This window comes from Lytechinus pictus, chromosome 6 (genome assembly GCF_037042905.1).
Source record: "Lytechinus pictus isolate F3 Inbred chromosome 6, Lp3.0, whole genome shotgun sequence".
Lineage (NCBI taxonomy): Eukaryota > Metazoa > Echinodermata > Echinoidea > Temnopleuroida > Toxopneustidae > Lytechinus > Lytechinus pictus.
The window spans coordinates 19,523,223-19,582,879 of NC_087250.1; the positions used below are offsets into that span (position 1 = coordinate 19,523,223).

At 38.1% G+C, this 59,657-nt stretch overlaps 3 protein-coding genes across 4 annotated transcripts in view; 2 read left to right on the forward strand and 1 right to left on the reverse strand.

Moving 5' to 3' along the window:
• LOC129263705 (calcium-binding protein P-like) overlaps positions 1-6,545 on the forward strand; it is an 8,316-nt gene extending 1,771 nt beyond the window's left edge. The window contains exons 1-4 of one of the 2 annotated variants that reach the window (XM_064101145.1): positions 2,137-2,179; positions 2,362-2,755; positions 2,953-3,054; positions 3,718-6,545. In XM_064101145.1, the coding sequence (XP_063957215.1) occupies positions 2,528-2,755; positions 2,953-3,054; positions 3,718-3,993 (606 nt within the window). In that variant the 5' untranslated portion in view covers positions 2,137-2,179; positions 2,362-2,527 and the 3' untranslated portion in view covers positions 3,994-6,545. Of the gene's footprint in view, positions 1-2,136; positions 2,180-2,361; positions 2,756-2,952; positions 3,055-3,717 lie in introns of those variants that run through there. The other variant, XM_064101146.1, reaches the window with a different exon arrangement.
• Positions 6,546-9,521: 2,976 nt separating this feature from the next.
• LOC129263179 (uncharacterized) lies at positions 9,522-38,071 on the forward strand. The gene is made up of 16 exons (XM_064100463.1): positions 9,522-9,605; positions 13,034-13,149; positions 13,842-14,465; positions 15,296-15,520; positions 16,021-16,160; positions 17,216-17,296; positions 17,729-17,803; positions 18,099-18,296; positions 19,136-20,093; positions 20,544-20,795; positions 22,406-22,474; positions 22,839-23,642; positions 24,416-25,237; positions 27,641-27,841; positions 31,873-32,625; positions 34,300-38,071. The coding sequence occupies exons 2-16, from the start codon at positions 13,062-13,064 to the stop codon at positions 34,554-34,556; spliced, it is 5,547 nt and encodes a 1,848-aa protein (XP_063956533.1). The 5' UTR covers positions 9,522-9,605; positions 13,034-13,061; the 3' UTR covers positions 34,557-38,071.
• A 7,576-nt stretch (positions 38,072-45,647) lies between these two features.
• On the reverse strand, positions 45,648-57,374 carry LOC135154552 (uncharacterized). Its single transcript, XM_064101147.1, has 6 exons — positions 57,312-57,374; positions 54,449-54,587; positions 51,039-51,470; positions 49,286-49,378; positions 47,867-48,024; positions 45,648-47,386 (listed from the first exon to the last, which is right to left on the reverse strand). Exons 2-6 carry the CDS (start codon positions 54,572-54,574, stop codon positions 47,302-47,304), a joined length of 894 nt encoding a protein of 297 aa, XP_063957217.1. The 5' UTR covers positions 54,575-54,587; positions 57,312-57,374; the 3' UTR covers positions 45,648-47,301.
• Between the last annotated feature and the right edge of the window lie 2,283 nt (positions 57,375-59,657).

Here is a 59,657-nt window from a genome sequence, read left to right on the forward strand (position 1 = left end):
GGAAGAGAGCTGTGTGCATTCTTCCTGGCAACTGTGGGCTGGAGTTGGTATGTCCATCTTCCTTTTGTAGATCTGTCCCATCGTCGTTGCCACATCTTCTCAGTGTTCTTACGGATAATCTTGGCACTTTCCTTGTGCAGAGTAATTTCAGAAGCTAATGATGATGAGCTTGCAGCTTCCAAAGCAGCATCCTTGGCTAGTTGGTCAGCAAGTTCATTTCCCATGATATTTGCATGCCCAGCGATTTTGATGACAAAGGCTGCATTTTGAGGCCGTCACATGAAAGGCCCTGAATTCATTATTTTTCCACCACTTTGAGTCGGATTTTTAAATGAATACCTGTCTATGTATTGCATGTGTAAAGTTCATGCTCGTTGCGTATTTACTTTTACTAGAATCGCGCAGATACCCGGGTGCGCAGACTTGGGAGACCGCGCAGACTTGGGGGAACTGACCATATATTGCTTCATTACCATGAAATAATGTATCATTGTGTAATTCAATAGAATAATAATAGATTAGAAACACGGAGGGTGCCCTCTATGGTGAAGTCCCCTCAAAATAATAAAAATTGTCGAAAAATTACACAAAAAATTGAGCTTGTAAAATTTTGTAATCAACAAGTCTCTTTAGTTGTTATGTGTATCTTTTTTTTACATCTTTAAGTTTGTAGATTTTGATGTAGGCCGTATACTATTATTACTAGCAAAACACTGGGGTGCCCGCTACACACTATGGCCCCCTCTTTAGTAAAATTCCAGCCTTCTTGAGACAAATCCTGTGAAGTTTGGGATTTTACCATTGAGGGAGCCCTCCTTTCTAAGCTATCAATTTCCTCTTGACTTACATTATTTCTTAATAGTGAGGCAATGTCGACTGAGTAAGTTATGATAAAAATGAATTTAACATGTTCTTCATCTGTAGATACTGCGATTTTCCAAGGGCAAATAGAGCATTCGCTTCAAATCTACATTTACGTCAATATCTCAAAAGACAACAACATAAATGTTTGGTTTTTGCCTGAAATAGGCACATATCTACAATTTGATCATAAAGAATACTTGCGAAATGGAATAGTTCCGAGTGGCTTGGAAAGAATGAAATAAATGCTTATTATCTCAACTTGTGCAAAATGTAGATGCTGCGTTTTTCTATGGGGAAAACCCTAAGTTCAGTGTACATGTAGATACTGCGTTTTGCAATATTAACTGAAAAATTTCATTCCTAAAGAAATTCAGAAATCTTGATATGTCATGTGGAAAAAGGTGGTTTACTAACTTATGAAAAAAAGTGAAAATTAAAAAAATGTCAAAAAGGGCAGTTCCCCGGTTACTTTTATGAAAAAAAGTGAAAATTGAAAAATGTCGAAAAGGGCAGTTCCCTGACTACTTTTATGAAAAAAAGTGAAAATTTAAAAAATGTCAGATACTTTGTTTTTCTGTAAGTGTGCAGAAATAGCGTGTGCAGTGTTAATTTTTTATCACATATTTTGTGCTAATGGTAATGTGCGACATATGGACAATTCCACGTTATTCACTTTACACAATTTAGTTAACAGAGCATATTGTAACTGCAATATTTTGGTTATTGGGTAGTTTGACAATCTCTCTTTCTGTATAAGGTTTATGATATATCTTAATCCACCTTGGTATGTAATAATAATTCAATTCAATAATTCTATCCAGAAAATATAAACAAGCAAACGATTGTTACGTTACATTTTTTAAGTCAAGAACATGACTTTGTTAAAAAAGTGTCCTCATACTGGGTGGAATAACCAGTAGTGGGTTTATGATTTTTATAACTGGCATAGAGGTTCACAAATGTAGATGCTCAGAATTTTTGAAAAATTACACATGTTTGACAAATTTACCAAAATTAGCATTACTCACATTACTCACGTTACATATTTTTAACGTAAATCCTTGTCATGCTCCTGACCATGAAAATTTGCTTGAAACTTTGTATTTAGATGTAATTTGCTATTGAAATTATTTTAGGCATAAAAAGAGAGATTCTCACCTGAATATTGTGTAGTGTATATATATATGCTGTTCATTGTTTTGTTAATTTGTTATATTGTTCATTTGTTAAATTTGTTCATTTCACTTGTTCATTTGTTATATTTTTTTAACAAGGTTCCGGCCCCGGACCGCGCCAATTCACTGTATATCTCCTGGTGGGTGTTTCATAAAGCTGTTCGTAAGTTAAGAGCGACTTTGAGAACGACTGGTGATCCTTTCTTGTGGTAAATGGTATATTCATTGGCGACGGTTTAGCGCATAAGAAAATAAGAAAGGATCGCCAGTCGTTCTTAAAGTCGCTCTTATCTTACGATCAGCTTTATGAAACAGCCGCCAGGAGCTAGGAGCTGGACATAGAGGAACAGAAGATCCTGCGTTCATGACTAAACCTTATGTAACCTTATGTAGACCCTGTATATCGTAATTCACATGGATAATTTGTGAATTATTCTTCTTCATGCAGAACTCTGACTGAGCCAGAGGTTTCAAGAATCTGTTTCACTATGAGCTACCCACCACCAGGAGGAGGAGGGGGTTACCCCTACCCACCCGATGGTGGAGGGGGTTACCCCCCTCAGCCACCCCTCAATCAGGCCTACCCACCCCCGGGACCAGGAGCGGGCTATCCACAACCACAGACGGGCGGAGCTGCCGGGGCGTATCCACCCCCACAGACAGGTGGAGCTGCTGGAGCATATCCACCCCAGCCTTACCCTGGAGGAGCCGGAGGGGTAAGTTCCTTACCAACCTCTTCACCTCTTTGCTGTTTAGGCCTCGGCCTTGGCCCAATTCACGGTGTACAAAGTCTATTTGAGATGGGTTTTCTCTAGTGGTTTTGAAATTAATACCAATGAAATTAACAGCCTCGACTACATTTACATTCCTGCTTGTTCAGATCCTCATGATATTTTCATTGTATACATTACAGGTGCCACCACCTGCCTCTTACAACCCCCCACCCCCAGGGGGAATCCAACCCCAGGGATACCCAGGACAACCACTATCTTACCCCACCCAGGGACAAGTACAGGTAGGAATATTTGGATGTTTGTGCCATCTTTAATGTGTATTAAACAGATATATAACACTATCATTAAGTTCATTTATTCACTCTAATCGCGGCTTTGGTATTTAGATCAGTTTTGTTTACAATATTGATGCTTATGTTGTCATCCATTTCCATTTGACCTTCACCTTACTTCCTACTTCTCTAGTCATTCCTCCCGTATACAGATGTTTTTTAATAATTCCTTACATTCTCACATTTGATTCTTTTTAATCATTCCAATGTCAGTATAATAGTAATACATGTAATAATAATGTAATATCTCACTCAGGGTAGCCACTTCAGTTCCGAAAACTATTCTCCCAGCGGGCCCTGCTTAACATGATTATGTTATTATTACCCTGGCTTTAGCATGGCTACTTTGAACGGGTGCTCAAGCATTCAAGAAATTTCTTCCTACCGGGTACCAATTCACCTCACCTGGGTCGAGTGCAGCACAATGTGGGTAAATTTCTTGCTGGCGGAAAACATGCCATGGCTTGGAATAGAACCCACGCCCCTCAGATTGAGAGACGAGAGTCATAACCACTAGACCACGACGCCCCCACATTTAATCATTGAAGTGGTGAAGTTTATAGACCACGTGGCATTTTACTTTTATGTAACTTTCTATTGTCTAATTCCTAGTACCCACAAGCACCGGGCACTTACCCTGGTATGGCTCCAACGGGCTATCCAGCCTCTGGCTCCGTCGGGGTAGTTGTGCATGGCAAGAAGAAGAAGCAGAAGAAGCTGAAGAAACACAAGCAAAAGCGTCACTCATCATCTAGTTCTTCCAGCTCCTCATCATCATCGTCGTCATCGTCGAGTTCATCGAGCAGTGACTCTGATTGCAAAGGCCATGGTCATAAGGTGAAGGTGAAAAAACATAAGAAGAAGAAGAAACACAAGGATATGTGGTGAATTCAAAGAACTGGGGGGTGTTTCACAAAGATGTAAGTATGACTTAGAGTCGCAGTTAAATACTGAGTTGTGTACGGTATAAATGCTTGACCGCATTGTTCAGATCATGTCATGACGACGCACACTACTGCGTATCTATCAATAAGATCGCGCGTTGCATATGATGTACACGTCAGCATTTAAGTGCGACTTAAGTCATACTTAAATCTTGGTGAAACACCCCCCTGGGCCCCGTAACATAAAGGTAAGTGAGTAATCGCAAATTGTAAGAGCAATTTTGATTGGTTCCTCATTACTGAGTACAATGCATATACTTACAACAATATTGTAATATAGACAGGCTATTTTTAAATAGCGATTAATCGCTAACCTTTGTGTAATGCAATCTCTAACCTTTGTGTAATGGAGCCTGGCCTGGGGAGCTTTTCATGAAACATATTGTAGTGATATTTGCTGACTGATTTGTTCTTAGCCAATCAGATGCTAGAAATTTCTGTAGCTTATGACTATTTTCAGTGAAAATCACTGAATAATTTTGATCAAGAAATGCTCTCCAGGGGCCAGTCTTACAAAGAGTTACTATTGATCCAACCGATCGCAACTAAGCCAGCAAAGTCAACATTTGAAATGCATGTTTGCTCAAAAATTTATCTACATATGAATGTATATCCATAAATTCATTGATTACTTGACAAGTTAGTGTGTTCTCCTTTGTTTACAAAAGACATTTTGCAAATTTCCTGTAGAAAAATTGACACTGATGGATTTCCTTAGAGTTACAATTGATTGGATCAATGTATCATGGGACTGGTAAACACTTTAGTAACATGAATATCAGTATATGGGACTAGAGTGAAATTTCAGATCAGATAATTGGTATCTTTGGAAGTTTTAAAAGGTGAAGAAATTAAATATCTAACATATTTTGTCAATATCATACTTATAATTAACATACACAAAAATCAAGTTAAAAATTATTTGTCCGGGGGTCAAACTCAAGGTCAAATTAAAGGTCAAAGTTCATGACCTTATAAATCGCTCCAATACATTATTTGATGCATGTTTTGGATTCCTCTCTGAATTTCCTTTTGAATAGTACCAGTTTTGTGAAAATTGGTCAACACGTTACAAGGCAATGGCCATTGAAAGTTGAAGGTCACGCCCATTTTTGTCAAAACAAGGAGAAAAGGCCGGGCCATAGCACGAAAACAGACGGACCGATTGGACTAATTTTTTTCGTTTTGTGCTTTGGCCATGGGTGATTTTATGTGTACCAATTTATAACAAAACTGAGAGGCTTGGGTGCAACCACTGGATGAATCCAGATGGAATGACCCAAATGTGTTATTACAACAAGTTTTATGAAACAGGGCCCTGGTATTTGATATCATGGGATTGCACTTATCTTTTTGAAACATTGTGCATGGTGTAGGAAAATGACATGTAGTTAAAGATTTACATGTAGTAGGAAGACAAAAATAAGTTTGCATCTGTCCCCTTTTGTAAGGAAAATACTCATTATGAAGAAAAGCAAGAGAAGGATAGTATGGATCTTATGCACAAATCAAAAGACAAGAAACAAAGAATTAAAATTAAAAAAGGTGAAGAGTAGGAGAAGAATTGAAATGAAGGATTGAAGTGAGAATCAAAGTGATTAAGAAGGAGAAGAGGAGGAGAAGAGGAGGAGGAGAAGAGGAGGAGAAGAAGGAGGAGGAGAAGGAGGAGGAGAAGAAGAAGAAGAAGACAAAGAAGAAGGGGAAGGAGAAGAAGAAGAAGTGGAGGAGGAGAAGAAGAAGAAGAAGAAGAAAAAGAAGAGGAGAAGAAGAAGAATGAGGAGAAGAAGAAGAGGACGACAAGAAGAAGAGGACGACAAGGGAGAAGGAGGAGAGGGAGAAGAAGGATGAATTATCTTCTATGACACAGAGGCAGTATTCTTTGTGGCTGTATAGTATTTGTTTTTTCTCTATGCTTCCATGATATAGTTAAGCAGTACTTTGTATTTTGTAATATTACAAATCTTTATCATGAATATCAATATCAGACTCTGAATAATGTTGGTAATAAAGTGTGCTTTTTTATTGCTATGAATCGCATTACATACAATTTCTATTCATTGACAATAGTATTTTTTTCCTGTTCAGCTGTTCATTATTTGAATTGTTAGTTGCCTTGGACATTCATTGGATTAGATATGTGTGCATTAGAAATTGACTTATTATTATTCTGAATATTATTATTATTATTATGAATTAATTGATAAAAACTTCATGACTATTTAGAGTCTTGTTGTTTCATGTACATTGTTTTGTGAATACCCATGAGCATACAATTTACAAACTTCTTCCTCAATTTAATTAGATTTTTTTTTTTCAGACAGAGCATGTCACCTTCTTTTGGGTGTAAACCAAAAGACATGTTATTATAACAAATGAAGCATTCTGTAACAAATTTACCATCAGCCAATCTGATGGAAGGATTTCAGTAGCTTATAACTGCTATTGCAGATTTGTTATTTTAACAAGTTTTATGAAACAGGCCTCAGTCTTTCCATCTAATTTCTTTATTAGCTCATGATCTTGGATTGGTGTTTTCATGTATATTATATAGTCTTTCATTTTCAAATATTATTTAACCACACTCAGTCATACACACAGTACGACAGTAATATACTGGTACATATATATATTTTTTTTTTAATCAACTTATCTATCAACTTTAATGCTGTAGAAGTTTTGATGTTTGATTTAGAATGTATAATATTAATTCATCAAGGGTTTGACTGCATTTATAATTAAATGAATGGTGGAGGTGTTGATTTTAAGAAAGCATGAATGCTACAAGCAAGCAACCAGAGGACCTCTCTGAGGGACCTGGTAATGAGGATAAATGCCTTACCAAAGGGGCACTAGCGCATTGAGTGGGAATCGAACCTGGGTCACAGGAATTTGAAAGCCGCCCCGCTCTGTACCGACTGAGCTATCGCGCCTCCTCTATGAATGATGTATGGAAGTTCTTTATTGAGCAAGAATGATATATTTTTTTAAAGTAGTACTAGTTCAAGGAAGATCGTGCAGAGAAACACATTTAAGTATGAATATAAGAATGACCCAATTAAGTACATGAGAGCTCATTTCAAGTTAACCAAGAAAAACAACCTCCCCCCCCCCAAAAAAAAAAAAATGAGTGTGAAGAAAGAAAATGATAAAGTAAAGTAAACCTTACTTGAAGTGCCATTTATTTTCATGACAATACAAATGTCTGCAAAAATATTTAAATTTCAAAAACTCAGATGCCAGTAAACTCATATGCAATAAAGCAGCAATACCTAATGTGCCAATTATAAAAAAAACTTTGTATTGTGGTCCTGAGAGACTGTCTGTTTTTTTTTCTTCAATATAATTATGATGAAAATATGATTTTTTAAAGGTATTATGTCACTGGTTGTTTCCTCTTGTGCATACCACAGTGTACAAAAAAGTTTATAAAAAAAGCTGTACCTACATGTATGTATCAAATGTCTTCATTTCACACATTATTCATACTTGCCTCTCTATATTGGTACTTTGCCTATTAAAGGGGCAGTTCACACTGACAAAAGTTTATTTTTAGGAAAAAAGCTGTAAAAATAATTGAAAATATTAGTGAAGGTTCAAGGAAAATCTATCAAGGATGAAAAGCTTTAATTAGATATATTTTTTTTATTGTGACATCATTAGCGAGCAGCTTTCTCATGTATTTCATGTAGAAAAGAAATCAATAAAAAATGTAAATTTTTGACAAAAGTGAAAATGTTTTTTATTGTATCTTCAGTACATCACAGACAAATCATTTCACCCCTGCTCCAGAAAGACAGTTTTTTCAGTCATCATGGACCATTATAAAAAAAAAAAAATTTATGCATTTTAGAATTACATAACATTTTGGGTAGCTGCACCCAAGTAAAGTCACAGATAAAAAATAGAAATAAAGATTTTCTTAATCCTTGATGGATTTTTCTCAAACCAGGCTTAATCAATATTTTTTCAATACATTTTTCTGGTATTTTTACAAGAAACTATCCCTTTAAGTCAGATCTATAGGGACCCCCGGTTGTTGTTTTTTGTTTATTTTTGATGAGAAGAAATTCAACTTGTTTTTCATATTTTAGCCTAGAAAAATTGCGACCACTTTGGCAAATATTTCACTTATGGGAGGTTGACTTTTGCAAGTTTATTATATACTTGATTCATCAATATGTGTACTGAATATGGATTATTTATGGATTTTTAGTGCACATCGATGCAGGAGATATTGTAGAACAATATAAATATTTTCATTACTTTCATCATTTCTATATATATTTTTTTTTCTTTTTTCAAAGAACCAACTCAGATTTACATTATGATTAATCAACAATAGTATCAATTACTCATGCAAAGTGCTATAATGAATATATAAATATATATATATAATATATATATATATATAATGTTACTTAGTATTATGCTGTAATTACTGTACTTCTTCTATTGTGCAAGTCCTTGGAGCTATAATTCATATTTAGGATTTTGATAATACTACAATTAATATGGCAACCATAATAAGTTTTTGAAAGTGTACATTTATCTTACATTTTATCATGTGATTTACTTTTGGAAGAAAGTATGACCCTTTGAAAACGTATTTACTGTTAAGTTTCTTTTCTATGTGGTCTAAACTCTAATACATGTTGTATCAGAAAAATTATATAGAATTTATTCAGAAAGATATTGATAATTTTGTTGGTGATAATATTTATGCAGATTTCCTTTAAAAAGAACTCGAATTTGTTGTGTACATTCTCTCTCTTTTGTGTGTTTTATCTTTGTGAAAATGATATACAGAAGTATAGGAAGCGAGAAAGAGATACAAGAGAGGGAGGGAGAGAGGGGGGGGGGGTGCAATGAGCAGTACCGAGAGTTCTGGGGAGGGGATGACGCAAATGCCGAGACAATCGGTGATTGAGATAAAGATCGAGCGGGGGGGGGGGGGGGGAGTTAGCACGGGCCAAGGTTATTGATTGTGAAAGAGCCGATATGACAGAGTCCATATTAAACAGGACACGTACGTACGATTAATTTTTCATATTGATTAACTTTTTTACTCCCATTCGATCATTATAGAACGCAAACATTCTTATTTCTGTCGGATTTCTTTTATTTAAAACATCGTTTTACAATGTAGGACTGATGAATGAAATGCAAGACTACATAATGCCCATAAATATCCGAGCTATATTCGGCCCCCTTCCGCAAGGTTTTAGAAGGGGAAAATATAATGAAGAAATATCCATATCCTTCTATATAATATGCATGGCTTTTTATAAACGGGATTGAATAATGACGAAAAATTGAGAAAGAGAGAAAAGAACAAGGGGCAAGGGAATCAAAGAGAGATTGGGGGAGGATTATACATGTATTTTTTTGTAATACCCGCAATGCGAATGGAACGATCCATGGGGAGGGCGTCCAAAGATTAAACAAAGACCTTTTTGGGGTCTGAAAAAGCAAGACCATTTTCTCGCATTCGTCTCCTTCCGGTGCGTATCACGCAATTTTTTTTAGGGCACTTTCATCAAAATTTCCACGATTTGGGTGAGTATTTTCAATTATTTTTCGGTACATCGTTTCAAGAATGTTTTAGTGATTGCTTAGTTGAATTGATGGTGTTGTTTTTAGCCGTGATAAGTGTGTAATTTTGTGTTATACTTTTTTTGCGAGGCTTTATGACGCCCCGCGGCCCCCGCACGTTTATATTGATAACATATTGCATGCATGCTGTATCTTAGACCTTCGTACACGTACACGAACGTGCATAGGGCACCGCGTGTATTGCAATTGCATGCATTCAATTCATACATAAAATTTAGGGCACTCGGCAATGGTATAAAGGCAAGGGGCTTGTGTGTGTCGTGTGTGTGCGTGTGTTATCGAATATATCCCAATGCTATGTAATAATACAGCGTCGTGTGCTAGTGTTTTGACATTGCGTGTGTGTGTGGGTTTTTTTCCTGGTTGACCCGATTAAAATATGTTGTTTTATACATTACCACAAGTATTTTGATGTGACATTTTGCACATGGAGTGGTATGTGTATAAAATAACTTCCAGAATTGACATATTTGGTTGATTTTCTAGAACAAGGTCTGACTGAATTCTGTTTTCCAAAGACTAACTTTTAGTAACCCTGCATGGGGCCATCTTTCGCTTTTTAATTTGGGGCCAACCATGGCAAGGCATGAATCAATTTAGCTGCTGCAGTGCTGATATTGTAGAGGACCCCCCCCCCCCTTCTTGTCATTTCAATCAGTGAAACGAGGGAGTTCACCATCAGAAAATTGAAATTGATTCCTGGGTTTTGTGGGACTTGTTTTGACTTGTGTAATTTTAGCTTGTTTGACATTGGGGCCAGCATGGGCAGGGTAACTTGATCAGGGGGGGGGGGATGACATGCCTAATTTATTACCCTTTGCTTTGGCTTTGTGGGGTTAGCAGGGGTGGATCTTTGCAGGAATAATTTGACAAGCAAAAAAAAAAGTAGACTATATATGAATTATGATAAGTACTACAAAATGGAAGTGACTTAATTTGTTCCAATTTAAAAAGCGTAAAAATAACCCCCCAATAAAAGTCCTCAATTCTAAATGGCAAATTTCCATTAAAAAAAATATATTTTATGGCTCTCGAAGGGGGGGTCCATGGGACGGACACCCCCCCCCCCCCACCTGATCGCCAGTGGGTACTGTTTATATTTTTTTAAAATCTCATCCATATTTTATTGTTCAAAATACATGTAGACATCAGAATTGGAATACTCCGAAAATTTGTTTTGCCCAATTGATTGTGGGCCCGGCAGGCACTGTGCAGCCAGATCAAAAAGGCTCTATCCCTTTTTCATTATGCAATCCCCCACCCCCCCCCCCCCGAGATCTCGGCCATGGGTCGCCTGATTGCCTCCAAATTTGCAAGGGTCAAGAATTATGTAATCTACAAAGTTTTATAGCTTAATTTACACAAATCTATTGTTATTAATTTATGCTAAATTTATGCAAAAATCAAAGATTTTTGTATTTTTCACTAAATGTCTTTCATAACGCCCTTATCAAATCCTGAAAGAAAAAAGATATAATAGGCATATAATGCCCCCCCCTCCCGGAGTATAAGGGTTAAGGTTAAAGGACAAGTCCAACTCAACCATTAGTTGATTTGAATAAAAAGAGAAAAATCCAACAAGCATACATGTAACACTGAAAATTTCATCAAAATCGGATGTACATTGTAAAATAAGAAAGTTATTGCATTTTAAAGTTTCGCTTAATTTTTATATGCACATCCTGGTCGGTATGCAAATGAGAAGACTGATGACGTCATCCACTCACTTTTTCTTTTGTATTTCATTATATGAAATATGTACCGGTATGAAATATTCTAATTTTCTCCTCATTGTCAAGTGAAACAAAGATTTCCTCCCTGAACACGTGGAATTAGCATTGTTTTAATACTATAATATGGTTCAGTAACTTCAGTCAAGTTGGTCCTTATTGTCAAATCTGTAAAAAATGTAATATTGTATAATTCAAACAATAAAAAAAAAAGGAATAGTGAGTGATGGACATCATCGACCGTCTCTTGTCAATGAGATGTGCATATAACTGTTTTGTGAAAAATAAGCGAAACTAGTTTAAAATGTCATAACTTTCTTAATTTACATCTGATTTTGATGAAATTTTTAGCGTTTTGCTAGTTTGATTTTTCTCTATGCATTCAAATCATCATTTTTCTGGGGTGGACTTGACGGTCTTGACCTTTAACTTTTATTGAAAAATTCCTCTCTTTTTTGTTTACTTTTTCCCTTTTTGCCATTATGATTTATTACTAACAATTATCGTAATATGTTCTTTTATCCAAGAGCTTACAATATAAAGGGGATGTCACATACATGTAAAAAAATAAATAATGTAGAAAATTAATAGGTTTTAATTGCCTTTTTTTTAATATTTAGCACTAGCGTACCTACGGGGGGGGGGGGCAGAGGGGGCAGTCTGCCCCCCCTGACAAGCCACAACCCATGCAAAGGACGTATCCCTGCCCCCCCTGACGAGCTTGAAGCTCTTTTTTTTTTTTTTGTCAATTTTTTTTTGGTATGAAATCCTTCATTTGAGATTGAAGACCTTTTTTTTTTTTTTTTTGCTGCTTGTCAAATTTATTCTGGTACGAAATCCTTCATCTGTGATTGAAGACCTTTTTTTTTTTTTGCTTGTCAAATTTTTTGGCAGACGGTTTTGCCCCCCCTGTGGAAAATCCTAGGTACGCCACTGATACTTAGGCCTGTATACAGAAATCGAAAGAACATGAATGAGTAAGTTGCCAATTCGTCTCCTGCCAACTCGTCGACTCACCAAATGGTCTAATTTCACTTAGTCTTAATGCCATTCCATCCATCAACATTTGGTTTAACAGCAATTTGGTCCATTAACCATTTAGTACAATGGTCACTTCGTCTAATCACCATTTTGTCTATCACCATTTCGTCTTGTAACCGGTTCATTTTCATTCATTTTTCACAATTGTACACTTAGTCCAATTAGACCAAATGGTATATGGATTTAATGGTTATTGGACCAACTGGAGCCTATTGCATAAAACTTTTTACCTGAGAAAACTCAGGTATTTTTTACTTGAGTTTTTGCCATGTGTTAAAGTCAATGGCAGAAATCAGACTAACCTTAGTTTTCAGTTTCTACCGGAGTTTTCTCGGGTAAAAAGTTTTATGCAACAGGCTGCTGGTTATAAGACGGAATGGCAGACTAAATGAAAGTAGACCATGTGTTGAGTGGACAAACTGGTGGTAGACCGATACTTAGACAAGTTTGCAATTGGATGAATTGGAAATAAACCCACCAATGGATGATGCTGGGCAAATTCCAGATACTGGTAAAACCAGTAATTTCAGATACAGTAAAACTTATTTATTTTGACTTTTCATTGTTGACCTATCCTCTATTCCTTTTCATTCTATTCAGATGATGAAGGGTCAATGACCTACGAGCGATGACAACATTGATTACAGCTGAAAAGCTAGAATCAAAGCCAAGTGATGAAACTATTTTTTTAACCCAACCGGAAATTCAAACCAAAGGTTAGTGTGCCTTGATAATAAGCCATTTTACAGGGGAAGTTTATTGTAAAAATAACATTAAAAATGAAATGGGTGAAGGTTTGAGGAAAATCCATTAAAGTTAAAAAAAAAGTAATTCAATTTTTTTTTGTGATGTCATATGCCAGTAGCTTTCCTTGTATTGTGAAGGAAAAGCAAAATTAATGAAATGTCATTTTCTCAAATAATTGAGAATGGTTCTTATTGACTTACCAAGTACATCAACAGACAAATCATTTCACATCAGCTCCTGAAATAAAAACAAAATGTCATCGTGAACCATTAAAAGTTGGGAAATTCACACATTTTATATTGCGTAACATATGTGGCAGCTGCTGGTATATGACGTCACAAATGAAAATAAAAATAAAATTTGAATAACTTTCTTAATCTGATGGATTTTCCTCAAACCTTCACCAAGGTCTTCCATCCTTAAAATAAGATTTTTAGATTTTATTCACTCTCGACCCCCTCTCGGGGATATGAGAGTACAACATATAAACAACATAAAACAAACTATAGTAATGTGAAGAGATAAAGTGCTTTCCATCTTTAAAAAAAATGTGTATTGTTTTCTTAGATTGTAAAAAAGTCTTCAAAGTACTGATAATAAAACGATTGCGTGCCATTTAATATCTTGTCACCATTCATATAATTTTTCTCCACCTCCCCAGAAGCTGAGCCCACTGTTCAACAGAATCCTAGCCCAAATAAAGAGGAGATTTCGAAAGACAATTTCCCTCTACTGTCCTCAATAAAGGTTAAGTGTGGTGGCTGTGGAAAGGAGGCAGTGGTCCATGAGGACGACACGCCTTCGTATTTGACCGAATCCTACATCTGCGATATCTGCAAATCAAGAGCCCAGAAGAAGCTGCGCCTCCACCAACTCCTCAACGGCAAGGCGCCCTCTGAGGAACTAAAGCGGGTGGAACCGAAGCTGAAGCACCCGTGCCCGGACTGCGGTAAGGATTTCATCTCGCAGACCGATCTTAAAAGACACGCGAACATCCATAGGGGATTGAAGCCGTTTTCTTGCGATACCTGCGGGAAGTCCTTCACGCAGACCTGTAGTCTGAAGCGCCACCTGTTGACGCACACCGACGTTAAACCACACCATTGCGAGGTTTGTGGACTGAACTTCAAGGGCCATCTTGCCCGTCATATGAGAACCCATACGGGGGAGAAGCCATTCAAGTGCAAGATCTGCCGGAAAGGTTTTTACAAGAGTGAGCTTCTGAAGAAGCATCTGACGGAGCATATGAGAGACGGGAGTGTCACCTGTTCTAAAACACAGCTAGGTATTAGAGCTAGGGCTCATTGTTAGAGACTGTGCCTGCTTACATACATATCAGGGGCTGTTTCACAAAGAGTTAGATATGATTTAGAGTCGCACTTGAGTGCCGATGCGCATTTATATGTGACACGCAATCTTATTGATTAATACGCATTAGTGCGCGTCCTCTTCGCATGATCTTACCAATGCCTTTTATAATGCATGCAACTAGGCATTTAAGTGCGACTCTAAGTCATACTCAACCCTATCTAGGCCGGGGGGGGGGGGGGCTTGGAGGCCCCCCCTCAACGATTCGCGCAATATCTTCGCCGTGCAAAATTTTTTGACCACGCCGCTCAGTGACTTTTTACTTTCAAGTCTTGCGCAACTTTTGAGACCAATTTTACGTCACCCGGGTACGTGGTTCCAAAATTACGCAACATTATGTAAGTGCATGTCGGACCAAAAATTGCACAAAATGTAATTTTCAACTCAGTCTCAATTTGTTTAAATGTGAATAAGAAATTGTTAAACTTTAAATCTCAACACACACAAAATCTCACGGAGTTACCTCAAAATTTTCTCCTGCTGAGTGCAGCCTTTCTCAGCGATATGACCTGATTTGACGGAGGGTGATACAAGCTTCCGAATGTCTATGACTCGATCATTGATCATTATGTTACCAAGGTCAAATCCGGTCACATCGCTGAGGGAGGCTCCTGTCAGAAGCTGAAAATTCTGAGATACAGTAACTCATGATTTTTGTGTGTTTTTAGATCAAAATTTTAACATTTTGTTATTTACCACCAATACAGATGAACTTATATGATTGTTTTGTTGTTCTTGTGTTTCCAGATGATATCGTTCAGAAGAACTTCAGCCATCAGCGAACCTGCTTGATCTGTGACAAGACTTACACCAGCCCCGGACACCTTGCCAGACACATGAAGCAACAACACAACAGTCAGAATGTCCTCAGGTGTGGTGTATGCACCGAGGTGTTCAGCGCCAAGGAAGCGCTGCAGGAACACCTTCAGGGCCACAGCAAGGAAGACCTGGCAGCAATCATCGCTGCCACATGTAAGATCATACACTTTGGGTGGTTTTATATTTGTGGTGTTATGTTTGTTTGGAGTATTGCTGTAGTCAACGGGAATGGGGATAGATCCTGGGTTTTATTGAAATTATTTACTGGCAGATTTCCTTTTTATTGCAATAACTTGAGTACCATGAACCATAGCAGATCTATTCAGGGAAGTTTCAATTTTAAATAATTAAGTGTTGTCATATTTTGCAGCCCTATTTATAACATCAATGGATTTTCTTGTTTGGTCACATATTGTTAAGATGAAAAGCAAGAGTTAACATACCATGGTACCCTTATGTCCAACTAAAAAAAAAAATAGTTACTTCATATAAAATGATTTGTAACTGATGGATATTGTCTGGGGTAAAGCCTATATTAAGCTTTGGTTAGGAGTGACATGGCATTAAAGGCACATATGCTCAAGGGTTAAGTCTGAATTATATTTTATTCTGATATGTGCAATTCACTTTTTACTTTCTCTCTGTATTTTCAGTTGCCAACGCTACTGCATTGACCAACGGGATGCCTTCTGCTCCTGCTGATGAAGACGAGGCTGTTCCGGACGATGAAGAACCTCCGATAAAGGAGGAACCTTCCCCTGCAGCAAACACCCCAGATAATATGCTATCACAGGTAAGAGTAATTTTTCTTCTAACGGTGTTGATGATGATGATTATGAGGATGATGATGATGGTGATGATGATGAAGATGGTGGTGATGGCTATGATGATGATGATGATGATGATGAAGATGATGATGGTGATAATGATAATGAAGATGAGGATTATAATGATGATGATGATGATGATGAAGAAGATGATGGTGATGATGAGGGTGATAGTGGTGATGATGATGGTGATGGTAGTAATGATGATCACGATAATTGATGGCATTGAAAATGATGACTCTTCTTACTACATCTCACTTCACATATGTAGACAGAGGCTGCCACTGTATCTTTGCTGTAGTGTTAATACCTCAGTCACATTTCGTCTACGGTGGCTGTATGGCAAGTTGAAACAGCCGTTATAACATTTTTTTATACCAGCCACATATAGGCGGTTTGAATGAAAATGAATAAAATGGCTGTTTTCGACTTGCCGTACGGCCGCCGTTGGGGAAATGTGACTGAGGTATCAGCTATCTATTATAAGCGATGGGTCTGATGCGGCGAAAGTGTAAAATATTTGTCTAGAGCACTCCTCGCATTTCCCCCTTCCTCTTTACTTGAGTCATTGTTTTCCTATCAATAGATATCCATTGGTAGTTTGTACGAATAATCTGCAACAGAACAATCAGTTTAAAGAAAACAACAAGTAAACGACTGATTGAAGTCTCATTGTACAAGACATATAACTCCTGTTTAGCATAACAGCAAAGTTATCACACCTCTGCCCAGATTACAGGCTAAACTTCACAATGAATTATTCTTATCATTTGCCATTACAGAGTTCAGTCCCAGAAGAACATGCTTGCCTTTAAGAACGTGTGTCCTTTGGGATCTGTTGCCATACATCTCACTTTACATGGAGAAAATAATCTTATCTGACTTTACAGAGTGCAGTCTCAGAAGAACATGCTTGCCTTGAAGATTTTGGTGACCTTTACGGATCTGTGGCCATGCCTGTTGCTGTACTAATTAAAACTCCACATGCAGGAAATAATCTTATCCTTGTCTGTCATTGCAGAGTGCAGTCCCAGAGGAACATGCTTGCCTTGATGATTGGGTGACCTGTGGGATCTGTGGCCATGCCTGTTGCTGTACTAATTAAATCCCACATGGAGAAAATAATCTTATCCTTGTCTGTCATTGCAGAGTGCAGTCCCAGAGGAACATGCTTGCCTTGATGATCGGGTGACCTGTGGGATCTGTGGCCATGCCTGTTGCTGTACTAATTAAAACTCCACATGCAGGAAATAATGTTATCCTTGTCTGTCATTGCAGAGTGCAGTCCCAGAGGAACATGCTTGCCTTGATGATCGGGTGACCTGTGGGATCTGTGGCCATGCCTGTTGCTGTACTAATTAAATCCCACATGGAGAAAATAATCTTATCCTTGTCTGTCATTGCAGAGTGCAGTCCCAGAGGAACATGCTTGCCTTGATGATCGGGTGACCTGTGGGATCTGTGGCCATGCCTGTTGCTGTACTAATTAAATCCCACATGGAGAAATTAATCTTATCCTTGTCTGTCATTGCAGAGTGCAGTCCCAGAGGAACATGCTTGCTTTGAAGATTTTGGTGACCTTTACGGATCTGTGGCCATGCCTGTTGCTGTACTAATTAAATCCCACATGGAGAAATTAATCTTATCCTTGTCTGTCATTGCAGAGTGCAGTCCCAGAGGAACATGCTTGCTTTGATGATCGGGTGACCTGTGGGATCTGTGGCCATGCCTGTTGCTGTACTAATTAAATCCCACATGGAGAAATTAATCTTATCCTTGTCTGTCATTGCAGAGTGCAGTCCCAGAGGAACATGCTTGCTTTGAAGATTTTGGTGACCTTTACGGATCTGTGGCCATGCCTGTTGCTGTACTAATTAAATCCCACATGGAGAAATTAATCTTATCCTTGTCTGTCATTGCAGAGTGCAGTCCCAGAGGAACATGCTTGCCTTGATGATCGGGTGACCTGTGGGATCTGTGGCCATGCCTGTTGCTGTACTAATTACATCCCACTTCACATGGTGAATCATGAAGAGACTATGATCCAATGCCGGTCATGTGGAATGGACTTTGCCCCAGCAGGCGTAAACAGAACATCTCAGGTGATGATAATTATAAACATCTTTTGGGCACTTGTATGGTGACACAACATTTGCTCCTGTGATAATTGCTATTGACCTAATTTTGTCTAAGATATAGGTTTAGGGTTGCAACAGGGTTTTATGTTAGGTTTTGGGTAAGGTTTAAGGTAGGGTTTAGTGTTTTAAGTCAGTTATTTGATTAGCATATAGAATTTATAGCCTAGTAATTGCCACTGGAGAAAACATCATGGAATCATTGGTGTAGCATAATCTATCTGGATACAATCTATTCCAAGGCAAACCATTATGATTACACCAGCCTTCTAGTGCTTAGTGCTCTCAGGGAACTAATCCTGATAGGTACCCATTCGCCTTACCTGGTTAAAGTGCAGCACAATGTGGATAAATTTCTGTACAGGGGCCTGTAACACAAAACTTAGCAATGATCGTAGAACATTTTTCTACGATTGCTTCCATTGACTACAATGTACAATCAATCGTGAAAATCAAGCGTACGATCAATTGCTAACCTTTGTGTTACGGGACCCTGGTCCCATTACACAAACTTTTAGAATCGATTGCTAAATTCAAACAACAACATTCATTGGTTGATGATGTTTATGTTGTGCATTTTGATTGGCTAAAGCTATGTAGCAATTGATTCCAAACTCTTTCTGTCACAGGATACATGTCAGTTTCACTCTATCCAAGCTCTTAAATAGATCGTTAACAGGTGTTTGCGCAACATTTGAGCCTGTTCAGTGACTCCTTCCAAAATGCAGTCAATGGTTTTATGAATATCCATCATTGTCTTGATGGTCAAATTTCATTCATGGCTCTACTCTGTTCATTATCCCCAGATCTGCAATGTGTGTAAACCGGAGCAGGCAGAAAGCGGTGCAGGAGCAGAACCCCAGAAGGAGGAAGCAGATGAAACAGACGTGCAAGACAATCTCCAGGACGATCTTCATGAATACGACGAGCTTGATAACGACGGCTCGGGAAAGAGATACCAATGTCTTCAGTGTGACAAGTCGTACAAGTTCCTGAAACACCTCAAAGAGCACGCCCGTGTCCACGCCGGTGGGTACCGACCGTACAAATGCAATACCTGCGGCAAGTTCTTCTCTAAGAGATACCATCTGAATCGGCATCGACTGATCCACGCAAGAGTCGAAAGACAGCAGCAGGAGAACCAATCCGGCTCGCTCGGTGGAGTCGGTGCACCAAACCGGGGGAGAACCGGCAGGCCACCACTGAATACAGGGATGAGGGGTAGAATTGGGCGGCCACCAATGCATTCCACAGTGAAGGGGAGGATTGGGAGACCACCGTCGGATACCACAGTGAGGGGAAGAATTGGAAGGCCTCCTCTCTATTCAGGGATGAAGGGTAGAATTGGCAGACCTCCGCTGCATAGGGTGACTGAGGAGAGGGTTGATAGGCCGCCAGTGGAGACCACAGTGAAGGGGAGAATCGGCAGGCCTCCACTGCATAGTGTAATTGAAGGGATTATCGACCGGCAGCCTTCGGAGACCCTGGAAAAGGCAACAGGTGGCAGGCTTCCAATGCATATCGTGGCGATCAAGCGGAAAGTCGGTAGCCCTCCGCTTTCGGAGAGCCTCCCAGAGCCGATCTTGGTCCAGCCAGCCGTTCCGGTCCAGGAGAACATGTATGCGATACCGAGACCACTGTCCAGGCACATGCCATTTGTGTGCTGCGCTTGTGGGAGAGGGTTTCCAAAGAGGGTTCCTTTGAAGCGTCATCTGTTGAATCACCTTCGGGAAGGTACCATCCCAAAGGATCATCCGCAGCTCGGTAAGTTTGACTAAGTAATACACCACGGAATAATTTTCCTGGTATCGCATCGCAATATGCTCCACATTTTTTAAAGACTGGTACGCATTAAGTCTTTTGTATAGCATATTTTTACATAGGACTGTACATTACTTAGTTGAGGGCTTTTCTCTTATGACCAAAAATGCTATTCAAATTTGGAAGCAAAATTATTTCCTGCACCAATTTTGGCAATGGAGGGAGCCGATATTCAAACAAGAATTGTTAAAAGGAAGTCCTGGATATAAATCCTCATATCACATTCTGATACCTATATTGAGATTTATCACTGGTGATTTTTCTCTGTTTACATCATAGAATCAGCCAATCAAAATGAATGATTTCAGGTGCTGTAAACTGTTATTGCAGATGTTATTCAATGGTATTCAGAATATAGTATTATTGATATCATTGTTTTCTTGTCTTTCTCAGATGAAATGAAGGTCAATTCCTACGTGAACGCAAACGTAGGCGTTTCGCCGCAACTCCAGTCGTGTCCCGTATGTGGCAAGGTGTGTAAAGGGCTCCACCTCCAGCGCCACATGAAGATCCATTCAGATGACGAAATCAAAAGGGCTAGAGACAGTAACCCAGGTGCGTCTCCGCAGCTCCAGAAGCAGCAGAGCAGTCCACAGCAGAGGGTGCCTATTGCAAATACTCATGCCGGAATTGTCTACATGAAAGGTAAAATAGAAACTACAGGGGTTCTATGATATTTGCTCCGGGGACAATTGCCCGAAATTTCACAAACAAACTGACTATATAAATTCAACCCTGAATTTAGCATATCGCCATACCCTAAACCTAATCCGAAACCTAACAAAAAACACTACTGTATTGCATCCCTAACTCTAACCCTACATTTTAGACGAAATAAAGCCTTGAGCAATTGTCGTTGGAGCATATGTCCAGTGCCCCATACCATAGAGCTTAGCGGTAGATTGTGGGGCCTATCTTGACAATTGAATGCATTGACTGTTGTGTGTGATCCATCGTCATAATCGGCCCATGATCGATTGCAAAGCTTTATGTTACATGGTCTTGGTTGTTCATACAATAACAGCTAAAATCAGTTTTACCCGAGAAGCAATCAATAGTAAGTTTGATCAAAATCAATTTGATGGATTCACAATACAGTGGGCCACCTATTGTTTGCAGCGGACAGGCCAATATTTGCATTGCCTTTTGGGAAAAAGTTGACATCTGTTTTGCGCTCTTGTGCATGCATGCGGTATGCTGCACTGGCCGACCCGATTTGGCCGGCTTGCATAAAAATTATGCTCTTTACCTGGGTCCAGGAGGTGGGAGAGAAATTTGCTGCATATTTATTGGCGAAATCTAGACCATTTTCGTTGAGCTCTTCCTCCGCTTTTGCCATATGGTTTACATTTATGAAGCATCACAGTCACATTACAGCACACAAGCATTGTGCGCTTGGGTTGCGGATGGAGGACGCACTGAATCAGGCAAGGAGGAGGGAGTGGACATGGGCAGTTGCTGTGAGTGTGAGGTGAATCTGGCCACCCCAGTTCACCGGGACAAACCGGAATTAAAACTTTGAATTGATGATGATGTCATTATGAATATTGCCTAACTGGATATTAGACAAAGTGACCCGTATTCTGAAGTCAGGACCATGGTCTAAATCTGTGCTGAAATTATGGGAAACCAAACATGTCAGAATCATGTTTACCTTGTATGCTACTCATGTTTACTTTGCTCTTCTAATACTTTTACTGGTGAAGACAACTGTCTTCTTTATCCTTCCCAGTATAGTTCAGAATGATTTGAGAGTCAAATGAGCTGATACATTTGACCTCTACTGCTTACAGATTTGTGTCACAGCTGGCTTTTCATAGTTTAAACACAGTGGCTCGTATTCTGAACTCGGGTTTAAATTACCCTGGTTTAAAGTGCTGGTTTGAATATGGAGAGCCAATTGGGACACAAATCCCTAACAGTACACATCCAATTTATTAACTCATATGACACCCAAATTGCCTGGGAATGATCATTAAAGTATTTTGATGTATTTTTCTTCATTATTTAAGCAAAAGGAAACAAATTAGTAAACATAAGAAATATACAATATAAACAATATTAGAATTTTAGGCTCCCCATAATTTTAGCACAGACTTAGACCATGGTCTAAGTTAAACCTGACTTCAGAATACAGGCCAGTGAAACCAGAGTTTAAATTAAACCTGACTTCAGAATACGGGCCAGTGTGTTTCTAGACCAAGTGGTTATACATACTGCAGTCATACCTTTAATCAAAATTATATCTATTTCAGATGAAGCCCCCGAATCTCCTGATAGTGATGATTTCAATGAAGGAGACTTGGACCATTTTGGTAACGATGGTAAATAGCCTTGATTCTTCTTTACTTTTTGCATTATTATAAAATAGTGATAGGAATCCTCATCAAATGATTGTTGAAAAATCTCTCGAAATGACAAATCAGTAATGCTTATAAGTAAATTTGCTAATGACTGTTAATTGCAACTAGTTCCCTGGAGATGAGGATCAAATAATACAATCGCACATTACTATCTTATAAAACATGTTTTTCTTAACGTTTTTGCTTGGGCATACACTTGTTTTTGAAATAATACAAAAGAACTTGGCTATGCTTCGGGCATGTTGACAGTGTTCCAAATGTGCCTTGTATGTGTGATCCTTACTAATGCCCTCGACGATGTGTATTATTTTTTGTATTCTTCCAGATCCAATGCCAATGTCAATTGACAATATCCTGAATCTTGGTCAGCCGGAGCCTGAGGTTGTGAAGGAGCATGAATGTCTTGACGACCAGGTGAATTGTGGGATATGCGGACACAGCTGCTGCTGTGCAAACTACATAACGTTCCACATGGAGATTCACAATGAGGAATCTGACACATGCGGCAAGTGTGGGAAGGAATTGGGTGACCTTCCAGCCACTCGAGTTCAAGGTGGACGCATCTGCAGCATTTGCACTTCCCGCTCAAGGAAACAGATGCGCCTCCATCAGATTCTCCGCAACAAGGTCTTGCCTCCTGATTCGCCAGTCAGTGAATCGACGCCGCAGCGGTTGGAGTGTCCACAATGTCCAAAGAGCTTTGTGGATCGCCGGTCCTTCCGGGAGCATCTTCGCATCCATTCAGGCGAGAAGCGCTACCACTGCTCCTTCTGTGGAATGGCGTTCTCGCACAGCCGCAACTTCAAGCGTCACATCCAGAGGCACACTGGCGAGAAGCCCAACTGGTGCCATATCTGCAATAAGGGTATCTCAGGACACCTTGCCAGGCACATGCGGAGCCACTCTACAGAGAAGAGCTATGTCTGCAACATGTGTGGTAAGGGATTCAACCGCTCAGAACATCTCAAGAGGCACCTGAAGACACACCTTGGCACGAAAGAGGAGTACCAGTGCCATATCTGCGCAAAGAAGTTCATGCGAAAGGAGCACTTGAAGCGACATGTGAAGTCTCACATGGATGGTTCTCTTGGATCAGAGGGAGATGCTACATCTACTGAAGCAAGTCCAGGTAAGATGAAGCTACACCAACGTTCTTGTGTGACCAGGGTCGTGTAATGCAAAATACAGTGCTTAATTTTACGATTGATTTTCATGCTGATGGTACACTGTGTTTTTCTTTTGTGAAAAAGTGTCCTACGATCAATCCTAAATCTGTGTGTTATTAGGCAATGGAGGTGGTTTCATGAAGGGACACTGTTGGCACCAAATTAAGTTTGAGATTAATTTCCATGGGACCTTGGTTAGTTGGATTGGGATATACTAAGTAGTTGATAATATATGGGTCATTTAATATAGGCTGTCAAGGTAGATTTCCTGTCAGAAACACATGGAGTTCTAAATTCTAAGAGGCAAGATATCAGTGACTTTGTATCTTTCGTTCGTTGACAAATGTCACAATATTTTGATTTTTTTATTTGTTTGTCAGAAGTTTGTCATATCCTGCAGCCCGATTACATGTATCTCAGTTTTTGGATGCACACGCATCAGAATATAATATACAATATAGGAAGCGCTAGTTGCTTTATGGATTATATACAGTATCACCATTCCAATCCCCATTTCATACATTTAATCACAAGCAAGTTATCATCAAAAAGTTCTTTGTCAGTCTTTATCTACACCAAGGAAAACAATTAAAAAATGACCAACAAAGGGCCATTGAAAATCATAGACGACAGCTTTGAACAAACTGGAGTCGTTTTTGTTTGTTTGACTGTATTTGGCATTACATAGCTTGTGATATTGATTGCTGTTTATATTTACCTTGTTCTTGATGTACAGTAAAACCTGTGCGTCCACCGGTGAATGATCAGCCCTACAAGGAACATCCCTGCACCTACGACGTTGCTGTGTGCGGTCTTTGTGGTGACGTCTGTTGTTGTGCCAACTACATTCCCTATCACATGGAAGTGCATGGAGAAAAGGCCGAAGACTACATCGATGGGCGTCTAGTCAAGAAAGAAGTCGCACCCATGCAATGTGGCAATGGAGGAAAGACAGTCAGGGAGCACTCCTGCACCTTCGATCCTGTCTCCTGTGGCCACTGCGGAGAGGTTTGCTGCTGTGCAAACTACATACCCATACACATGGATCTTCATGGAGAGAAACCAACCGACTTTGCCAAAGACCAGATCCTCAAGAATGTCAGAGAAGAAGTCCAGATAAAGGTTGATGAACGGATACCAGAGGAAGCCCCTGAATCGCCTAAGGAACAATTGGAAGATCACCCGTGCTTGGGAGAAAAGGTTGTCTGTGGTATTAGTGGTGAGACATTCTGCTGTGCCAACTACATTGCGCTATACATGGTGAAGCACACCAAGCAGGCTGCAGAGACAAGAGGAGAGGATCATCCTGATGATATCCTTGAGAAAGCTCTTCATGCTTCTGAAATTATTGGCGATGTCAAACCACACCCTTGTACTCACGAAATAGTTAGTTGTGGGGTCTGTGGAGAGCCATGCTGTTGCCCAAATTACATTCCTTTCCATATGGAGCTGCACCGTGAAATCTTGGACCAGGAGACAGTCGTCCAAGAGGAGGTTGTGGGCGTTGCCGATGAAGTAATACCCATGAAAGAAGAAGCTCATGAAGCTGATACTACAGGTATGATTAGATACAGGTTACTTTGCCAAAGTGAAATCTTTTGGACCACAAACATTTGTTTGACTGGGAGAAATTTGACTTACAAGAAATATATATACTGGTGAGTAAAAAAAAAAATGACACCTCACAAATCCCCAATTTAAGGGAAAAGTATGTCATGCACACATAATTATTATATATGGCCTGAAAGAGTATGTTTTCCCAAATAATATGATACCATATTTATGTGGTATGTGTTAATGCTTGGATGATCAGGAGGTATTCTTTGCAGTGATGTAAATTTTGATTTTTGCCAAAGTAAGGCATGACTGCAAAGAATGAATCTATATGTCTATGATGCCATGATCCTACAACGGTTGCAATAACATGCATTTCAGAACACTTTTGCAATAATTTACATTATAATTGTTTGATAAACACTTTTTAGTATCAATTCTGAAATCAATTTCATTAAAAAAGGGATTTGCAAACATATTTACTAACTCATGTAGGATTATGACGTCAATGGCATCTGGATTCATTCATTGCAGTCATGCCTTACTTTGGCGCAAGTCAAAATTCACATCACTGCAAAGAATACCTAATGATTATCCAAGCGTTAACACATACCAAATGAATATGGTATCAAATTAATTGGGAGAAGATACTACAGCCATATATACCGTATTTTCCGGTATATAAACCGCGGCCGTGTATAAACCGCACCCCCAATTTTTGACTCTTGGAAAAAAAAAATTAAAAAAATTGAGGAAACCAGAAATAGTGAAATCTGTGTAATATTCTATATATTTGAAGGAATATCTTCATGCATTCTCCGTGATACTGAAGCAATAAAATATACGAAAAGATATTATTTGTTCGATGCAAAGTGTTTTCACTTCGACAATTTTGACGCAATTATCTCGCTCATGCAATACACAGCGATAATGCCTGTACCGTACCGGTACGTGGTGCTGAGTCTATGGGCAGCTGCCGGCTGCCCCGAGCTCTGCCTCTGGTACGTCCAAAGTGATTCGTCCTGATGTATGAATTTTGCATAAATACTCATAAAACAGACTTATTACCTGTTGACGACGAATTGGGATTGTGTTTACTTAAGCAACTCAACACCATCACATGACCAAATAATTTGAGAACGGACTGTTGGCCGAGCGAGACGAGCAGTCACGTCGGCTTTTAACTTTTTTTTTCTGAGCATACATGGAGGGAGCGCATGCGCGTTGCTCGTGAGTCGCCGCAGCCAGGGGGGGGGGGATGGGAAGGGACGATCGGGCATTGCATCTTGCATTGATATTAAGTTGTTTTTTTAAATGAGAAAAATGATGTGATGTGGATGTGGATGAAATACAATTTTACAAAGTAACAAATACAAAGTTCTCCATTGCTGCAAAAGCAATCAATACCGGTAGATGGCGCTTCAACACGTACAGTCTTCAAGTTTAGTTAGCTGCACATTAGAAAGGCCTCGAGCAAGATTTGTTTCTTTCTGGGATTTTTCTTATTTTTGGTTTGGAAAAGCGATAGTAGGCAGCTTTAAAATTTAGTGCCCTACTGTTCAGTATTAGAGGTATGACATTAGCTGTCAATTACACTAGCAGATCGGTCAAACAGAAGAGGGTAAAATCTTAACTACGTCTACGGTACTGCGCGACGCTCCGCCTTCAGTTTCCCTGTCGCTAGGCTGCGGCGCGCCCAGCGCCGGCCAGCCATGCCAGCAGGCACTGGCAGGCGCTACCGAGGAGCGCTTACCGAACATGGATTGGCCGTCTCGCGAACACCACGACAAAAATCATTAAATTATGAAAAGAGAAAGACAGAGATGATGTAAAGTGAGTTTTATTTCATTCTTTTTACAAGTCCACGTTTCAAACATGTCACACATATGCTAAATTTTCATCAAGTCAATCAAGTTTCTGAGGTCGGATTTCTCTGTGTTCGTGTATAAACCGCACCCCCCATTTTCGAGGTTTTCCCCGACAGAAAAAGGTGCGGTTAATACACCGGAAAATACGGTAATGATGCGTTCATGACAGATCTTTTTCCTTAAAATGGGGATTTGTGAGGTGTCATTTTTTTTTTACTCCCAAGGTATGAATTACATGTTTCGCTTAATCTGGTCTGAAAATACTGCTTGGACTTGGGAAATAAACACATGTTTACCCATATTAGGTCAAACCTTGTTCTATCGCTTGTAGAGACAATTGAAAACATACATTGTTTCAATTTTCTTGCCAAGTCATCCACGCAACATCGCGGAACTGCTTTTCATCACAAAAGATGGCTGCGTAACCTTGAAACGGGTGCCTGGTCTTAAAATTTGCATTGCCTTTGCCCTTTGGCTATTTTTCAACAGAGAGAAGATTGACTTATTGAGATTTCTACTTTTTTTCATAATATCTGTAGGTGAGGTCCAAGATGTCCCAGCTACTGTTGCTGACGAAGCTGTTGAAGCCCCAGAGGGTGTTGAAGCACCAAGAGCAGTGACAGCATCAGAGACCGCCGAGGTTGTGAATAATGGTAGTGCACGTGCAGTGGTAGAAGAACATGCGGAAGAGTTTGACTGGGCCAGTGTCGCCAATTTCCTCCAGGGAATCCCTGAGCCAGGTATGTGGTGAGGGCGGTAGGGGGAATCCTATGAGAAATGTTAGACTAGAAGCTTATTTTGCCTCCGCAAAATGAATCTGCCGGACTTTAACAAAACTCTAATATATGTTGTGTGATTTATATATAAAGACACTGGCAATGCTGTGGCTTGACTTACTTCTTTGAAAATGCTGACTTCCTTACCAATATCAGATATTAAATTTCTGAAATATCCTAGTTCACGTTGGCAGCTCTGCTCGCAACTCATTTCTGTTCCTTAGTCAGTGTAAGGCAGAAGTCATCCTGCTTTCTTCTACGGGATGTTTATTAACGTGTGAAACGGTAAATTGCCAATTCGTCTATTGCCAAATCATCCACTCACCATTTGGTGTACTTTCATTTAGTCTAATGCCATTCCGTCCATCAACATTTCATCTAACAACCATTTGGTCCAATCATCAATTCATCTAATCACCATTTCTTCTCACACCCAGTCGGTCTAATATCCATTTCATTTTCATTTATTTTGCACAATTTACATTTACCGGTAGTCCAATTAGACCAAATGGTATATGGATTAAATGTCTATTGGACCAACTGGTTATTAGACAAAATGGTGAGTGGACAAATTGGCAATTAGACCGTGTGGATAGTTGACAAACTGATAGTAGACCAAATGATAATAGACAAGTTGGCATTTGGATGAATTGGCATTAGACGAATTGGAAATTAACCTGTGAAATTAGTGAATAGAGTTTAATTCCAAAATTGTATGACTCTTGATGCCAGGCTGCTTCATTATGTGATGCAACTTGACATAAATATTTTAAGGGATACTCATACCTGCCAACCATTCCGATTTTGGCGGAATTATACCGATTTTTTAGCCTCCATTCCGAATTCCGAATTTTTAAACCGAAATTCCGATTTTTGGGTCAATCAATATAGTGTTGAAATTATTGAAACGGCTGTATGATGCGACTAACGCATAAGCGGCTGTAACATACGACTAACGCATAAACAACTGGAGCGCACGGCTAAGTGCTAAGTGCACAGTTCCATTGCAATTGCATGTGAAAATTACGAGCAGCGCGCGGCCGATATTAGCGTTGACTTCCGGAACAAAATGGCGGCTGACATCGGCTCGCGAAAGTGCCAGTTTTCAGTGAGGACACGTTTTCAAAATCCACGAACATCGGAAAAACCGTGAAAAATTCACTTTTTTAGACCCCTTGTTTCCTAACTACGATGTATAGAATTAACGATGGTGATATTTTTGACGCGAAATATGGTGATTTAGTAAGAAAATTTCACTTTTTATTCGAGGTTTTGCCCTTTTCGCCGGATGATTTTGTATTGTGGAATGAGTTAGTGAATGAGTCGTGTTTTGGTGTCTAGAGTGTGTTGGTAATATCATTGATGAGTCTGCTGACCGGCTGCTTAAATTACCCGGCCGCTCGGCCGGCCGCGCCGTGCACATGGGGAGGCTCTGCTGCAGTTACTCAAGTTAGATCTATCCCTACGCAATGTTAAAATTGATCTGTACTTTATTTTTTCGAATAATTGTCAAATTTGTGAGAAAGAAAGGAAATTATCAACTTTCGAGTCAAGTTGAGCCATCGGAGCTGAACGCCAAATCTACTTGCTTCGCTTGCCTAAACTCCCGGCGCCCGAGTTGCTGCGCCTCAGCCTCCCAGTCTCACCGGCGCACCGCAAGTGCAGTGGTGGTTGCGGGTCGGGCGTATGCCGCCGTAAGCTTCGGCTCCGTTTTTGTCATGGCTGAAAATCTGCTTTCTTATGCCAACAAGCACTTATCTAATAAAGTTTATGATATAACCTTGTCCTCAGTCACTACTCCTGTGTGGTGAAATATAAACATGAATAAGATGACAATGTTTGGCTTATTTTGATGCATATGATAGACTTGATATAAATGATAAATAAATGTTAGATTTTTTTGCACTCAGTTTTTAATACAGTAGGCCAACTTGAATCTGAATTAATGATACAAAATATCCCTTGGCCCAAAACTCAATTGTATTCTTGAAATTATTTTTTTTCTGATTAAAAAGAGAATCTTTCCAGAAACTTTCCAACAATAGAGGGCATCACAATTTATTAAAAAATTAAATTATTCCTAAGTCTATATAGATTTCAATGAAAACAAATCACACCTGAATGAAACTGGGTGTATTTTTTGTCACAAACGTGATATCTTCAAGACCTTTGTTTTAATGTTTAATTGACAAATGATATTATATTACATATAAGTAGACTAACGTTACATGTAGGTCATCCTGTAGGTCATCCTGTGGTATGGTAAATAGGGTAAATTTGCTTTAAAAGGGGTAGAGAAATGCTAATTTTACATGCAGAAAATGCAGAGTCCCTACCATGGGAGGGGGAAACCATCTCGCGTGCGACCCGTTCGGGGCCCTCGTGGCTTTGATACTGATTTTTTATTATCAAAGGTTGGCAGGTATGGATACTATGTTTTGAAAAGGACACTTGCGTTTGAGGTGGCGGGCCATGGGGGAAAGGGGGCGAAGACATGGCGAAGCAAGTGATGGAGGCAAGTAGGAATAATTGGTTGAGGGACGAGGTTGCACTGAATGGTCACACGTTTTCTGCGGGCTTTATTTCTTCTTATAAGACATAGGGTTAGGTTTGCAATAGGGTTTTATGTTAGGTTTAGGATAGGGTATGGTGGTCTATCCAGGGTTGAAGTTGGCCATTCCATTAATGTGTGGAATTTGCAGCGGAGCAATTGTCGCCGGAGCATATGTCATGGAACTGCACTGAATAGAGTAAAATAGAGGGAGGGGATGAGGGTGATTACTGTGAGATCGCTCTGATTTTCCTGTTTTTGCAGCAGCGAATTACAAAGTTCAACACATTTTTGTCTCACCTGCATAGCAGAGTGAGACTATAGGCGCCGCTTTTCCGACGGCGACGGCGGCGTCAACACCAAATCTTAACCTGAGGTTAAGTTTTTGAAATGACAGCATAACTTAGAAAGTATATGGACCTAGTTCATGAAACTTGGCCATAAGGTTAATCAAGTATTACTGAACATCCTGCCTGAGTTTCATGTCACATGACCAAGGTCAAAGGTCATTTAGGGTCAATGAACTTAGACCATGTTGGGGGAATCAACATCAAAATCTTAACCTAAGGTTAAGTTTTTGAAATGTCATCATAAATTAGAAAATATATGGACCTAGTTCATGAAACTTATACATAAGGTTAATCAAGTATCACTGAACATCCTGCATGAGTTTCACGACACATGACCAAGGTCAAAGGTCATTTAGGGTCAATGAACTTTGGCCGAATTGGGGGTATCTGTTGAATTACCATCATAACTTTGAAAGTTTATGGATCTGATTCATGAAACTTGGACATAATAGTAATCAAGTATTACTGAACATCCTGTGCAAGTTTCAGGTCACATAATCAAGGTCAAAGGTCATTTAGGGTCAATGAACTTTGGCCAAATTGGGGTATTTGTTGAATTACAGCCATAAATTTGAAAGTGTGTTGGTCTAGTTCATAAAACTTGGACATAAGAGTAATCAAGTATCACTGAACATCCTGTGCGAGTTTCAGGTCACATGATCAAGGTCAAAGGTCATGTAAGGTCAAAGAACTTTGGCCACGTTGGGGGTATTTGTTGAATTGCCATCATATCTCTATAAGTGTATTGGTCTAATTCATAAAACGTGGAAATACGAGTAACCAAGTATCACTGAACATCTTGTGCGAGTTATAGTAGTTTTCAAAATCAGCACTGCTGCTATATTGAATCGCGCGATGCAGGTGAGACGGCCAGAGGCATTCCACTTGTTTTTTTTTGTCTTTCCTTCTGTTTTTGCTTTCGTGAATTGATTTTGATAATTCTGTTTCTCTTTTTTTTCCATTTTCCATTTTCTGAATGGAAGCCTTCCCACTGATGTTATTTATTTCTTATGTGTTTAATTTTGTTTCTTCATACTGTTCACATATTTTCTGAACAGTTAAAAGTGACATTCTTGAGTTTATTTCTTCTGTAGATCCATTACCTGTTCCTCCGCCCATGGCCACCGTAACCAACGTTGAACCTTTGAACGGATCACCAGTGAAGGTGGAACCTTCCCAGGTTCAAGTCCAAGAGAGTCAGGTGGATGATCATATATGTCTTCAAGCTCAGGTGACCTGTGAAACCTGCGGCCATGTCCTGTGCTGCATCAACAACCTCATCCCTCACCTCGACACCCACAAGGTCATGACCGTACAGTGTGAGGTGTGCCACCAGGAAGTAGAGATGACCAGGACTGCCACAGTAATGAAAGATGGCGTGAAGATCTACAAGTGCGGTGCCTGCGTGATGGGCCTGCCAACGATGCCATCAAGGTCCTCCAGACCTGCACAGGTAAGAGATTCCGAAGGAGGTCCCACACCGAGTAAGAATATCCCTTGTCCGCACTGCCCCAGGGTGTTGAAGTGCCGCAAGGATTACACCAGGCATATCAAGATCCATGCGGAAGTCAAGCCGTACAAGTGTGACATCTGCGGCAAGGAGTTCACAGCTATGGCCAACTTGAGGCGTCACCTGGATGCGCATGCTGGGGTGAAGGCGCATGAATGCACGATCTGCGGGCAGTTCTTCAGCGGACACATGGCCCGTCATATGAGGACACACACCGGGGAGAAGAAATACAACTGCGAGATCTGTCCCAAGGGTTTCAATCGAATGGAGCATCTGAAGAGGCACCTGTGGCAACATCTCAAGGATGGCAATGCCCCAAGCGATCATAAACAGCTACGTGAGTAAGATTACCCAGGCTTCCATCTACCCCTTCCCACAATCCCTTGCCCTAGTAACTGTATCGAGCTTGAACTGTCTCAGAGTCTGTAGGTTTTGCATTCATGTAGCTTTAGTCCGCGTGTGCTTCACGGTGGTGTCTTTTGGTTTGGCAACATAGTGACTTCTTGAGACCTGACGAAAAAGTTTGTGCATCTGTGTTGCTTTGGCTGGCATATGCTTCCAGGTGAAAACGTTATTGCAACAGTCACACCAACGAATCCGACTCCAAACTGACCGATGGTATTCCAATCAAAATAACGTAATATCTTTGATCGGTCTGTGTTGGTGTGACTGCGGTGTGACGCTCTATGTTGTTCAAGTTATTAGTTGAAGATTTTGCAGCATGGTGTTCTTCAAGGTAACATTGTGGGCCCTCTTTTACAAAGGTACAATTTAAGTCATGGCTTTGACCAGTGGTCCAACCAATGTTTGGTTGGCAGGTATGGTACAAAACTTGAATTGAAAATACATGCTTGCTCCATCATTAGCTTTTCTGTTTTTACAAAAGATTATTTACAGATGTCTAGGAGTCATGATTGCAAATAATTTTTCTTGAAATCTGTAGAAACAGTTGTGACGACTGGCTTTCCCTACCCAAACCACAAACTTAAAAATCTTGTTTGAATAATTATACCCTTGTCAAGATGGGCCTCCATTGGCCTGTAGCACCAAGAAGTACGATGGGTTGTAAATGTGAAAGAACAAATCTGGTTGGTTCCTGGTCAATGGTTTGAACAAGATACACATGCAACAATGATTTTGATTGGTTAGTGTCATGTTGTGATTTGATGACATTTCTTTTGTGTTACAGGGTACCGTTCTGCCAGCCTGGTTGATGTTTGATACTAATACTCTAGATTTTATTGCACTAACTATTGTATTATTTTGCATGCTACTTTCTGTATTAAGCTTTTACTATTTGTCGTAACAGCCTCTTCATTGCTGATGTTTTTTACTTGACATAAAATGTGATATACCTGAACATACCATCAAACCCGTGAGACATTTTTAAAGAAGAAACTGGACAAATATTTGGACAAAAACACACTAAAATAAAATAGACAATGTGTTATAGTCGTCAATTTCTTTGAAGAAATTATGATTTAACATGATTGTCCATAATTATCAATTATTATTGGAATGTATGAAGAGATTTTCATTTTCTATTACTAAAGCGGTTAATTAGTTTAATTTCTATCATGTATTTGAATGATCATTCATTCATATTCTACGTTTTTCCTTTTTTTTTAATATGAGGTGACAAATCAGTGCCTTTGTTGATTTGTTTTTCAATCAGATAGTGCATTGGTCAATGGATACTGATTGGTGTTAAAAAAACCTCTAAAAAATTCATGAATGGTCCCATTTCTGGAAATGTCTTTGAAATTTTTGCTATTTCTTGGCTGTCCGGATCAGCAGGTATGACACACCTATGAAAAATAAGAAAGCTACTTCAGGGAAGTATTTCATTAAAGGACATGTTGGACGTAGAATCCCACGACAGTTACCGTAGTAACGTTGCATCTCAGCCAATCAAATTCAAAGCAAGTTGTCAGATGAAACATGTTGATGAAATGCTACTCTTGCCCAAGTTCAGTAATTGATTGATTGCCTATTTTCTTTTTCTTCTCAGTCGAACTAGGCGTAACAAGGGACAATGCCCAGCCAAGTGAAACCTCCCCGTCAAAGAGCAACTGGTGCGACATCTGTCACAAGATCGTCCCCGGTCGTCTGGCCAGGCATAAGATGACTCACAGTGACGTGAAACCGTACCAGTGCACCCAGTGCGACAAGGCTTTCTACCGATCGGAACATCTGAAGCGCCATCTGGAGGTTCACGCCAGGAAGGCGCAATTTACTGGGCTGCTGCCGACAGAGGCAACGGCATGAAACAAATTATTGTGATTTTATAAAGTTTGTTCCAGCAACATCTGCTTTAATAGAAAATATGCACATGAAGCCTAATATAATTAAAATTGAACAATCCAAGGTGGCACCTCGAGGTTCACGCCATGAAAACGCAATTCTCATCAATGTTAGTTAGGCAGAAGGGTGTTACATGTAACTCTCACATGAACTGTACATTTCACTTTCCATCTTTTCTTTATTTATTTTATAAAGCTGCACTAATTCATTCACATTTTACTTTATTTTCAAGTCAATTTGCTCATGCTCCATATATTTCTTCTTTCTTTCTTTCTTTTTTAATTAGTTTTCCATTGATTTCTGATGCTAAATCCCAAGCATGAATTGGTAGTATTTTACTGTCCTTTTTTTTTAATACTCCATCTTCTAATTAATGAACTTTGCCATAATTGTATGATATTATTTTGCAATTCAGTGCCACACATATATATATACTACATGTAAGATATAACCACAAAAATCTGTTTGTTTGACCTTTTGACTTTAAAAAGGTGTAGTGTATAATATTGTTTTGTTTCTGATCTAAAAAATAATTTCTTTGACTTGCTTGGCAAATATTTAACATATGGAAGGTCAGCTAACCTGTATTTCGTTATTATATACATTGTGTTCTTGCCATGAAACATGAGACGAATTTTATTTTGGTTGAATATGGATATTATTTGGTTGAATATGGATATTAAATTGATATTCAAGCCTTGCAAGGAACTAGTGTCCATGTTATTGTATGACTACTAAAGAATGGAACCCAGAGTTATGTTCCAATTCTTCTAAACATTTATATAACTACTGTTAAAGCAGGACTTTTCACTTACTTTTGGTTGGAAATTAATTTTATCTGATTAAATTATTCAAGGTACCAGTGGCCATGCTATTGTATGACTGCTATAGAATGGAACCCAGATTTATGTTACAAATTTTTCTTAACAATCATATTACTAATGTTATAGGAGGACTCATAACTTGAATCTGGATATTATCTGACTATATAGATATTCTTTTCACTTACTTTTGGTTGAAAATTGATATTATCTGATTAAATTATTCAAGGTACCAGTGGCCATGCTATAGTATGACTGCTATAGAATGGAACCGAGATTTATGTTACAAATTTTTCTTAACAATCATATTACTAATGTTATAGCAGGACTCATAACTTGAATCTGGATAGTATCTGACTATATAGATATTCAAGGAATCAGCGGCCGTTTTATCAAGGCTATTTAGAGTAGAACCCAGAAAAGGTACAATCTACATGTATGTTATAGCAGGAATCTTATTTGATTTGAAGAGCATTGAACCGGTATAAGCCAGTTCGTAGTTCCATTCTGCGCATGATCAGAGAAAGGTCATTTGTACTAAAGTGGCATGGTGGTTTAAAAGTTGATGAGATAAGCACCAACTTTGGTGTCTTGATTATTCATATATTCTTTTCAATTGTGTTTTTCATTTGCATCCACAAAGAACAAAAATGCGTCCACGACTGGTATTTCACTGCAGTTTGCCAAGTACATTGTACAACATGCTATAATATGCATTCAAAGTAGAAATGCAACAAATACCTTCACGGAGTCTTCAATGGTGTGCTATTCTAGTCACCTGGTATAATTCAATTTCTTCATCCTGCTATGTAAGGCATGCATATGTTATATCCTGCTTTGAAATCTGCCTATCATAATGAAATAAATGAAAGGTCATTTGACCAAAATTGTCCCTGATGTAACTACGAACTGGTCTATTACATTGCTATATCAGGATCCCGTTGCATTAAAGTCACTTTCATGATAACTTTGCCATCCAATGGTAACTATTATATGACACCGAGATAGATCCTTGTGATTTGATTGGTTGTTTGATATCGTTCATTCAGCCCATTTTGCAATGACGTCATCATTCAACCGTGCAATTTTGGATCCATACGATTTTGTCCATTGCACTCGCGCACCGAGACTGCAGCTCAACAATCAACAGACCAAACTCGCACTGCATGAGCATGTTTTGCATCAAAATTCATGAATTTCATATGAAAAAAATATCATTTTTAGGTGTCATATAAACCAAATAATGATTTTTTTTCATTCGTGCAATGGACAGAATACTTCATTCGGTGAAAGATTGGATCATTTCATCTTTCACCTCATGAAGTATTCTATACATTGCACTCATAAACATTCATTATTTGTATACCATGGTAACATGGCTCAACAGCCAATCAGAATCAAGGATTCCATTAAAGAAACCATATCATGGCAAAGTTACCATTATAGTTTCATGCAACAGGGCCCTGGTATATATTATGGGAATGAAGATATACCAGATATAGCATCTATTGAATATAATCATATCATATATCTATTGAATAAAATTGTATCATATCTATTCAATAAAATCATATCACAATAGTTATTTCACTTTCACTTTATAGACCACTGGGTCCCGTCTTACGTAGAGTTACGATTGATCCGATCAACCACAACTATGGAAATCCAAGCAACGTCAACATATAAAATGCATGTTTGTTCAGCATGTAATCGACATATGTTGAATATTTGTACATTCATTGTTTTCTTGAACATTTTGTATGCTTCTCTTTGTTTACAAACGATATTGTGAAAATTTCCTGTACAAAAAAAGATGACATTGTTTGATTTCCATATAGTTGAGGTTGATTCGACCAATCATAACTCTTTGTAAGGTGGGGCCCTGGTGTTAATCCAAGCGGCAATCCTTTTGTTCGGGGGGGGGGGGGAACTATTGCTCCATCCCCCCACCACTTGAATAATATGACATCATGTATCTACACCTATATTATAGATCATCCTCACAGGCAGTCATGTTTTAATATAGGACAAACAATATATACCTGTGCATCATACAAAGATAAATCATTGTTTTTTTATGTTCTAATGCACAGGTTTCCTCATCTGTATTCCCTGGCCCGTATTCTGAAGTCAGGTTTAACTTAGACCATGGTCTAACTCTGTGCTAAAATTATGGGAAGCCAAAAGTGTCAACATTTTTATTAAGTTGTATGTTTCTTATGTTCACTGTGCTCTTTCCTGATGCATTGATGGTGAAGACAATCATCTACTTATACTTCCTAGACAATAATAAATGATTTGAGAGCCAAATGAGCTGAAATATGATATCTTTACTGTTAGTGATTTATGTAGCAATTGGCTTTCCATACTTAAACCACAACTTTAAACCTGAGTTTGAGTTAAACCCAACTTCAGAATACGGGCCAATGTATCTACACCTATATTATAGATCATCCTCACAGGCAGTCATGTTTTAATATAGGACAAACAATATATACCTGTGCATCGTACAAAGATAAATCATTGTTTTTTATGTTCTAATGCATAGGCTTCCTCATCCAGACCTGCCAACCAGTACGTTTTAGCCGTATTTAGTACGTTTTTGCAACCAAAATACGGCAGTACGTTTTTTCTTTAAAAAATATGTTTTTTTTTTTTTTTACAAAATCGTAATGTATTGAGAAAAATCATCTCTATATGTCTCTATTTCATAAAACGTACACAAATATGGTCATTAGATCAATGTAATTTCAGGTAACTTGTTTTTTTTTCAATCATTTTGTAAAAACTAGGGTGAGATATATACACAAGTTTCAATGGTTTTTTTTTAATCTGCAAGAGCAGTGCACATTTTAGCTTGCATGCAGCTTGAGCGCCGTGATGGGCGAGTGTGCCAAGCATTTTATTATGAAATACACTTTTTTTGGGGAAAAATACAAAATATTTATCTCACATGGTAAAAATACTGATTCTTTTGTCAAAATACTGATTTTGGGGGATAAGAATACTAAAAATACAACTTGGCAGCTCTGCTCATCTGTAGTCCCTCCAATGTGATATCATCTGAAACTACTCTATATCATGCATGTATTCAAATTATAACAAAGGAATTTATAACTGCAAACATGACATTACATTTGAAGTATTGTTATGTATCCAGAAAAATAACAGGAGGAAGCGTAGGGTAACCTTTTTGCCACTTTTCTATCATTGTATTATTGTTTTGGTAGTGTTTGAAAAGTTGATTGCCAAACATCATGTCATATATCAAGTACTGTAATATTCATGAGTTGTGTTTTATAAAGCTGTTTATATGCAGGGTTCCCACAGTCATGGAAAATCCTCGAAAAATTTGTGTTCATGGAAAGTCAGGGAATTTGGAAAATTTGTGAAAAGTCATGGAAAGGGGATTTTGGTCCTGGAAAAGTCATGGAATTGCATTTACCTCTTGGCTATGGCAGCTTTCCAGTTTGTCGTGTCTCTCAACTCTCATACTCTGTGATCATACTCTGCTATTATAATTGGTGTTCATGATTTCCATTTTCCCAGTTTTGTGACATCCCAAATTCTCACGTAATTCTCACATAACTCACGTGACGACACAGGAAGTCATGGAAAGCAGCAATTTAGTCATGGAAAAGTTGTGGAATTCTTGTTTTCAAATTTCTGTGGGAACCCTGTATATTATATCATGTAGCTCACACGTCTGGTCACCCTTTTTTCAGCGTAAAATGAGGGGCCCTTTTCACAAAACTTTTTATAACAAACTTGCAATAACAGTTTAAAGCTACTGAAATTCTTTGCTTTGATTGGCTGATAGTAAACTTGTTATAGACATTGCACATTTGTTACCATGACAAGTCTTTATGAAATGGAACCCTGATTCTCAATCTATTCCAATTCCTGTGAGCTATAGATAAAAATTGTCATTCCTAATAAGCATCTGCTGTTAATAGTAACGTCATCCAATGGTAACTACCATGAAATCTTTGATTTTGATTGGCTATTGAGCCATTACCATGGAAGTTACCATTGAAAGGCAAATTTACCATGATAGTAACTTTTATGCAACAGGCTTAGAATGGAAATTTCATTATTCATTACGTTAAGATAATATGATAAATAATTTGTAATTGTTTTCTGGGGTTGCCACACACTCAGCAGTCAAGCTTAGCTTATAGTGGCAACCCCTGCAACCTTCTAAAATCGATATGTTATAGAAAATGCAATATTGTTCAATGTTTTGCTTGTCAGTTAATTTATTACTTGTATAATTTTATTTTCTTTGTTAATGTGTTTATGAAAAATGTTGCAGAAACCAATACATGAAATCAAAATTTCATGTAATTTTCAAAGTTTGACTAGGAAAAAAACGAATGTACATGCACTCCTAATTATGTTTCACAGACATTTTTTATATATCTCTAAGCACATGAAAAGTTTATCAGTTGTTTGTAAAGTCTTGATTTATTTTCAAACAGATTTATGAAATGCCCCCCCCCCCTGTCCTTTCGTGCTAGATTATGGAGGGCGTAATTGATCGGTCATACAACTTTAATTGTATGTATTTTGACGAATGTGTACATATTTCAAAGTTGTTAATTGAATATTTCAAAGAGATCTGCTTAATGTTTCACATCTAAGACTTGGAAGATATTTCTTTTGGTATAATTTAATATTTCATTTCATATTTATGTCTCTACATGTATGTGTGGCCCAGTAGTGTCACATCAATAGAAAGGAAAAGTTATTGGATATATTTCACAAAGATCTGTTTAATATTTCACATAAAAGTCTCGGAAGATATTTCTTTTTGTATGATATCATTCTGTATTTATGTCTCTATTAGGGACCCAGTAATGTCACATCAATAGAAAGGAAAATAGTAGTTCAAGTTCATTTATCCAATATTCTTATTAGAATTACGATATTCAGTTACTCTCATTAGATACAAGTATTGAGCTGCATTTATGGATATCAACATGTATGAATTGTATCCAAAGTGAAGGAATTCATGGAAAAGGACAAAAACCAGTAAAAATTGAAAATTTGTTCATACAAAGATTGAAAAGATTCTTGGAGGAGGAGGGAAGGCTGTGTCCTATTTTACAGCCATTCTCCATGAATATTGTACTCGGAATTGCCAAGTTACTTTTGAATATATATAACTAGGAGCAAATTTGATTTCAATTAGTAATGATTATGTGAATATTGTGCTTAATTGTTGGTCGAGTTAAGGCATTAAAGAGGAGTTATTTCTGACACTGGATTGACATTTGCAATTCTGTTCAGTTGATAAAGAGTAATTTGGGTGTGTATTTGTTGTGTGTGCGTGATTGAGAGCAGCAAGAGTTGTTATCATGAGATAAATATTTCAGTCAGCATTTTTCTTCTTACAAAGGACTACTGACACTCACACCATGACATTAGTCTGCAGGTACAGACCCTGATTGAAACTTGATCAACAAGTGCGTCTCCACGCAAAGACTAGCACATACAAAACTTGCTATTGGGCCTTCAGTACATAAGGCATGAGTAGGCTGCACATTCAGACCCTTAACTCGAGTGAAGGGTTTGCACAGTAGACTGATGACACTGACCCTGCCTTCCTTTCTTGAGCATCCTATTCACTCAGTCCAACCTTATTGCTTTCATTCTTCACCTTATCTTATATTGTAATATTTTGTTATCCCTTCCCTCTCGTGCCATCCACTTCCAGATCCCATGCTATTTTAACAGGTTCATCATCTTCCCTCCTCAATACATCCAGACATGCCAACCATTCCCTTTTTAAACTCAACCCAGGTGAGATGAATGGGTACCCGGTAGGAAGAAATTCCTTGAATGCTTTGAGCGCCTAGGCAGCCCAGCTAAAGCCGGGGTAATAATAATAGCAGGGCCCGCTGGGAGAACAGTTTTCGGAACTGAAGCGGCTTCCCTGGGTAAATATACCTGTATTATTATTATTATTATTATTATTAGAGTATTTGTTACTTTTTTAAAATTTCTGATCATGGAATATGTATTATACACAGCGCTTGACACTAGCGCCGGTCCGACAGTCCCAGACCAGTAAAAATCACTGTCGGGCCAGTAACTTGTTGCATGAAAAGAACAAGTAAATTCTTGCCTACAAGCACGTGTTTAAAAGGGTGAATTATCAAATTTTAAAGTAGATTCAATTCACATGTTTTTTCATCGGTCTCACTACAACAGGTTGGGGATTGTTACGTTGAGTCAAATTTTTAAAAATACTCTTCTTTTTTTTTAATCAAAAAATACTTTTTTTTTCTTTCTAAGAATACTTTTTTTGGTTGTAGAAGCGAGGTTGGCAGGTCTGCCCATCCATCTCAAACCAATTCTTGTACCACTTTTCTTTACCACTTCCACAACAGTTTCCTCCAAGCCCAACCTTACCATGAGCTGATTTGTGTTCTTTCTATCAGATAGGAGGTATAATGATTGAGAAGAGATGGGTCACCAAAGGAGAGGGAAATAGTGGTGAGAGGGGGACAGAGAGAGAAGAGAGGGTAGAATAGATGAAGAAAGGACATCCGGGGGGGGGGGGGGGGGGTTGCAGAGGGACAAGGAGAACGTAAAGAATAGAGTTTTGAGCATGGGAGAATAGAGATACATCTAATGCCGTGAGAATGGAAAGAAAGGTAAACGGAAATGGGAAGAGGAGAAAGATAACAAAACGAGAAGAGGAGAATGGGAAGAGGAGAAAGAATGAGAAGAGAAGAATGGGAAGAGAATACAGAATGGGGAAAGAATGAGAAGAGGGAAAGAATGGGAAGAGAGAATGAGAAAATTAGAAGAGTGAATGGGAAGAGGGGAAAGAATGAGAAGAGGGGAGGAAAATTTGGAAGAGGAGAGAGACAGAATGTAGAGACTGGAAGTAAAGAGAGAATATGAGGAGAGGAGAAAGATCATAATGGTGAGAGAGAGAGAATTATATGAGAGCATGGAGAAAGGGAAATGGGATAAGGAGAGGTAAATAAAAGATATGGTCAAAGAGAAGGAGAATGTATTAAGTGAATACATTATATAGTGAATATTATTTGAGAAGAGACTGATCATAGAAAGGGATTTTTTGTGACTATCATCAGTCAGATCATTACCACCATCCGACATCACATCACCATCTCATCACCATAACCAGTACCATCACCGGTACCATCATCACATCAGAATTACTATCACAATCACCACCATCCCCATATCATCACCTTCATAATCATCACCACCATCATCATCTTCATAATCATCATCATCTTCATGATCACCATCATCTTCATAATCATCATCTTCATAATCATCATGACCATCATCATCTTCATCACCACCATCATTACGACCAACATCACCACCATCATCATCACCACCACCATCATCACCACCATCGTAATCATCATCACCATCATCTTCATAATCATCGTGACCACCATCATCACCACCACCATTACGATCACCATCACCACCATCATCATAACCATCATCACCACCATCATCATCACCATTATAACCATCATCATCATCACCATCATCTTCGATATCACTACTTTTGTCAAAGTCGCCATTGTCAACTTCATCCTCTTCCTCATAATAATTATCATAGTGTCATCAACAACAACATCATAGTCGATAATTCACTCCACATTAAGAAAAAAAAGGGAGGTGGACAGAAAAGTATAAAGTGACATTGATTTTTCTGCATCAGAATTTCAGATATTCCTTTTAATAATACAATGTAATTATTTTTTGCATTGAATTTGACATGCATACAAATAGGTACTTCTGAATAAATACAGATTGAAGCTAGAAAATAAAGCACCAGTAATCCACACTAGTATTTACACAACATTTCTACAATAAAACAAACTAAGTTTGTAATCTCAAATACATGTGACAAAAACGCATTAAAGGGATGGTCCAGGCTGGAGATATTTATATCTCAATAAATAGAACAAAATTCAAAAAGCAAAATGCTGAAAATTTGATCAAAATCGGGTAACAAATAACGAAGTTATTGAATTTTACAGATTTGCATTATTCCGGTGAAACAGTTCTAGGCATGTCTTCATGAATATTCATTAGGTGGGCTGATGATGTCATATCCCCACTTGTTCTTTTGTTTTTTATAATATGAAATTAGGTTTTTCAAAATTTTCTACCAAGAACTAAAACAATTGGATTGACTCCTGATTAAGTGCATTAGTTATTTATTGCTGCAACTTATTTCATCAGAATGGAGACACATCAATTACACATGTATGAAAAAATGAAACAATTATGATTTCATGTAATAACATAAGAAAAAGGAAAGTGGGGATGTGACATCATCAGCCCACCTTATGAATATTCATGACGATGTGCATATAACTGTTTTCACAAAATATTGCTAAACTTAAAAATTTGATAACTTTGTTATTTGTTATCCGATTTCGATAAAATTTTCAGCATTTTGCTCTGTGAATTTTACTCTATTTATTCAGATATAAATATTTTCAGCCTAGACCATCCCTTTAACTTATATTTATATGCACCGTATAATACACACTCAACTTCTATTTCTATACTGTGCAAATAAATTTCAAAAGCTAATTTGGCCGTATTCTGAAGTCAGGTTTAACTTAGTCCACGGTCTAACTCTGTGCTAAAATTATGGGGAGCCAAAAACTCAAAATTCTGTTTACATTGTATATTTCATGTTTACTGTTTTGTTTCCATTTTGCTTTCATAATGAAGAAAAATACCTCGGTTATCATTCCCAGCAGTTATGAATGATTTGAGTGTCATGTCAGTTAATAAATTGAAAGTGTACTAATAGAGATTTGTGCCCCAATTGGCTATCCATAGTTAAACCGCAACTTTAAACCAGGGTGTAATTTAAACCCGAGTTCAGAATACGGGCCAATGAGATCAGCATCTTTTTTGTGGACCACTTCGCCCACATACGACAAAATCTAGCAAAAAGCAGTCAACTAGTTATTGGTACACAATACCAATAAAAAGAAAGGACAGAGACTAGCACATACAAAGAATGAGATACTAGGATTGCAATCGTCATTGGTAACGAAGTGCATCAACTAATTCCTGTGATTTTGCCACCTGCACAGCTGCCAACCTTATAAAAGTAAACAAGTGGAAAAGTCTGTGGAATGCCTCTGGCAGTCTCTCCTGCTTTATGCGATTCAACATAGCAGCAGTGCTGACTTTGAAAACAGCTATTAAATAATTATTCACAAAAGAAAACACTCATATGATAATAAAATACTATGTCCATTGATTGACCCAACATGACCTTTGACCATGATCATGTGACCTAAGACATGTGCAAAACAATCATTCATGTCTATGTTTCATTAACTACATGTGTAGATCCATAAACTTTCTAAGTTATGATGCCAATTCAACAAATAAGTACCCCCAACACGGCCAAAGTTGATTGACCCTATAAAATGACCTCTGATTTTGGTCGTGTGACCAGAAACAAGCACAAGGTATTCAGGGATACATGGTTACGAGACAAAAAGTACTACCGTAAGTAACGGTCTATTAACCGCACCTTTTTCTCGGCGGGATAGAAGCAAAAGTCGGGGGTACAGTTTATCCATGGTGACGGGTCTGAGCCAGCCCTTCGTAACCCCTCCTGAACATGTAAGAAGTCTGCCAGTTCACAACACATCAAGTGGCCGGGCGTAGCCGCCCAGGGCATTGTCGTTTAGAGTGGTATGAGCCGCGGGTAATGAGAAGCGATTATTACGATCTTATCAAATATTGTCCATAACAAACGCACCCACCTTCATGACACTAATTTCGACTTTATTCTCGGTTCAAAGCAGCGAAGTTCCAAGATTCATGCTAAGACATCGAATGCTAGACAAATTCTGAAAGTGATTGTGAGTTTGTGATGCAAGAAATGTGAATGTTTCTTCCTCCTACGCCGGGAAAGACACAGATCATTATTTGATAAGATGTACTGGTAGTGGTACTGTATCGTAGTTTGCAATGTACAAGAACGGCAGTGCTGTGTGTGTGTGCACTGTGACTGTGAGTGTGTAAGTGGCCAATATTGTCGGGACCTTTCTTTCTTGCTAACATTTGTAGATGAATTGATCAAGAACAGCAGATTTCCGCATACCGGTAATCTCTTTGGATACCTTGAAATCTTTAACTTAGTTTTTGTTTCTTCGTACCTCAAATATAAATGTGAGTTTTTTTGTTTTTTTTTAGTCCAAAGTTGAGGGTGCGATTAATCCACAGGTGCGGTTTATAGTCCGTTACTTACGGTATGTCCAGCACCTCAAAAGTCATAATTTTGAGATAAAAGTCATAATTTCATATATGCCATGCGGTACTATAAATTTCTTAGAAGAGGCAATACATAAATGGAACAGATGCACAATGCTCATAAATACCAAGTTTGCCAACCTTACAGGATGGTTGTCAGGTATATTTATCTAGGGTGCTACATGTACATTACATTTGTGACGCACTAGCTTGTTGCATAGTCAGGCAAGTAAATTTTACAACTGTGCAAAGTATTACCATGTGTGTATTAGATGTGCACATGCATATTCTACCCCAAAAGCCTAATAATTAAGGTCAAAAGCATAATGGCATAATTTGGTATGAAAATTATGACCTGTTCTTAATAGTTGGAAGCTCTGCACAGGTGAAAAAGATTTCATGAATGAGATGACCATGTCCCCAAAGTAACAGATTCATCATCTTTCTTCTTTCCACACACGCCAATTTTAAGTTTAAATTTTTCGAGAAACAAATTGCTCCGAAATTTGGTCACTAGGCAACTAAAGAGAGTGTTATGTGTGGCTGCATCCGCAGTTTTGTAAGGGATTCATATCCCACTGATTTTGTACATAATACCTGTTGAAAGATTCCGCATTCGTAATACAAATATTTGACTTTCGGAGTGTATCCATCTTATGCACTAAATTCAGCCAACTAAATACATAAGTCTGCATTAATGTACAAAGGAATAATTTTAAACCCTGTTCAAACAGCCGTTAAATGCACAAATGTTTACCTATTTTGACTCCCGTTTAACCATATATAGATCTAGGGCCGGGGGGTGGGGGGGAACCTTCCCCTTAATTTGCTGAAATATCACATTTTATATTTTTATGTTCATGAAATGGCCATCTATTTTCCATATTTCCTTGAAATTGTTTCTAGTAGGAAACTACCAAAATTGAAGATTTACCTCTTTCTTGACTCTGAAGATTGTTTTATGTTAAACTTAGCCAAGACCATGAAAGTCTACATATGGGACTACATGCAGACTTTCGTGGTGTTGACCGACAGACCGTGTAAAACAAAAACCGATTGAAACGGTCAACGATCGTTTTCAATTGTTGTTTCACTCTTGCAGCATATCAACACACTAACTTTATTCATATTAAATAAGGAACCTTACATGAATACTCGTATCAATAGATTGTCACAAAACTTCAACATAACGGAATGTACTTGAAGAGACTCGTGTAAAACATCATGGTCCAGTGGTCCTGGATCTCGTCTTTGATACCGATGGGCCTAGGTTCAGATCCCAGCCATACCACTTATTTTGCGTCTGCAAGAATTCATCCTGCTTGTGCTGCACTCGATCCAGGGGAGCACTGGTACGTGGCAGGATCGAGTGGTTGCATGCCAGGAGTGAGTGCTGGAAGCTTGCCGCTCGAGCTAAAGCCGGGAAATGAATGATAGCCATTTCTGCAACTTTGGAAAGTTGATCAGATGAAGGCATGCTTGGTCCTTGGAATTATTTGGCTTGTGAATCACTTCGACTGTAAGTCGACATAAAACCAATCCTGTGAATTGGATGTGAAAGTCATGAGTCAATGGGCGTGGCAGGTGGAGGGGTATCATATATACCCTATCGGATCCAGCATTCCCTCCCAATTAGGCTTGCAGTAACAGCGGACTTGGTTGACAGAACCGGTATCATGGCTAAAAATGAACAAGAAAGTGATATTAATGGAAATATCATGTGAGGTGTGGTTGTGGTATGAAATAACTGTGATCTTTTGAATCTTAAAGTTTGTGGTGACATAAAGACATCATCATCGTCGTCAAACTATCATCATTGACTACGGTATCACAAATTATAAATCATCATAATCATTATCATCATCGAAACCAATTTCATCAACACCTCCATCATCATCACCACCATCATCATCACCATCGTGATCATTATCATCGCCATCATTATCATCATCGTCATCATTATCATCACCACCATCAATCATCATCATCTAATCATCATTATCATCAGTCATCACCACCAAAATCATCATCATTACCACCACCACCACTACCAACATCATCAACAGCAACATCAATATCAACACCAACATCAATATCATCACCATCATCACCACCGCACTTCCTCTCCCTCCTCCTCCTCCCCATCATCACTGAACTCACCCAGCCATCGGTACCGGTATATCACTGCAATGATACTGGAATGGATCCGGAACATAGTCAGACTCCATGGCAATACGAGCCTGCTCTAACTCATCCTCCATTTTCAGATGATTTTCTTGAGGAAGCGCCCAGTAGTCGTTACTTTCAACGTCCATAGACTGCAAATATATATCAAAAATATTGTTAAAGGACAAGTCTACCCCAACAATAACTTGATTTGAATAAAAAGAGAAAAATCCAACAAGCATAATGCTGAAAATTTCATCAAAATCGGATGTAAAATAAGAAAGTTATGACAATATAAAGTTTCACTTCATTTCACAAAACAGTTATATGCACATCTCGGTTGGTATGCAAATGAGGGAACTGATGACATCACTCACTCACTATTTCTTTTGTATTTTATTATATGAAATATTTTTATTTTCTCTTCATTGTCATGTGAAACGAAGTTTCACTCCTCCCTGAACATGTGGAATTCCATTATTTTAACATTTTGTGGTTCAGGCAAGGAGGTCCTAATTGTCAAATTCATAAAAATTGAAATATTGTATAATTCAAACAATAAAAAACAAAAGAAATAGTGAGTGAGTGACATCATTGAATCTCTAATTTGGATGTAACTGACTCGTTCAGAATATAACTATCTTGTGGAAAAATAACGAAACTTTAAAATGTCATAACTTTCTTATTTTACATCCGATTTTGATGAAATTTTCAGCATTGTGCTCGTCTGATTTTTCTATATTGATTCAAATCAACATTATTCTCAGGTGGACTTGACCTTTAACTTTGCAAAATAAATCATTTCATAACAACTGCTTTTAAAATATTTCCCCAATTCAGTGGATTCACAACACAGTGCGCCACCTATCGGTTGCAACGGACAGGCCGGAATTCGAAATGCCTCATGGGGAAAAGTCGGCATCGAAATCATTGCAATGGACGGTAAACACACACAAAGTCACATTACAGTACACAGGCACTGTGCGATGCCTGCAATGTCAACCCCGAAGTTAGTATTGGCATGTCCGTTGCAACCGATAGGTACATGTAGCGCACCGTATTGTGAATCCACCAAATTCAAGATTATGTGATCATTGGGCCATTTCATGAACGTCTTCAGCTCTGACATGTAGTCTTTTTCTCCGACAGTTACCACAGTAACAAACAGAGGCCAGTGCTTCTTTGCCAATCAAGACCAAGGATTTCAGTCAGCGCTGCCAATTTTAAGTCAGTGCCGACAACTTTCATGAAATGCCCCCGGGACCCACTCTAGTCTGCAGACACAGACCCTGATTGAAACTTGTTCATGAAGACCGCCTTGCTCATAAACGCTTTTCTAATCACCATTAGGTGGTCTTCACAAACAGGTATGAAAGCGTTATTTCAATTATGTAATTTTCAGTTAGCACTTACCTTCATATACTGGAGTTGTGATTGTAATTGATCTACCCTTGCTCGTAGACATGCCTGCCTCGCCTGTGCAAGCTCAGGAGTTCGGACTTGTTTCTATAAGAACAAGGAAACGTTGCCAAGGTCAACAAAGCTTTACAACATATAGGACCTGGGAAAACATTACAACGGGGCTTGGGACGATTTAGCCAATGAAATGCTCAAAACAACCCTGGAAAATCCCTCTTCATTGCAATGTTAAAGCATATCCAGTATTGCAGATTTATGGAGTATTCATTAGGTTGTGAAAAGTTATGGCTATTTATGCAGCCCCATCATATTTCACCATATTTTAAATTTGATTTTCAAAGATTGCTGTATTATCTAATTCTGATGAATGATGCCCTGTCTGATTTATATACTGTGTTATATTGTTTTTGTATCATGACCAAATGTGAAATACGTAAAATAGAATTAATCAATCAATCAAATGTAGCACCCTAAAAACAATATTTGTCATAATTCATTACATTGATCAATGTTACATAGTGAAGCGCAAACAATTGTTAAAATTAATCTTATGATCAAATGCCAGTGGTGAAATAATGAATAATTTCAAAAAGTCATTTTTTCTGTCATATGTGATGATTACATTTTAGTTAAATGGCTTTTAGATGTATTTAGGAATGGCAGTACATACAGCATAATCAGCATGAATGGAACCATCTTATCTTCATCTTTCTAGGGGGTGTTGCAAGAAAATATTTGCGATCAATGGCAAATATTCTGTTGCAATTTTACAAATGATAGATCAACGTTAGTTATAAAATAAGCAAATCAGATTAACCCTAATTCTCCCGGGGGGGGGGCCATAATGGCCCCCCCCTCGACAATTTTCGCGATATATCCGCTGCGCAAAATTTTTTGACCTCGCCGCTCACTGACTTTTTACTTTCAAGTCTCACGCAAATTTTGAGACCAAATTTGTGACGCCCGGATACGCGGTTACGACATTACGCAACATTATGTAAGTGCATGTCAGACCCAAAATTGCTCATAAACGTGATTTCATGTACAAATCCAATGCAAATTGTGTATTTAGCCAAAATTCATAAATGTATCATTATTTCTACTTTTACTGATTGAATTTAATTAATTTTGCCTTGCTTATGATCAGAATTAAGTCTGGAACGATTTCCATTGAAAAAACAATAAAAAACAAAAAGTAAAAAAAACAAGGAAATACATAAGAAATTCATAAAACAATAAAATACATAAGAAATTGATTTCCAAACCGAAGTTTTTTTTAATTGCGATTGTTAAGAATGCTACAAAGAATATTTTAACCAAAAATTAGCATTCTAGGAGCTTTATTTAGTGAATTAGAGCAAAAAGTATGATTTATGCATAAATTAGCATAATTAATTCATATAAAATAAAATCTCATTATTTTGGAAAATTTTACCATACAGCCTTGTAGATTACATCGCACACAACCAGCATGCAAATTTTTGCGTCGCTCGAGCGATCAGCGGCCGAGATCTTAAGGGGGGGCCATAATGGCCCCCCCCCGGGAATGACAAGAATCAAAATACCCCGGGTGATTGAGGGTTAAACTTCTTGTTTCAAGGAGCAGATTAACAATTAATCACTGATTTGCAATTAACTGCAAGACATATGATTGATTTAGGGACCAAAAATAAACTTGCGATTGATCGCAAGTTTCTTGCAACACCCATAAGTGTCTCCTGAAGGACAGAGGTCAGCATCAACTCACCTCTAACTGCTTCTGGATGTCATCTGGGGTCGGTGACCAGCGGTCAATCTCGACCCTTGGCAGTATCTGCAGTGCTTCCTCTTCCGTACCCCAGCCAAGTCTCTCCTCCCCGCCCCCTTGGCAAGGTCCACCCTCCCCCGTCGCCCCTCTGTCCGTATCAGCATTGTCCCCACCCTGGCATGACCGAACAACGGATGACCAACTCGCCAGACGGCCTTCCTGCCAGGAGATCCACTTGGGGGCGTCCTGCTTCTCTGGCTCTTCGTCCAGTCCCATGCGGTCGCTTTCGTGTTGGTGGAATGATGGTGGCATGTGAGGTACTTGGTGCGTCAACGGTTGGTTGGTGATGGCTGGGGACGGCATCTCTGGAAGGCAATCGTCGTCCATTGCAAGGTCCGTTGAAGGACATGCCTTTTTGGCTACTGGACAGAACTGTTAAAATACAAACCACAAGATAAGTTCTGGGGCGGTATTCTGAAAACGTTCTTATCTTAATTTTGTTCTTATCTACGTCATGATCTCAAATTGGTATTCTGAAAACGTTCTTATCTTTTTCTTATCTTTTTCTTATCTTGCTTTCATCCTATGCTGAGCGCGTAAATTTACTACTCGCGCATATAATACAAAAGCGCGCTAAAAAGATAAGAACAAAATGAAGATAAGTGGTATTCTGAAAACGTTCTTATCTTTTTTCTTTCTTATCTTTCACGATATTTAAGATAATATTTAAGATAGCTAGAGGGTAATCACATCTCACGATGTACGCGTTCTTTCTTGCTCAAAATCGATGGCCACTAGTAGTAACAAATACCCACAAGTATTCCTCCCACCCTTTCTTTAATTTACCCTTTATTTTGCCCGTCTCTTCTTTTCTATCCCTTCTTTCTTTGCTTTTATTTATTTTCTATTTTTCTTCCTTTCTATCTGTCTGTCTTTCTTCTTTTCTTTCATTCTTCAATTATATATTTTGTTTTATTCTGTTTGAATCTTTCATTTTTTTTTCTTTTGCTTTGTTTCATTTATACTTCATCTTTCTTCCTTTTTATTTTCCCTTTTCGTTTTATCTCTTTCTTTTTTTCTTTACTGAGTCTTTATTACTGCTTTCCCCCTTTTCTCTTCCTTTCCTTTCCTTTCTTTTTCCTTTTTCTTTCTTTCTTCCTTCATTTATTTGTAATCTTTTTTTTTTCTTCCTTATTTTTTCTTTAATTCTTTCGTTTTATATATGCTTTTCATTTTTTTTTATCATTGATTTTATTTTTCTCCCTTTTTCTTTTTCTTCCTTCCCTTAATTCTTAATTTTTCTTTCTTAATTTTTTTTATTTCTGCTTTCTGACACTTTTTGTGTCTTTTTTTACTTTCTTTCTTTTTTTTCTTTATTTCGCTCATTTTTTGTTCGTTCTTCATTTACTATTTGTCTTTACTTTCTTTCTTCTCTCTGTCTTTCTTTTATTAACTTTTTCTTTATTCTTTCCATTGATGTTATTTTTCGTTTTCTTTTCCTAACTTTTTATTTTCCCTTTTCTTTTTTTGTTCTTTCTTTCTTTCTTTCTTTGAATTTAGCTTTGTTTCCTTTAGCTTTTTGTAGTCTTCATGTTTGCGTTAATTTTCCTTTCATTTTTTCTCTCTCATCTGTTTCATTTTCCTTTTTTTCTTCCTTCACTTTTTAAATTTTTATTCCCTTTTTCTCTCTTTCTTTCTTTTTTATCTTTCTAACTTTCTTTTATTCGTTTTTTTTCAAACCTTTTTTCCTTTTCGGTTCCTTGTTACTTAATTTTTTTTTTTTAGTCTGACCTTTTTCTTTTTTGTTCCTTTTATAGATTCGTTCTTTTCTTTATTTTTTCTTTATTTTTTTCCCTTCACTTTATCATTGATAATTGTTCTATTTATTTCTTCTTTTATTCATTCTTTTTTCTTTTTGAGTTATTTTGCTTGCTTTCTTTTGTTTATTCTATTTTTTTTCATTTTTCTGCTTTGTTCCTTTCATCTTTTTTTTCTGCTTCATTCTGACCCTTTTCTGTCTTCTTACTTCAATACCTACTTACTTTCTTTCTTCATATTTTATTCCTTATTCGTACCTGCTTTATTTACTTTTCTGTCTTTATTTTGTGCACGTGGACGTCTCAAAATAATAAAATCAGTCATTGCGTACAAAATGCCTATTTCGCGCAATGCGCCAGAAACAGTGTACGCGCAGTGCCCATGATATTCTCTTCACATAAGGAACGCTTCTATTGGTTAAACTGCCAATATAAAGCGCATTTTGATTGGTAATATCCTAAAAATGGGCGTGTTGAAGATAAGAAGGAGGCAGTCCTTACAGAGATAAGAACGCGTTAAGAAGATTTTCAGAATACCGATTTGCAATGATTTTAGCGTCTTCTTATCTCAGTGAGATACGATAAAAGATAAGAACAAAGATAAGAACGTTTTCAGAATACCACCCCTGGTGTTCCAATAAGTAAATCAGTAATCAAACATTGAAGGTGTCTGAATCATGGCCGTAGGGGGTAGTGGGGCACTTGCCCCCCCCCCCCCCCAAAAAAAAAAAAAAATGAGTTGTCCCTCTTTCACTGAAATCTTCACAAAATTCACAAAAAGTGTTCAATAAGTCTTTCAATTTCACTTTTGAAAATGACAAGCTCGGTGGCTTTGCTCCCTTGCTTTGAGGTAAATTTTTCAAAATGTTATGTGTATAGACCCCCACCCCCCCCCCCCCCAGGAAGAAATTCTGATTATGGCCAAGGTCTGAATAAAATGATTGGGGTGGGGGCTGTTTGCAATAAATACTCACAACCAGCGATCATTTTGGGGCTATATGAGATACCCCAAATTTTTTTTTTTTTTTTTACATAATGGGATTGGAATAAGCCCCAATCAAACTTTCAAAATCAGAATATTGAATTCCCCAATTGGATAAATTACAATGTCAATTTGAAAAAAAAGATAAGATCTAAAATTCAGCTAATGTGATTACAAATAATTGAGAATCTCACTCGTAGGGACAGACAATTATTTATTTCCATTTAAATATCTAAAAGTAAAAATCTAATCTGAAAATCTTCTTGGTTCTTTGCATTTAATATCAAAATTCATTGAATTAACCTTTGAAAAAAAAATCATATTCTTGCTGCATGTACATTTTCCATGACAAAATAGAGCTTCCATTTAAGATCAAGTATGAAATAGAATTTAAGTTTTCAGAAATGGAAAAGACCATTTTTTTTTTCAAATTAAAAATCACATCCCTAGATTGAATATACTGTCCTAGCTTAAATTTTGAGACCACTATATATGGAATAGTGACCGTGCTAAAAAAATGTTGGCATTTATTAAGGCCTGCTCTCTTCCGTCATTACATCAGTTCCAAGAAATTGTTATGTATTATTAAAGGGAGTAAATCCCTACTATACCTGATCATGTGGCTCCACATCATGGTTGAAATTGGATTTCCTCTTGGTCCCATACATTCCAAACAACGTCTTGTTCATGGTCCAACTTGGGGGCACCCCTATCTGATCACACGATGAAACTTCCATCGTTAGCACCAATCTTGATCAAATGAGTCAAAGAAAACACAAATTCATATTCTAGACAGGTTCAAATATTCAAATTGTCAGTTATTAAACTTTTTATTGATATTATCAGAGAAAATTTCTTTGCATCATATATCGAGTGCAGAGCTTAGGCACCTCATGCTTTTGCCAAAAAGGCAAAAACTAAATTGAAATCTTCCAATATTTTTTCTTTCTCTAATTAAGAGATTTTGTGGGATACATTTTTACTCTCCACCAGAGGGCCTGTCAAAAACAGCACTCTACAAGTTTCTAGTGAATTAAAAAAAAAGACCCCTACTTTTAAAGGGAAGTTAACCTGAAGAAAAGTTTGTTGTAAAAATGTAAGAAAAAATACTAGTAATACAAAATATTGGTGAAGGTTTGAGAAAAATTAATCAGTCTTATACCCCTTTCATACTACCCTCTTCATTTTTCACCGGCAAACTTCTCCGCCTCGCATTCCTCACTTCCCCGGCGAAGAAAAAATGTACCCTTTCGCACTGACATTTCTTCCCCGGCGAAAGTCAACGGGCGATTGCAGAACAAGCGAAAGAAAATTGTAAACGTTACTTCTTACCTATTACAAAAAGGTATCAAAAAAATTAATTACAACATATTTTGGAAGTATTACGATAAAAACAAACAATATCACCTTGTTTTTATATTTTAGCGCATTTTATACATGTAAAAAGTGCTTTTTAATAAATATTGTTAGTAAAAAAAAAATTATGTTCGAGGGTATCTACTTGGCCATATAGCATTCAGCTGAGCTTGCAAATATCGCGCGCGGAATCTCGGTACAGGGGACTTCGGGAGAGAAAAAATTTGACCTCTGACGTCATTAAAGAGGAGAAGTTCTCCGGTTTGCTTTCATACTGGCCTTTTCACTGGCGAACTTTGCCGGTGAAACAGTTTCACCGGCGAAGTTCTCCACCTCTAGAGGTGGAGAAGTTCGCCGGCGAACTTTACACATCAAGTTTACAGACTGTCCTCATGGTCGGATCTCTTTAATTGCAACCTGTGTCAAGTCAATGACGTCACCAGGGTCACACTTAAACTCACAAACACTACCGTGGCCCCGTGGGGTAGCACATGCAGCACAGTTCAGAGTATGCATTTGCAAAAAAAAAGACAAAAAAAAAAATTTGCAAAGGCAAGTCATACATGCCAAATTGAAAACAAAAATCCCCCCCCCAAACAAAATGCATAATTGACATGTGACAAAACTAACAAAAAAATAATCAGCAAGTAAGGTGGCTATTGAATAAAAATAAACTGAAACCTAAACGTGGTAAAACTAAAAGCAGATCTACAGCAGAGCCAAAGTACAGTTGACATGGAGGTTGGGAGTCTTCATCTCATCTGTAAATGACTACGCTACGTCTACGAATAATCCAGAACTTTATAACGTTTGGCACCTTACTTGTTATGTTAGATCTACTTCTTAGGAAGCTGGCAGCCGTACTGTTAGGCGTATACTATAGCCTGGGTCTCCTTCCTGGCTTTAGCCTACTTTAGTACTTAGTCTTAGATCAAAAGCATGAAAAGCTTCGGTCTCTGTTATCAGTAGAGGCGCACGGCCAATATTGGAGACTGTCTCCAATGTGGGAGATTATCTCCAATATCAGAGACTTTTGTAAAGAATTTGGGTATCCAATTTCAGAGACGGTCTCCAGTTTTGGAGACCAATTTCCTTTGTTTACATTTGCTGCAAAAGGATTACCTTGGCGGCAAATAAAAATGTGATAAGGAGATTCCTCATGAAAAATTACCCTTTTTCACCTTCTACTTTAAAAATTCACCGTCTACTTTTGTTTTGATAAAGATTTTTGTTGTCAATCACACACAAAACAAATGGGCTTCTGACCTCAGTGAGACAAAATTTTGGGTTGAAAAAATCATGCTTTTGTTGGTGTTGTTTCTTTTGTCCTTTTGCAAAGCAAGTCTCGAGTCCAATGTGGGAGATTGTCTCCCCTATTGGAGAGAGTCTCCCATATTGGCCGTGCGCCTCTACTGGTTATAATGGTTCTTTTTAAATATTTCTATGAAATAAAAAAGACAAAAAACGAAGAGTCCCGTCGACTATCACCATCAGGTTTTTTTGTATACGTAATATTCGTTAACCGGCTTGGCCCTGGCGGCTGCACGATCGCAAACCGTCAGAATATGAGAAATGAAAAAAATTTAAATTGTTAAAAAAACTCTTCAAAACAGACGGCTGCCAGCTGTCTCAGTCTTAGACTTACTGTAGTCAGAAACAACAGATTTTTAAAAAATCTGCCATTTCATGCGTTTCTGAGTTCTTCTTCAGTTTAATTCAATTTAAAAAAAGTTATGTACGGTACCGCCACTACCGGTATTATTTTTCCGTATTTAATATAAATAGGCCTATCACAACGTGTGTCTAACTACGAAGAGGGGCCTGACTAATTCGGAGACAATAAATCTAAAGCTGAAGTTTATCATCAACTGATCGTACACAGAAACGTGCTATCGCCGATTCACTTGCATGCATACGAAATCGCACGTGTCCTAAACGGATGCCGAGACTGGACCTCGAGATCACACTCCGCTCACACAAGATTCAAACAATGGAACGACCACCACAATTACACCAGAAAATAATACCTTTTCACAAGTAAAGTAAATCACTCATTTCGCTTATTTATTCCATCCATTCACCTCATGATAAACATTGGTGTTTCATCTAAAAACATACCTGAAATCTCGAATATGTCGGCTATTCCAGACTTCCTTTGTTGTGGTTTCAAAAACTTCCCAGACTGCGAGCGAGCGCCAAACATCAATCACTTAGAATTGACCAATCACGAGGGGTGTCTTATAAACAGCTGATTGTATTCCTTCAGTACCGCTCATCCGATTGGTCGGTAGTAGAAGGCGAGGACGGGCGCTCGACATCAAAGTCAAAGTAGAAGGGGGGGGGGGGATATTTTCTTTCCCCCAATGAAAAACTGAACGGGGACCTACTATGACCCAGGCAGACCTATGTGATATTGTGATATGGGGGGGGGGGGGGGGGGGGGGGTAGGTTGGGTAAAATGAAAGGGGGCCGGAGGGTTTGAACCTTTGGTTTGAACACCTGTAACCCCCCCCCCCTCCGCGTACGCTACTACTGCATGTAGGTAGTGAAACGGGTATTTCTTTAAAAAAAAACTTTGAAGAATAAGGTGACCCACTTATCTTTTATTTTATTTTATTTTTTATATATTGGGGATCCAACTTCAATTACATAAAGGCCTATCAATTCCCCTACCTATTTTTGGGGAGAGGACACAAATGGATGACAACATTTACGGAGCACTAGCTGTTTGAAAAAGTGGATTTTGGCAATTAAATTGAACATACTTTTGTTGCCTTTTTGGTGCTTAATGATGAAAATGTGTAAGAAGTAATATTTTACGATGCCTATAATACTAAACTTGGAGATGACATTTTATGGACAGAATTGGCTCCCCAGTTTTGGTTATTTGGCCAAAATTGCCACTTTGGGAAAGTCAGTGTTACGTACAGCGGTCATATTTCAATATTAAATTAATTTTGAGTGAAAACAATGCTTAATTAAATGATTGCTATACATATGCCGGCTGTAAATTAAAAACAAATTAGAGGTATTTTCTCTTGCAGGTTGCTCTGATACTAACTTAGTGGCCTGTCATTTGCGATTTCAGAATACATACTTAATTTATGATGCACAGACGGCTCTTTTTTGAAAGGATATACCCTAATTGTAGAAAAACACCAAACATATAGTTAAATAAATATTTTTTTTTAGTATAAAAGCAAAACAGTGTTTCATCGAACTATGACAAATACATTTTATTTTCAGTCTTATATACAGTTGCGTCCAATAAATCGTCAATTGAATCCTACAAATACTCCTTCTTCCCAAGGACAATCCGAATATGGAACCACCTGCCTGGCGAAGTTGTATACAAAACAGCTCGACCAGCATTCAAAGAGGCTGCGCTTCCCATTATTAGAAATCTGCAGCCTCCAACCGGATCTCTTGTTCTTTAAGATGTATCAGGTTTATACTTGCACATCGCACTCTCCTTTTATTGTAAAATAGAGGTCTTTACTATGACACCAATCTTTCACGACATATTTATTGCAAAGTTCATTCCAGTTTAGCTTTTTGGAGCTGCAAGAGGAATTATCTCATCAAGTATCAAGTTAGTATAACACTGTCAAATATTGCAATATGACATTCCTTTTGAAAGCATATAGGGATTTATATTAGGCCTATTAAAATTAATGTCACTTGATGGATGCTGATTTTATTTAGAGCAGTACACAGCCAAAACTGCGGTGTTAACCGGTGTACACAGAGGACCACACCATTTATTTTACACCGGTGTTAAATTGACAGTGTTAGTTTAGCACAGATAGGTGTTATTGCAACACCTTTGGTTGTTACATGTACACTCTTTGGTGTTATATTCAATCTCTAGGGTGTAATTTTAACACCAGAGGGTGTGGTCCTCTATTAACACCCACTGGTGTCAGTTTTAACACCACAGTTTTTACAGTGTAGGCCTACTGAGGCCATGGGGGAGGGGGGCTGATCGAGTCTCGGATGGGGGCCGGGTGGGGGTATACTCCTACTAACAGATTGGTCATTTTAAAAGTTGACATGAAAAAATGATTCTACTCCATTAGCTCCTCCCCCTTCCCCACCCACCCTGTTCCGTGGTCCCTAAATTTTCTTTGAAAATATCCAACCAAGTTCTTGGTCAATGATCAGTTTTAGATTATTTTTCTTGTTGGTAATTATTTTTTGATATATTATATTAGATATGCGTATATAGGCAAACCCCACGTACATTGCAAAAACCAAGAGGGAATGATGTTTGGGTTTTTATACCAATACTTCCACTCATTTTTTTATTAAAATCCAAAGGGATGGTCCGGGCTGAAAATTTTGATATCTAAATAAATATAGTACAATTCACATAGCAAAATGCTGAAAATTTCATCAAAATCGGATAACAAAAAAACAAAGTTATTGAATTTTTATTTTCATCAATATATGAGAAAACAGTTA

Excerpts from the sequence above, each read along its gene's own strand:
- LOC135154552 (XM_064101147.1), bottom strand. The coding sequence starts at position 54,574 with ATGGAAGTTTCATCGTGTGATCAGATAGGGGTGCCCCCAAGTTGGACC. Across the intron at positions 48,025-49,285 it reads CACAACTCCAGTATATGAAG|TCTATGGACGTTGAAAGTAA; the intron begins GTAAGTGCTAAC and ends ATATATTTGCAG. Across the intron at positions 47,387-47,866 it reads ATACCGGTACCGATGGCTGG|CCATGATACCGGTTCTGTCA; the intron begins GTGAGTTCAGTG and ends GTTCATTTTTAG.
- LOC129263179 (XM_064100463.1), top strand. The coding sequence starts at position 13,062 with ATGACAACATTGATTACAGCTGAAAAGCTAGAATCAAAGCCAAGTGAT. Across the intron at positions 13,150-13,841 it reads ACCGGAAATTCAAACCAAAG|AAGCTGAGCCCACTGTTCAA; the intron begins GTTAGTGTGCCT and ends CCACCTCCCCAG. Across the intron at positions 22,475-22,838 it reads GGACCATTTTGGTAACGATG|ATCCAATGCCAATGTCAATT; the intron begins GTAAATAGCCTT and ends GTATTCTTCCAG.